The following is a 72,089-nucleotide window of genomic DNA, read 5'->3' on the forward strand; positions in this document are numbered from 1 at the left end:
ATTCCAATACAAGTATTTCTTTGGATATGTATACCATTTCTGAGCTAGGGCAGAAAAGGGAACAGGCAGAAAAACTCTTCATTAATTAAACAAAACCATAGCATTACTATGAAAACACATCTCACCACCAAGTGCCACCAAATGATTCTGGCTCTTACATTTTAGCATTCCATTTAGTGCATGCTAAATATCATAACCTTACCATAGTCTTACCCCACCTTCCACATCCAACAAACAGAAACAAATTCATTTCACTCATAAAGGCCATTCTACTGTACTCCAGGCCATTCAAGAACATTTTTAGTCTATAAGACTTCATTGTGAATGTCCTAAACCCCAGTAACACAGAAGTCCAAGACTCCCCCACAAACTAAGAGTTAACTCAGGCAGTTAAAGAAGCCACAAAGACAACTAAGAGCAATCACTCCCTCCTTGTTCAAATAAGAATCAACAGTCCCTATGCCATCTCAAACCACATTTCTTCTCATCAGTGACTACTGCCCAGTAATCTTTTCACTAAATATAACAAAAATGTAAACTTTCCACACTCATTAACTTTGACCCCAAAACAGAAAAAAATGTGCCCTACAAGCTGTTCTCTCCATATAATTTCTCTATAAGGCCCTTCTGAAGTAGCCATTATAACTACAAACTGCTTTTTCATGCTGGAGAACAACCATTTCCCTAAACTAGCTAGATTCCAAAAGAGTTGCTTAAAGCCTATGGATTACAATAAAACTAAAAACACTTTATACATGGTAAAAGATTCACTCTGTTCACAAATCCGGCAAAAAGCTTTTAAAGGCACTACAAAGTAAACTTCATACAGGAATCTCAAATTCCAAAACAACCAAAAGAAATTCTGAAACCTAATGAATCAAATGATTACACAATAACAATTTATCTGAAACTTTATTCCTCCTTAACTTTTTTAATGGATTCTCCTCAGTCCTGTCCTCATTCCCACCTGCTCCAAACTTCACTTACATCAAAAGCTACAACAAACAATAGAAATGCCATTCTTAATGCTATATTAGACGCACACCCTGTTTCAAAACAGTATGTGATAAATATATGAAAAAAGATCTGTTATCCTTGCATGACCAAATAGGGGCTGGCAAACTTCACTCACAGTTCATTATACCTTGCAAGAGATAGATTATTTCACCATTTAAACACTTTTACAAACTTTGTGTTTCTCAAAAATGGTTTACTATCAAAATTTAGATTGGCACTTTCGCAAAGATGGGAAGGTCGAAAGGCTGTTTTCAAATTTTTGTAACGCCGATCTGGAATATGTTTGACTCCACCTTAGCTAATGGTAGTGTGCATTTGCTAATGTGAAATCGATGTCCTGATAACAGTGGGATCAGGAAATGTACCCTTTTCTCTATGTAGTTCAATCTTGGAATTGGATTATATAATATGCAGTGTATGTGGGGGTGCAGGGGGGCTTGCCCCCCCACCCACAAAAACATTACCAGTAACATGGAGTTTTGACATTGGAACTTCTGGTGTTTAAATGTCGATTCCATGTTACCATTTGCGAAATTTTGGTAATTCGGTATTACCAACTTTTGCAAAGTGGTTTGATCAAAAGGTGGAAAATTAATTTGATTTTTCAAATTTTGATAGTAAACCTTAAAAACCTCATGTCTAAGGAATAGACATTAATTAAATTAGCCTTTAAAATATAAAATATCCAAAACTATCCTGCATAAAAGAGTTCAGAGTTACCTACCATAGACGACATGTTTAAACTAGTATAATTCACTTATCAAATGCATCCAATTCTACTAAATTCAATCTTGGAATCAATATGGCTTCAGGTATGGTAGATTTGCCATGATTGTTCTTACATTCAGATAGATAATATACTTCAAATATGGACAAAGGCCTGGGGTTACAAACTTAAAGGGTAACCATTCATAACATAGTAACAATAAACATTATAGACCTCATGTTGATGCCAATACCTTTGTTAGGTTATTACCATAAATAAGGCCTTCAGTCAAGTTGGCTACTCACTCTTCTTACACTCTGTTTGTATAGTAGGAATTAGCTGTAGTGCAGTACAGTTGTTGAGGGGCTTCCAGTACAATAGGCAGTTCAAGATCAAAATAGAGAACAACACTCCCCACTATGCTTCATTTATCCCACAAAGATCAGTGCTGTCCACCATTCTTTTTTCTGTTCATTATCAAACCACCCTCTGGCTTCCATCACATTCCAGTTATTTACTATGTAGGTGACATGGTCATATGCAGAACTAATAACTCACCAAATGGAATATGAACTAAAATAGAACAGCACCTAGCTGAAAAGTTCATCATGAACTCCAAAAAAGCAAAATCTGTGCAATTCAGAACCAACTACAAGTTATCCAAAACCCTGAAAACCTGGAACATTCCCTGTAATAGCAAAGAAAAATAAAATCCATACAGCGTCTGAAATACCTGGTTGTCCAGCCTGACCCAAATCGCTTTTCAACCGCATGTTAAAGCTGCTACCAAGGCAAGAATTCTCAAACAAAAAAAAATGTTTTGTTTTCTCTCTCTCTTGCATGGAGATTTGCAATAGGAAAAAAAATGATTCCTCCACTAGTAGAATAGATGCCCTTCCCTAATCATAGTAGCCTCAAGAAATAGACATCTCCTCAATATACAAATAATTATGACTTCAGATTTCTATCTCTATTCCTGCACAAGGAATGCCACTCCATTTTAGTATGTATGTAAAGAAAAGTAGTTTCCTGTGAAGTTTGGTCAATACTTAGCATGCCAACTCTAATCTTTGTGCTACACAACGTAGACTAATTGGCCTTTTTTGCTGACAGATTGACTAAAGGAACTTCAGCATACTTCAAACGGCCAAGCCTTTCCCCATCTCCTAGTCATAGCTCTTAACTATCAAGATTTTTGCAGAATATCCAGATTTTTGCCTTATATTTTAGCTTGTTCCTCATAAAATGTGTGGTTTTCAGGAAAATCATTGAGGTCTGAGTCACCAAATTATAACACATTTGAGTTTCAGACTTCATATCCTTCAAAAAAATATAAAAAATTGTTATTAAAGCATCTTTCAAATTTTATTCGAGTAATATTTAAAATTTGTCCCTGATTTTGGGCCTTTGTCCTTCCCGTTATTTCTGGCTTTGTCCAGATTTTTTGTACTTAGTGATTGCGAGGCATGCCCAGCATGCCAATCCATATTAAAATCTCTACTGCAGAAATCTTGCTTTTCCAGTGCTAACTTCAAAGATCTGGTAATATGTCCCCCCATCCTCCTTTCTGTAGCTTTCCCATTCTTAAAACTACTATCTACTAAATTCCAGTATTTTATATATTGTAAATTTTGTATGTATTTTAAATTTAGAATCTGCTTTCTTATATAACCTTTTAAATGTTAAAAAAACATACTATCATGTATAGGTGGTAAAATAACTTGCTTGCAATTGGCCACTATCACAATTTGTAATACCTGGCTAAACCAGAGAAAAGTTCATGGGATCAGAGTTCTTATTTAGTAAGATAAATGCATATATATCTATATATATCTATATATATATATATTTATATATATATATATATATATATATATATATATATATATATATATATATATATATATATACATATATATATATATATATATATATATATATATATATACACACACACACACACACACACACACACACACACACACACACACACACACACACACACTCACATAAACAGATATAGACAAATGGGATTAGAGTGTATATGTTTTTTCCTCATCTATATCAGTGCGTTACTATACAGGTATTTTGTTTGAACTAATTTTAAAAGCCATACTTTAACATCTGAATTTCATCTGGAACATGGCATTGAGAGCTCATGGATAGGTAAATATCGAATTAATATTGCAACACTAATAAACAGATCTTTTAAATCTCTTTTCCTTCTATTTTCATGCTTAATTTACCCTCCCTAATTAAATTTTCCTCTTCTGTAGTCTTTTTTATTAATCAAACATTTGTTCTTATAGGTTCATATGTTCATAGAAGGTTACTACATTAACAGCCCTAGAGCCCTTGCAAGCCTAGCCATGTTTATCCTGAGTTGCCCCATTTGTTAATGGTTAGGTAAGCGAAGTTTGCAGGGGTAAGGGTCTATGGTAGTTAATACTGACTTCTTCTCTCCAGGAGGGACACTGGAGTCATCCATCCATTTGATTTCGCGCTTGAAGAGGGTTAGAGAGGGGCTCTGTTTCACATGCACTGGAAGCTTGTTTCAGAGAAGTGGCAGTCTCTGGGAGATGTATCTATCTCTCCAGCATGACATGCTCATGTTAGAGGCTAGTTTAAGATTCCTTCAGGAACTATGACAATGTTGTCATCATAAAAGGAGTGCAATGGAGACCTGGTCACTGATAATGACCAACCACTATGTATTTAATCAAATGGAAATATGTTAAATATTAGCATTTTTATATTCAGGTTCTATTGCTTAGCTTGGGGGACTGGACTTTATGTACGAGTACATAGCGAGTTCTCTTATTTTTGAAAGGAGGATCAGTTGTCTGTGATTTTACTCTTTCTTTCTTTCTCTCACTTTCTTTCTTTCTTTCTTTCTTTCTTTCTTTCTTTCTTTCTTTCTTTCTTTTTCTTTCTTTCTTTCTTTCTCTCACTTTCTTTCTCTCTCTCTCTACCTTTATTAGTTGAAGTACATTGTTGTGGTTGTATTTCATGGTTTATATGAAAACCATCTTTTATAAAACTCAAATTATTGCTTTTAGAGGTATTATTCAATGTTATTAAATCTATAGAACATAGACCAATTATAATGGCTTGCAACTGTATTTGGTTGGATAGATATTCTCCTTCGGGGGGTATATAGCACATCTAGTGTTTTCATTGGTTCCTTCATTTTATTCCATGGATTGGAGTTGTGTTTTCTTGTGACCGCCTTTAGAAGTCTATTTAAATGTAAATAGTTCATGGGAGGATACCCCTCTCATCTTAAGGTTGAATATTGTATGTGCCGTTTTTAGACATTTCTTTGTTAGACTGTTTTTCAGGGATAGGAATAAAAGAACACTCTATTTAAGAAAATAGTCTTTTGAATGATGTAGGAACTTTGATACCTCATATACCTCATGGATAATATGTGATATCAGATGCACAGTGTTGAATCAAAATATCTCACTAAGCTTATGATTCCCTTTTCTCGTTCTTGGTGTGAAATTTTTAATTCTCATGTTAGCTGTTATTTTCTGTTTAAACTTATTATCTGGGCAGAAGGAAAACTCAACAGGGTGGTGATTTTAACAATTTAACTGACCCCAATGTCATTAGCTTCATTAAGAAACCAAGATTATCTGCTTGGTCTGGAACATTAATGAGGTTGGTTCATCCATTTTCTTTGGAAGATGAGGAAAATGCACTTCAGGACAAATAAATAATTGTTTTCCTATGCATTATTATGAAGGCTCATTTATGTATCAGTGAGGAGTGCCAGATAAGCACCATTAGGTAAGCGGGATTGTTACCAGCAATGCTTTCTGATCATTCTCCGATACTAGTGCAATCAAACCCAAGAAAAAGTCTTTACTTGTTTATGGCATTTAAATATGTCTGCCTCTGTGTAGTGAAGAACAGTTAAGCTTATACTAAATTTATAGAAAGAAAGAAATAAGAGACTTTAATATGAAAGATTTAACCCTACCTCATACCTTAAATTTGCATTTAACACGGTGACCCCTTCAACTTTTAACAGGCAATGGTCTGTGGAACTGGAATAAAGACAGCAGAGACTTAACACAATTACATTTCTAAATTTGAAATGAGCGAAAATAGGAAAGGAATTGTTGTATAGTTGTAATTATGTTTTTTATAAAATAATTACCTTTCATAAAACTCATGAAAGTTTAAAAACTCCACATTTTAATATTTATTATTTCATAGGTAATAACTATAAATGTTTCTAAATTAAAACATTTTGCCTACATATTAATATTTGACCCTATCCTTAGTCCTAACTTTTGTATAAATATGTTTTGAGTAATGGTATCCCTCATCCTTCTTTACCTCTCTTATCAAGGGACAGCATTACTAAATAGGTTCTCAGATAAATACTAGGCAATCAGTCTGTAAACTACTGTTTTCTTAGTCATTAGCTAGGCAATGGTCAGAGATGAGACTCAAAGCCTGTATCTTGAATTTCTGAAGTAAACACCTCAACAAATATGCCAGCCCCAACCCCGTTAAATTGAAATAGTGTGTTCCTCTCATAAATTAGTAGTGTTACTCCCTTTTGAAAATATTTTTCTTTAGCTGACTACTTTTTATGCATTATTATGTCTTTTTCTTTACTGAAACACAAGATTTCCCATAGGCTGCTGGTTGAAAAGCCTTCAAGGATTGTAACTTCAAAGTCTTGGCTATTCTGCAAAGTTAATGCCATAGTGCTAATAATGTTTTGCTGTTGTGCTGTAATAGTGCTAATGAACTAACATACCAGTGATGTGCAAGAGTTACATGGAGTAAAAATTCATTATCAACTCATTTGCATGTCTCTGAATAGAACACTTAACAAAGACAGAACAACTGCACAGAATCATACATAGTTAAGTCATCCTGGTGTCCTATGCATCATCATGAACTCTTGCACCCACTCAACTCAAGTTTGAGAAGCAAGAACAAATGAAAAACAATCTTCTCAAATGTTCTCTAAGTTGTAAATAAAACACTCTTCTCTGAAATGGTAGCAAGCAGCTTGCTACAATTAAATTACCATGCACACCGTGCTTCAGCTTTCAGCTCTTAAGACATGAGAGAACTACAGTTCTGTATAGCCTGCCATGTTACAGCTCTGCAAATGCCTTAATTGTGCTCCCTATCAATCCACACAGCTCTACTATACAGGCACCTACACACACACACACACACACACACACACACACACACACACACACACACACACACACACACACACACACATGCAAAAACACAAAAACACACATGCTCATGCAAGCACATGCGAATGTGCACTTAATCTTGTAGATAGCCTCACCTTGCTTGCTTCTTTGGGGGTAACAAAGATGACACTGCATGCACACAGCAAAATTATTGCATTCAGTCATCTGTCCAGCAAACTAGGAAGCAACCGTTTTTGATTCACTTCATCACATCCTAGTGTGTCTCCAGGATAGAGTATGTGGTTAAATAACATTAGCTGTGCCTCTGTACTGCCATATTTTCATATGAACTTATGAAGCTGACTGATGTATTGCTACTTGTTAGAGGTTTCATACCATCATGTACTGCTACGATTTTAGAATTGCTCCATATACAGTAGATTAACAGGCTCCATTTGTATGTAGTAAGATATTGATCCACAAGTATCTTCAGAAGTCTAGCCATGTATTCTCAAAAAGTTTATTTACCATAGTATTTTAAGTATGATTAACCCAGAGTGCTTTGTATTATATGCATGAATAATGTAGCGCATGCCAGACTTTTTAATGTTACCCCTATCCATAAGGGATAATGATGTGAAACCAAAGGGGAACTTGTGGTTTACCATCCATCCATCCATCCATCCAGATTGTAAGAGATGTTCTTTGCTTTATGTAGACAGGAAGATGATTCCAGAGAAGTGGCATTCTGTGTGAAAAATAACTATCCCTCTTTCAAGTTCTATTTAAGTTGTAGAGGAAATTAGGATCTCTTGAGCAGTTTCTGCCACTAGTGAACTTGTGGATGTGCAGTAGGTATGAAAGGATGGAGACAATAAAGAATCTGTTAGCAAAGCAGGTATCACCCCACAGTAGCCTGTAAGGTACTAAAAAGAGGGATAGGGCTTGGATGGTCAGTGTAGATTTTTTGAGTTAGGCACTTCATTTTCTTGGTGAGAAACCATTACAGTCATTCGAGTTGTGTCAGTTGTTTGGATAAGTCCATACAGAATGAGGCATTATACTCTATGACTGGTGTAATAATTGCAGAATACAGCAGTATGAAAACCTCTCTGATTCTTGTTGCCATACCATTGCTGATAAGCTGCATAATGAAGAATGACGTTCTTACGATAGCAGATACATGACTGCTCATTATCTCATGTATCTTACTAATGGGTCAATTATCAGGGCTATGCTTTCAGTGTGGTAGCTGCAGAGTACAGCATGCTTGCCAAAGGATATTACTATATATTTCTTGGCATTCAGCTGCAGTCCATGGTTTTGGCACTTTTCACTAGTTTGGGAAAGGCACTTTTGGAGGACCTCTGTGTCCTCTGGAAGTTAATGATGGCATCAATCTGTAGTCACCTGCAAATTTGGTCAGCCATAAGTTCTTACCATTACCTTTGATATCTGAGAAATAAATGCCCAGGAAGAGCGGTCCAAGGACACATCCCTAAGATACACCAGTAGTGGCAAGTCATTTGGAGGAAGTAGAGCCAAACATCCTAATTTCAAGGGTTCTATTTGTGAGCAAGTTTGCTATCCAATGGGATATATAAGGATTGACATTTATTTGTGTGAGTTTATTCACTATACCTGAGTGCAAGATGCTTTGAGGATCTGCACCTGTGACATTTGAGGTTAGGATGTGAATGCCATTATTTGACTTAGGAGTTGAAGGCGAGAGGTGGGGAATGATGTTACAGCTAAATTTATCGATTAGTAGATTGGCTATGTCTTCAGGGTCAGAGTATGTCATATCATTTACTATTAGCTCTGTGCAGTTCTGAGTGTTGTTTCTGAGGTTTCTAAAATAGTTAAAGAAGGCTTTATGACCGTCTGTTGCCTGGGTGGTTATTTTTACATCATGTCTTGTTATGGTTGATTTGGTTAGGAGCTGGAGTTCCTTGTCAAGTTTAACAAGATCATTTTTGGCATTTGGAGAATTATGTTTATTTTTATGTGCAATGAACCTTTGTTGTTTTAATGTGGAGTATGTTTATACTTGGGTTCTGCCACAGGAGTTTATTTTTTAAATTTGGCATAATATTTACTTTGGAGTGATACAGATGATTGAATGCAGATTTTGTATATGTATAAAATTTAGCAGGAAAAGGAATCCATATTTGTGAATGGGTCCTACTGGTAAAAGGGGATACTGAATTTAGCCAGGTCATCACTCAGTTTTTGTGAATGGGTCCTACTGGTGAAAGAGGATACTGAATTTAAGAATGGGTCCTACTGGTGAAAGAGGATACTGAATTTAATCAGGTCATCACCCAATTTTAGAAAATCAGTTTTAGCCTGATCTCTGAATACCAAGTTATTTGAGGATGCATCTGGCTTTAGTTTCATGGTGAAAATAACTGATTTATGGTCTGGTTTGGCTAGGGATGAGTTTGCAACTGGTATGAAACAGAGTTGTACCATATCAGTAAGAACTGAGTCCAGAATTTTCCCTGGCAGGGATGTGGAATAGCTAGTCTAGGGAGTCTGCACTTATGTAGTCCAGAAAACTCTGGCATACCTTTTAGGGATGTCTAGGACTCCCATTTGATTGAGGGGTAGTTGAAGTCCTCTAGGAAAATGGTGTTTGTCTGAATATTTAGTGATTACATTCTAGTCAACTAGGAGAGGTGAGCTGAGGGGGACTTAGAGGGAATTAGCACAATGTAATATGGCATCGTGATAACGGTAAACTGGATATGGGGGAGTTCCAGATCATTATCCTGTGTAACTATTCTAAATATTAAGTTTTGATTTGCGACTATTTTCTTTAGTGCCTTCCTCCAGTGTGGTGGGCCTGAACATATGGCAGTCTATAAAACCTCACATTAATGGGGTGCTCTCAGTAACCTTGAAACTTGACAATGTATACATTGATGCATTCCAGAGTAAGCAGGGCTTGTATGGAGTGGAGATTTTTCTGTGTCTTCTAGTACTAAGCAGCAATACCTTAAAGTTGTCTGAATTCTGTTTTATGTTGGAAACATTTGAAAACTGACGTTGCTTAAAAAAGCACTATGGGGTGGATAAGGTTTTTATCAAAAATCCTTGGGGGATAGGGACAGGCCATTCCTAACAAAGCAGTTGGGATTGTCTACCATCTCTTCAAAAGCTGATATACGTGTGTGTGTGTGTGTGTGTGTGTGTGTGTGTGTGTGTGTGTGTGTGTGTGTGTGTGTGTGTGTGTATATATATATATATATATATATATATATATATATATATATATATATATATATATATATATTGTACCCCTTTAAAAAGCAAATTGTTAAAATCAATTATCTTTTGTTCATATTCATACTCTGAGAGCTCCATCATGTCTATCTACATATAGTCCAGGAATGTATTTCTCAGATCATTTACTCCCATCTATCCTATGACTGTCATATATGTACTTGTGATGTGATGCAAGCATTTGAGACCACAGATGATGTAAAGAATCTTGGCCTGCAGCAAGCATCTATTCATGGCCCTCTCATTGCTCAGTCTGAAGAGTGGTGCATTGGCATATCTCACAGTGGAGATTCCTCAGACTAGGATGTTGGATTGTGTGGAGTTCTGACTTTTAATTTGATTAGAGACCCCAGTTCCAGATGCATGATTCATGATGGGTGCTGACTGAGTTGAATACTTGTAAGGTTGCTGAGGGTAATTGTTACCTTAGTTGCATTTAGAGATGCTTTGTGGTTTAGCACGTTATTTGAAGAACTTCTGCACATGTTGGCCTATGTATTTAGTCTGCAACATTTGTGGTAGGTATGGTGTCATGTTGTATGATACTGATAACATGCCTGATATTTGTAGTGGCTGTATGTGAGTCATCCCTCCAATAACATTTTATAATGACATCTCTAACACACTATATCTGATTGTTTAAGTATTAAGTGGTTGGCAGTATTCATGAAACAATTGCTAAATTGTTTCAGGATGTCTAGTTCAACCAGTCTGGCTCTAGAGATAGTTGCAAAGTCTAAATTCCTGGTTCCGTATGTTAATTTACATGGGCTGTGGAGAAAGCTGGGATGCTATTGGACTGAACATGTCAGTCTAACTGTAAACACTTACAGTAGATCAGTGCTTCTCAGCTTGTGACATGGGGTATTGTCATGGAGCTGTACAGTACTTATTACTCAAGAAGGTTAGAAGGTTGGATTTATAGAAAGAGTCAAGATTCTAAGTGCCTGCATCTACACAGGGCACTGCTTACTCCTGATGTGTGATGGGCAGCATTGCACAAAGAAATTACTACTTCTCAGAGGCAGAAAAATTCAAAAAGAATTCAAGCAGCCCTCTAACCAGTTACAGAAAATTGTACTGTTAGGTCCTTTAAGTAATCAGAAGCAGAGAAAACACATGGTTCCCTTCTACTCCCACTAGAGTATAATACCAAAACTTTCTAACTTTAGATCACAAAAATAACTAACGATAAGTGCACACCTAACACGTAAAGTACTTTATAATGCAGCAAACAAATGTAAAACAGCAAATGAGTACACATTTCCTTAAGGCTAGTAGTGAGCCAAATCAAAGCATTTCCAGTGGCCTGGTCACCAAGTATTATGGAGCTCTGAGGAAATTAGAATAATGAGCAAAATTCATTGAGCAGTCCTGTTAGAAACACGACTATGCAGTGTTCTGTGTGTTTCTGAAATTTGTTACAGCCATGTGCAAATACTAATTAAATAATCAAACATCTTAAAAACCCAAGAGACCATAAATATTACATAAGAGTGATACAGTTACATTGTGCAATGGCCATCTGTACACAGATTTTTGACTACCTACATAAATTAAAATACTGTTATTGCATTAACTGAAAAATAAGAATCTATATTTTCTCTTCTTTCAAAAAAATTGTCCAAAACTGTAATGTATTATTGAATAATTCTGTAGTCAAAACTGATGCACTCCCTTTGCTGCAGTCATTAAAATATATTGATTCACCTTATTGTTCTAGTTTCACATTTTACAAAATGCTTGTCCCTTGGATACATTCTGATTTTAAATAAAAGGAGACTTTCATAGTCCTAGTCAAAATACGCACATCACTATGACACATACCTCTCAACTGTGCAGAATTTTGTGAAATGTCCAGATTTTTGCCTGATATTTTTGGTCTATTCCTCCTAACAGAAATGGTTTTCTGACAAATCACTGAGGATTGAAGTTCTTAAACAGTGGCAAACATTTGAATTTCAGACTTCATAACTTTCAAAAAAATGTGTACTGATGCCAAACCTGTTATTTTATCAACTTCCTAAGTTTTAGAGCAATATTTAAAAAAATGTCCCTGACTTTGGGCCTTTGTCTTTCCATTATTTGTAGATTTGTCCAGAATTCTTGCGATAAGAGTTTGAGAGATGCTACACAAATATATAAAAGCAATAACTGCAATGGAGTGGCATTGGTTTTGAATCTTTTTAAGCCTGCTAAAAAGTACACACCTAAACTTTGCAAAGCTGAAAGAGTGTAAAGTAAGCTGCAAGGAATGCAACAATATGCAAAAGATTTAAATATGTTTATGTGCTGCATATGTTCATGAATTCCATAATACTTTTGCATATTTTCAACTATCAGCAGTGAATGCTATGTTGTGCTTTTATTTCTAGAACTTTCTGTAAGAAGCTATGCTTACTGTGACTCAGCCTTGCTAGCAAGCAGCATACAACAACTTTTCTATGTTCTTGTTTCACTGGGAAAGTGTCCTTATACGTGCACCAGAATTGGACTTTTATAAGTAAGGATAGGGGTTTGATAGGAAAGTTAAAAAAGGGGACAGAGCAGACAAGGCAAACAGCAGGACGGAATTGAAAGGGTTGTGCTACAGGACATGTGGGAGATGGTTAATTGTTTTCTGGTGGGGGCAGACCCCCCCCCTTTTTCAGTGTATATAACAGAACAAGTGGAAAGACAAAGGAGAGTAAGCACAGGAGTGAGGATCACTTCAGAAATAAGGGCATTGCTAAAAGCGTATAATTAAGACAAGACAGACAAAAATGCTATTTTGGGCTGACATATGGAAAAAGATGGAATGTGGTCAGACACATGGAAGGGAGACATGAAACTGCCACTGCCTCTTTCACTGCATTCCAGAGAGCTTCAGATTGCTCCCTGCCCTGATGTTCCTGTGTGGGGTACCCTGATGGTGGGGGGGGGTGAGCCCTCTAGTGGCTTAGTGTTCACAGCCAACCAGTTTAGTTTTGCGCTCACTGATGAAAAGTTTGATAAGGACTTAGCCTGTACCATTTCCTTGAGTTCAGGGTACTGGCTTTCCAGATTGCTCCACCATGGGGTGCCCACAGGGGGGGGGGGGTCATCACTGCCACTTAGTCAAGTAGGCCTCGGATTGTCAGGTGCAATGATGAGCTGCCTCACCTAGGTTGATGGCAGTCAAGATGCTCCAGGTTCTAATGGATCTGCAAAAGGAGAAAAAAAGAATATGAGAAAAAAGACACGAGTGTTACAATTCAAATGCTTCTACTTCACAGAATAAATGACATACTTAAGGTTTTCATCATTTTTTCTTAAATGTCGTATATGCAATGTATGATGAGCAGTAAGTATCAAAGTAATATAAGTTATATTGAAAGGTAGCATTGCTGATATTCTGGGACTACTGCATTTCATATATTTGTACTATTGCAGTTCCTTAATCCTTACTGCAAAAGTAATTTGTAGTCTTGCAGTCTTTGAATACTTATTTTTTATGTTAATTCTGTTATCTATTTTTGTAATGTTATGTTTTTTTTTCCTCTGGGGAAAGCACTACTTGGGGTCTCTGGACGAGTTGTGTCCACCTCTTCTGAAAGAAGCAGTGGTTATCCTGTTTCTATGTCCCCATTTTGACTCATCCATTTAACTTTTGTAATCTTTTTAACATCAATCTCTTACTTTCTAATCTACTCAGTACTTTATCTTTTATATGGTAACAACTATTTTTTCTTCCTGTGTGACATTTGGTATTACCTATGCAGATAATTGTTTTTATTTATTTTGTGCAGTCTTATACAACTATATCTTGTAATTCTATCTCTTTGCTTTCTCAGTTGTGTCAAACAAGAAACAATATAATACATAACATAAAATAACACTGTGTGCAGATAATGGAGGGTGATAAAAACATTTATCTTGTCTACTGTGCAGATACGTTATGTTTATTACCATTCTTCCCACATCATCAAAAAAAGTTATTACTGTTCTTGTTGCTTCATCACAAATGTATTATCAAGATAGATACATAATCAGTTCTGCTAAAAATCATTTAAAATTTAAATAAACTCCGTGCACCATATACTCAAAACAGATAGACAGAACCCCCCAAACACCAAATCTTCAAAATATCCCTGTTCATCTGAAATAAATACCCCAAACCAAGCTACATTTTCAAATGAAAGTCAAACATTATTTATTTATTTATTTTATTTATTTACTTATTTATTTTGTGAGATTGGGTTATCATGAAAGTTTAAATGAGTAAGCACTCATTTTTAGTGGAGGCCCAGGGAGAAAAACTCCAAAGTATTCCAAAAATATTTTAAGAACAGTAGTTTTACAGTTTTAAAAAATAATACAAACCATTTACAGTTTAAACAATTATACTAAATTAAACATTGGTTAAGAATAGATGCAGATTATATGACAATTATTTAATATTTAGCAAGATTTTAGCCCATTTAGAGGGTAAAGAGATGTAAGGTATGAACATGTATATGTTCATACTTAGGGATATAGTTTATCCTGGAGTTGAACAAGAACTGAGACAGCTTTTGGATAGGAAGTCTTTCAGAATGGTTGGAATGGAGAGGAGAGAGGGAACTGACCTGATGGATAAGGTTAAGGAGTTCCAGACCTTAGCAACATGGTATGAGTACAGACCATGACCATCAGATATGATAGGTTTGTGGACAGAGAGGAGTTTTTGGTCATTGAATCATAATGAAGGAGTGGTAACATAGCTGTGTAGAATGGTATTTAGTGCTGGACAAGTAGATGGATGGATAATTTTATAGGTGGTGAGAAGCTGTGTATATGTTAGGTGATGTGAAACTTCCAACCAATTTAGGTTTATTAGTGCTATAGAGTGATGAATTCTGAAAGTGGTATTTGTTACAAATGTAACCACTTTATTATACCATTGTTCAAATTTTGTTTTTTTTGTGATGCCTGGAGTTTAGCAAGGATGGGAATGCAATACAGTAGTGAGGTGAAGAGGCAAGTAGTGGCAAATGTAGTTTTAGCTGCATTGGTGAGAAAGCTATTTAGTCTGTAGAGCACCTCTAGTTTTTGTGGATTTTTTTTAATACAAGCTTGTATACGCAGGTCAAATTTAAGATTATCATCCACTATCATCCCAAATAATTTGCTATGAGAAGGTAGTTCAAGAGTCGTATTAAATGATTTTAAATGTTATTTTTTCATGAGAAAGTGACTTTGAGAAAATATATATTTTGGGGGGTAGGGGGTGGAATTGAGGATTTCACTGGCTGTTAAAGCTTCCTGAGTAATAGGAAATGTGCCAGGATGTCTGATGGGCATATGAGTGTGAAGTCATTTGGATATTGTGTTAGGAAGGCCTGTTGTATGGATGTTTGGAGTGTTTTGATGAGACTGTTAAAGAGAAGGGAACTAACTATGGAGCCTTGTGGTACACTGGTGGTGATTGACTGCCTGACTGGTACCTACTGGCAAAGCCGCATGGTCAAACAAGCCACACTGCCCCCTGCAGTTGTTCCAGAGCCCCATTACTTGGCTATTTCTCCCCAGTTACCATAAACACCATTTAAAGCTCTCAGTGTGCATACTGTTTTCTACTTTACTTCTACAATGATTATTTGGAGTTAATTTAAAATTTTTGTTTCAAATTTTATAGCCCAAACACTGAAAAATTTTTGCTAGCCAAAGCAATACAGTCTTACAATGAAAACAGACTTAGCATTACAACGTCTCTACCCTTGAAACTCAAATTCATTGAAACAGCATTGAAACCCACATTTAAAGAAAATGCATCTGGCCAGTGGCAGATAAAGTTTACATTTGAGCTGTTTTCAAATCATCGGCCCCTAACACATATTTTTAGGACCATGCATACATGCATGTGTTCTTTGAGTCACCTTCCTGTATTAAAATATATTCCTTGTACAATACATCACCACTTGTGTGTTTTAAACAGCTACAGTCATAACCCCCGACCATTTCCACTGCACTCTCTCATCAACTCCCCTCAAACACCCACTGCATAATTTCATTATCCCAATCACAAACTACCTCTTCCCAGTACAACTACCCAATTACTAAACCCATACCACATTTGAACACAAAATATCCATAAAATATAACAAATGTTTTACTGCATATATAAAACATATTCTCAACACTCTCTCTAAACTTGTTCTCAGTGGTGATGTGCACCCCAACCCTGGCCCCACAATCACCAACATCTCAACAAAACCCCTTCCAACTAACTCCCCCATCACCCAAATCACAAGCAACAAAAACTGAAATGACCTCCTCATTATGTCTCTTAACATTAGAAGCATCTGTAATAAAATCCAAGACCTCCATGCCTACATAAGCCTCTACTCCCCTGACATCCTTATCCTAACCATATCGTGGCTCAAACCTCACATCAAAAGTGAGGACATACTTCCTCCTGGGTACAACATCCTCTGTAAGGACAAACTGTCCAGAAAAGGAGGAGGTGTGGCACTGTTGTACAAACACCACTGCAATATCCAAATTCTCACCAATTCAACTCCCCAGTTTGACATGTAAGAAATACTTTACACCTCCCTCAAATTAATCCCTAACAAACCTATCAGTATTATAGGGTGCTATTTCCCCACCAAGCCAAAATATACCTCCCCTTGAAAACCTACTAGACTGGGATAATCTCTCCCTACCCCAAGAAACTATCATCCTTGGGGACTTTAGCATCAATTGGCTATCCTGCAATAGCAAACACCCAGCCCTCCACCTAAGTCTCCATGATTTCTCTCAGCTAATACAACCCCCCACTAGGATCAATAAAAAAAACAATAACCACACCATTCTTGACTGGGTCTTGGTTAACAAAGCCCCCCACACCTACCTAGCAGGTTGTTTACCTGACTCCATCAGTGATCATTCCCCAACCTTCCAGCTAAAAAATCACATCAATGATTGCAAACCCATTACCCACAGATGTATTCGCAACAAAGCTAAGTTTAACCCCCAACTCTTTCACCTCCTCCCTCCAGAAAGTAAACTGGTCACCTCTAAAGTACCTCACCCTAGATGAAGCAGTCCATTTCTTTAACAATACGTTCCTCAACATCCTTAACTCCCATGCCTACCTGAGAAACACCAGAATCAGAACTAAGAGCTCCCCCAGGCTACAAGAAAACACCAGGGGCCTTATAAAAAACAGGAATAAAACATGTGAACGCTGGCACATAACTAAAGACCCCTCAGACAGGCAACTTTTCCTTGAACTACATAACAAGGTTAAAAAGCAAGTAAAAGCAGACAAAGCCCTTTTCTATCAGCCTTCCCTAAACTCCTCCAAAAACAACCCCAAGCAATGTTGGTCCACTATTAACTCTGTACTCTGGCCATGAAAAGTAAGCATCCCCCCCACCAACCACCCCTCTCTCCACCAGTAGCATTGCTGATTCCTTCAATAAACACTTCACAGAATCCGTTCTACCCTAACAAAAAAACCTTCCTACACTAATTCCCCCCACCCAACCCAAAACCACCCCTCCCTACCTTCTTTCTCTCCACAACAACCACCTCCTACATAAAAAGACTCATGACAAAACTAAAACCCACAAAACTAGCAGCCAACTGCCTGCCTGCTGATTACCTAAAGATAGCAGCTGATGTCCTAGCTTATCCTATTTCCATATTAATCAACCAATCAGTCAATCAATCAATCTGAATCCTATGTACCCACGGTATGGAAAATATCACACATCATTCCCGTCCACAAAGGTGGCCCTTCATCTGACCTCTCCAACTACCATCCTCTTGCCATCCTCTAACCCCTCTCCAAGATACTCAAAAAATGCATCATCTCACAGGTCTCCAATTTCCTCCTTAACAGTAACCTCCTTTCCAATATCCAGCATGGTTTCAGACCCCACCACAGCATGACAACTGCTCTCCTCTCCTTCACCAACACTATCCTTCATCAAAAAAAAACAATGGCCTCCTCTCCTCTGTTGTATTTCTGGATCTATCAAAAGCCTTTGACATTGTGTCACACAATCTACTACTCTCTGCTCTATCCGACCTCTCATTTTCTACACCAGTCACAAACTGGTTCCACAGCTATCTACAAGGCCACCAGCAATCAGTCATCTGGGACAAGCTATCCCCTCACCTCCCTGTTACTCTCGGGGTTCCCCAAGGCTCCATCCTTTTCCCCCTACTTTTCTCTCTTTTCACCAACAACCTGCACACTGCCACCAAACATACCTCCCAAATACAGTATGCAGATGATTTCAACCTCATCTGTTCAGCCCCAACTCTAACAGAACTCCAACAGATCACCCAAGAATATTTCTCTTCAGTTGAAAGCTGACTGTCTAATGCTCAGCTTCTCCCCAATCCAAATAACACCAAACTCCTCATCTTCTAGTCTTCCAATTCTACCCCAAACACCCCACATTTCACTATTCAAGCCAAGGATAATACCTCAATTTCACCAAATGCCCACACAAAACTACTTGGCGTACTGATAGACAATAATCTCAAATTTGACACCCACATATCACTAACAATAAAAAAAGTTCACAAAAAATGGGTGCCTTATATAGAAGCCACCAATACCTCATCAAACCAGCAAGAATCTTCACCCTACCCTATGCATCACCCATACTTACAAATCTTAGATAGTCAGACCTATACAAACTCGAAGCCTACTACAGTAAAATCACAAATTTGCCACTGGTGCCTCCTACCACAGTTACTACTGTGTCTCCCTTAGAAACCTTGACTGGCTTGAACTCCTACAACTCCTACACCAAACTCAACTCACCTTTACTCATAAACTAGTAAACCACCCTCTCCGTATCCCATTGCACCATACAATTCTCAAACCCTACCACTCTTCTAGACCACTACGCTCCTGCAACAAAAATCTACTCCAGGTCACCAAAGCCGAAAACTCAGCAGGTGAAGCACTTTTTTCCTGTGCTATATCCAAGCTCTGGAACAACCTTCCCACTACCGTAACTACCCTTCCTTCCTGCAGTCTTTTCAAGATTGCACTTAAATCTCACTTAATTTCTCACTGGCTTTGCCCTTGTCCAAACCCCGACTAATAACCCCCCTTTCAACCCTTCTCTCCTTTCCCAGATTTAGGTAGAGTTTCCCCTCTATCTCTATAAAACTGAACTGAAGATTACTCACTGCTTGTTAATCCTTCCAGGATTTAGTTATAATTTAGTCTATTATTATTGTTATCTAGTTACTGTTTAGAAAATTTGTAGCTCCGTGTTTTACTTCTTATTTCTCAGTGTTTGTAATTAAAGCTTACTACTCAATTGTACCGATTTTGCTCCTGTATTACTCCATGTCATGATCACTTCTACTGTATACATACCTTGATTGTTATTGTTTTCCCATCTACCATGTCATTCTGTGGAGCTTTTGTCCCCGGGCCTCCACTGAAAAAGGACCTGTGTCCAGTCGGAATTTTCTGGTAAACAAATGTAAATAAAATAAATAAATAATAATAATAAATAAATAATAGTTTGAACATTTTTCCAGTAAGCAATGAAACAAAATGTATGAACCAATAATGATAAAACTGCCCAATTAAGAATAGTTCATCAATAAAAGTCTACTCAAATGTCTTTCATTACAATCTACCAATATCAGTTAATATGCACAATCAACACAGAAGTAAAAGTCATCTGAATAATTCTACATTAGAGAGATCTCTGATTGATGAAGAGGTTGCTGTTAGCTAACAGCTTTATATTTCAGTGTTTCATCTACAAATTCAGTGCCTACTGCCCTTGAAGAATAAATTGCCTATATTATATTGAAAAAATGGTAAGCTGGTAATATTGCAAAAGGGAGTAGATGGCAAACTGACAACAGGTTCATAGTTACTAGGCATCTCCTCCAAAGGAGGACATACTCAGGACTGCAGAATCTCACCCACTGTAAAGTACAACACAGTACCTGCAATCCATCTACATGCTTTGGGAGTAGAACCCATACCCTTCTGCATCAAAAGCCAGCATGTTACCTGTTGTGCTACTAATAATACCTTTGAACTCCTTAGCACAATAGTGATACCATTTGATAAACAGGTGTACATTGTAAACAGATGTAACATGAGCAGGAGTAAACTTCTCTTCCCCTGAAGCTCTCAGTTCATTATAAAATGCACTTGACACTCAATTCCTTGTAAAATGCACTTGAAAATGAATTCCTTGTAAAATGCATTTTGACACTCAACCATACCTCTTAACCTTGCAGCAAAAGAAATTTGGAAAATGTCAAATTAATGGGTGACAAAGGCCCAAAACTAGGGACAAATTTTAAATATTGTTTGTATAATCTTAGAAAGCTGCTAGAATAAAAGGTTTTGTGTTTCTAAGCATTTTCTGAAGGATATGAAGACTGAAACTTAAATGGCTATCATTATTTAGTGAATTCAGTCCTCACTGATTTACCAGAAAACCACAAGTTTTATAAGGAACAGACTTGAAATATGAAGCAAAAATCTGGACAGTTGAGAGCTATGCGACTCAACTCCTTGAAACTCAGCTTTTTTTAATTACCTTGGCGGTTGGGGTAGAGGATTCAGGCTATTGTTTCCTGTAACTAAAGTACAGGGTTTAAACCTCAGTTAATGAAATAACCACCATAAGTTCATAGTTTAGTACTAAGCTAACTGCCCTTGTGAGCCATTTTAACCCTAGCCAATTATCCCTTGTGAAACTCAAACCTTGCACCTTGTGCTTGTAAGGCAAACACCTTAGCCATTACGCCACCCTCCCAACCCCGGTTATCCCTAAATGGGGCATTTCACACACATACGTGCACACACCTACCTTAATTGTGGTAGAAGAAGAATCATTTATCATTTCACGGAAGCAGCACCACAAATCTGTCTAAGACTGAGTCTATATAAATTCTGAAGCAGCTTTTCATTATTTTCCATGTGGAAAGAAAGAACAGGGGATATGTGCGAACACACACTAATGCAACAGGTGTGTCCGACCAGATGCAGAAAGTGTTCTTAAAGAACTCCCTTAAAAAAACAAAAGATGTATTTCTGTTTTTTGTAATTAAAAAAGTGCATCAGTCCCTGAGCAAGCAGGCCTTGTCCCAGCCAATAGGGGCCATCATCCAGGCAGTGGACCCTGGGCCACTGCCTTGGTCACTTAGTACTAGATCCATCTCTGACTAATGAACAAGTAACTTTTGAGCAACAAAGGGGGAGCCACCACTGATCCCGGGAACTATTGACCTATTAGCCTGATGAGCCTGGTCTGCAAGGCCATGGAACATATCATCTTGGAACTCATAAACAAAGACATAGGTAAACTCCAAACTCTGGATCCCACCCAGTTCGGGTTTGTGAAAGGCAGATCATGCCTCCTGAACCTGAACGACTTCTTTGAGGCAGTCACCAAAGCCGTGGATGAGGGTAAGGTGGTTCACACAGTCTATCTTGACCTCGCCAAGGCTTTCGACACCATCCCCCACTCTGGAATTATAGCTAAAATCACTAAACTAGGTATAAATCCCTATGTCACAAGATGGTTTGCCAACTGGCTCACTGACAGAACCCACACTGTAAAAGTTGCAGACTCCAAATCTAACCTCAAAGCAGTGACAAGTGGAGTACCACAGGGTTCCATCCTGGGACCTCTCCTGTTTGGTATCTACTTCTCTGAAGTGCAGGCTAACACAGAAGGCCACTGGCTAACGAAGTTCGCAGATGACTGCAAACTAGGAGCCATGGTCAAGTCCCCAAATGATGTGGACATCCTACAGAAGGGCCTCACTGAGACAGATGCCTGGTGTCAGAGCCATGGCCTCAGGCTCAATGCCAAAAAGTGCAGTGTCATCCCCTTTGGTAAAAACTCTGTACCCATGAACTACCACATAGGCAGCAATTTACTTAACACCGAATGCATGATAAGAGACCTTGGGACCCAGGTGGACAGTAGTCTCTCCTTTGATAGTCACACCGCCACAGTAGTCAGGAAGTCCTTCTACGTGGCACACCTCATTATAAAAGGGTTCTCATCCAGGAAAAAAGAGGTCATTGTTCCCCTCTACTCATCACTCATTAGACCCATTTTAGAGTACAACGCCCCTTTTGGAATGTACCTCACAAGACATCTGCAGCAGCTGGAAAGGCCACAGAAGTACCTCACAAAGAGGATTACTGGCCTCAATCAAAGGCCCTACTCTGACCGCCTCAAAAAACTCCAGCTTTACTCCATAGCATATCGCCTACTCTGAGGTGATCTCTGCCTAACATATAAAGCTATGTCAATCCCAGAGCTGTTGGACATGCTACACCTAAATAAATCCCAATCCCTCCGAGCTACATGCTCGAGGGACCTAAACCTTGTCACCACAATAAACAGGACATGCTGGAGGGATAGGTTCCTGTCCCAGAGACTTCCTATACTCTGGAACAAGCTACCCATCTATGTCAGGCAAAGTTCTTCATTAAAAAATCATTAGAAAAATCTTGATGAGTGGATGGGAAATAAGAAATACACCCCGGGGATCATTTCTTTGTCTCTGCTGGACAGTGGCACAGGAAAATAACTTTCTTGGGTGGCGTATGCTATGGAACCTTGCTGGCTAGGCTTACTTATGCCCTTGGGCCGATAGCCTAGTACCTACCTATGAACCTATGAACAGAAAGGTGGGCTGACTTAGACCTAGTGAGGATATTTGAAGTAGAAGTTTTCTTTGACAAATTTCTAAACAGGGGACTAGTTTGCCATTATTTCTAGCTTTATTGACAATATCTATAAAGGTTAGAAGTGCATTGTTAGAACTATGGGACTGATGGAAATCATGTTGCTTGAGGGATGGGAGTTCTTCCTACAGGAGGTAGTTTAGCAATTGTTTTTGAATGCATTTTTTCAAGTATTTTGGGAAGGGGGCTAAGATTGCTATAGGTATAAAGTTAGTGATGTTTACTGAATGTATTCCTTTGTTGTAGATAATGAGTGATTTCTTTCTAGAGGGAGAGGGAGAGAGAGAGAGAGAGAGAGGGAGGGAATGTTGGATTCCTGGATTGACCTATTTCTAAGAAGTGAGACAGGATAGGCAATGCTATTGACTGCTATTTTAAGGTACTCACTTGGAAGGTCATCAACTGAAGTAGAATGAAATCAAACAAATAAGCAAACAAACAAATAGAATACAGACAGCACCTTCCTTTCACATACAAATAAATAAATACATTTCACATAATGCACACAGAAATACAAAGATAGTCACCACAAACAATACTGCTCTCTTAAATCCATACCAAGAAGTGGCCTTTTTTAAATTGAAAACAAAAAAGATAGAATTAAACAATAAAATATAAAATAAAAGACAGGTAACAACAAGCCAAGTGGAGAATGCAGAGGCAGGTCATGCTCAAATGGGGTCCTAGCTAGGGTAATGGACTCCCTTCCTGGAGCCATTACAGTGTCACTTTACTTGAATGTTTCTCCCCAGTTACCATAAACACTGTTCAAACCTGTCAGTGTAGATAATATTTTCTTTACTTTTACAGTTATCACAGAGATTTGGTTTCTGTTTAAAAGCTTCTATTTCAGATTTTACAGAAAAAAGAACAGTGATGGTCATTTTCTAAACAAAACGCTTTCAGACTGAAAATAAACTTAGCATGAGAAAAAGTAAACTTTTCTTCACTTGAAAGTCATATTTACTAAAAATGCATCTAACAGCCCATTAAACTACAAGAGACATGCTGAGATTCATACTCAAATAGCATATAATGAAGTATTAATTATCCTCTATGTGAAGGGTTTCAGAATTCATAGGATCATAGGAAGTTACTAGGCTATTGGCCCTAGAGCCCTTACAAGCCTAGCCAAGTTCTACCCTTATTTCCACAATCAGCACTTATTGCCGCTGTCCAAGAGGGTCACAGGTGGAACCCCCAGGGTGAGTTTACAGTTAACCATCCTATCATCCAGATTGCGTTTGAAGAGGGACAATGAGATGCTCTGTTTGACATGAAGTGGGAGTCTTTTCCAAAGGTGTGGTAACCTCTGTGAGACAAATCTGTCCCTCCAGCAGGTTCTATTAATGCCACATACCACGTTAAGGCCATTAGAGTGAGTAACCTTTGTACCATTTAACTTACGAGTATGCAGCATTTCCAATAAAGCAGGGTCAGAGTTTGCCTTATATGCAAGGCAGAGATCACCTCTGAGTAGTCTGTATGAAACAGAATAAAGTGACAGTGATTTCAGATGATCCTCTATAGGACAGATGCTGAAGGCCTTGACTTTTCCTTGTGAGGAACCTTTGTTATCTCTCCAATTGCTGCAGGTGCTTGGAAAGGTACATACCAAAAGGGGCGTTGTCCTTAATTATTGGCCTGATGAGGGAAGAGTACAGGGAGTTTATAACTTCTTTTTTTTCTGCAGGCAACACCCTTACTTATGAGATGAGCAATACAGGATGCCCTTCTTACCACTGTGAATACATGATGATCAAAGGTAAGGCTGCTGTCAACCTGTGTGCCCAGGTGTCTTACCACTCAGTGTGTATTTAAGGTGTTGCTATTGATGTGGTAGTTAGCAGGAACATCGTTCTTGCCAAAAGGGATGATAATACATAATACTGTATTGAGTTTAAGACAATGACTTTGGCACCAATCATTTGTTTAAGACCCGCTTGTAGGATGTTGACATCATTTGGAGATTCTATGACTGCTCCCAGTTTGCAGTCATCAGCAAACTTTGTAAGCCACAGACCTTTAGTTTTTGCTTTTACTTGCTAGCAGAGAAATAGACTCCAAACAGTAGATTCCAAGGACTGATCCCGGTGGAGCACCGCAGGTTACAGGTCTGCTGCTGGAGGTGGATTCTCCTGTTTTAACTATATGTGTTCTATCAATGAGTCAGTTAGCAATCCATCTAATGATATAAGGGTTGATACCTAGCTGAGGGGATAGTGTTAAAAGCCTTGGCTAAGTCTAGGTAGGCTATATGCACAGATTTCTCCTCATCTATGATATATGGAACGTATTTATATAATGACACTAATCATACTCACCACTGTGTCTGAAGTGATGCTCCATCTTTCTCCATAACAGGAGCTTGTTCTCTACGACCCACTCCAATTATGAACTGAGTGTCTTGTAAGGGATTTTATATATATATATATATATATATATATATATATATATATATATATATAAAAAACAATAATGATTTTTTTCCGCCTGCTTGCAGTACATCTCAGACATCTCTCTGGCATATTTTTCCTACTGGCATAGAAGTTTGAGACACTGCCTCTTCAGGTCATTATAGTGGCATCTGCACTACTCACCAGAGTACTAAATCCCAATGGCATTTGTCACTGCACTGGCAAAGATGTGTCAGGCTTCCACTTTATACTGAGGATCCTTATAAGAGTCACGGTGGTCTCTGTACATTAGGTGCAGACATATTTTACTCTCTTTTGAGCACCATCCAGGATCCCTGACAGCCTCAGTGCCTTCAGAAACCATAGACATGTATCAGGTCATAGTCTAGAGGAATATGGTAGCCTTCTCTTGTCCACGTGTCTTGCAGTTGCAAACACATGATGTACAGCTTTAGGCACCTCATTAGCTTGCATTAATATTTATGGCATGGCAGGATGGTGTTAGGGTGAGTACCATTGTATGTAAGAAATGGAACAGCAGCATAGTATATATTTATTCTTCCACTTCTGCACTTTTTTTGTCTCTGCAGGCCAAAACATTACAGTTGCTTTCCCCATGTACCCACCAGGGTCATTGATCTACCCACAGATATGCACTGCACTTTAGAAGCAGTCACACATGTGCCCATAGTTGAGCTCGCCAAATAGCACAGCCTTGGTCAGGTGTGTAATGAGATAAAAGTGTGATTCAGAAACATCTGCTCTAAATAGGCTTATTAGTATAATGACCACTTTTTGAGCCTGAAAAGTGCACAATAAATACAGCCACAGCCATTAGCTCATAGGTTCATAGGTTCATAGGTTCATACTAGGCTATCTGCCCTAGGGCATTTATACACAGAATAAGCCGGGGTAAACCTACGATCTCCCATCCAGTCTCGGCTCGCGATGGGATGATTTTTGGGATTTTTCGCAGCATGTTAATTCCGGGTTGGACATGGCTGGGCTTACACGGCAGGCACAGATCGCTCTGAGCAGGCGGTATGCCAGATTATGGCCAGTTCCAGTTTGCAGTCATCTGTGAACTTGGTCAGTCCTTCCGTGTCCGTGTTGGCCCCACGAGAAATATATACCTAACAAGAGAGAGCTTATCTATGCAAATGCCAGGGGGTTGTATCGAAGGCTTTTTTGAGGTCCAGGGGTAGGCTGTGTGTACACCTTCCCCCTCGTCAATGGCCTTGGTGACTGTTTCAAAGAAATCAACCAGGTTTATTTATGAGGTCCATGATGATCCTTAGGCTTATGGGGCGATAGTTCCAGGAGAGTTCATAGGGGCCTTGAGCGGGACACCATCTGGTCCCATTGATGCTGTGTTTTTTGCTGGTTTATGCCACCTGAAGGAGTAAGTTGCTGGTTTCTCACACTTCAGAAGTTTTTTGCAGAGCAACCAGTAGAGTGACTAGATGTCCTACATGTTGAAACTCTCTCAGTTACACAAAAATTCACATGAGGTAAGTGCGTGGGGAGCAGTGCATGCATGTCATTTTTAGTGCTTTGCACATATATTGTACGTTTGTATTGCTTACAGAACTACCTGAATCTGTGTTGGAGTACGGGGTTGAGTTAATGCATGTAACTAGAAACAGGTGAATTCTGTCTGCTGTAATATGAACAGAAGCAGGAGTTTCTGACACAGTATGACACATGCAGGTGATGCTATGCACTGCTTTTTATTAATACATTGGAAGTTTAGATGTAATATGTAGTGTGTGATAGACATAGGCCCTGGTTTATGTTAAGAACTGTGCATATGTATTCTGCTCACTGTTGAGATTCATGTCATTGTGAAATGTTTTGTTTGATACCTTGTAGCTAACAGATGCTGCCTTATATGCTGGAGTGTCTTGAAATGGAGGTTAACAGCTGTCCAGATGACATTATTCTCTGTGAGGTTTTTGAGTAGTACAGGTTTGTCTACTAAGGGGATAGTGACCCATTAACTGTAGTTTTGCCATTGTAGGGAGGAAAGGCTTGCAACTTACTCCTTCAGGTGGCATGATTTTAGTGGGCCTTGTAGTCCACAGCCCTCCGTGGCATGACCATATGAATAGTGCTTCCACATACCATTATTATCTCCTGCTGTAATGGACTGCAGTTGTGGGAAAGAGTGTGCATGTTGCTTTGGAGGTGGATGGGGAATGCATGCCTAAAATACCACTGACTAAGTCTGCTGGCCTTACAAGTCTCCATGGGGTCTGCAGCACAAATGTCTTACCTGCTTCAGATAGTACTGTAGAAGAGGAAGATCACAAGGCATCTGTAGAATCTGTGGGCTTCTGCTTATGATATCTGTACTATTGTGCTGTATGCCAGGATTAGGATGTTTGGGGGGCTCCAAACATACCTATGTGGGAAGACTTTGTGGTAAATACTGGGGGATTGCACTGACTTCCAGATGGACATCCTGACATAGGTGTCAGCCTACTGTTAGGCTGCACAAACACTAATCTTAGAGATCATATAACAGTTGAGTACACTGTGGAAGCATACATGGTGTAGCTGACATTCACAATGTATGTCAATGTCAGGATAGTTGTCATACAGTAGCAGGCAGTACAACTGTTGAGTCTGTAGCACATCTACAGTTCAGGGGACAGATACAGTGCATTTAACAACACCTGTACCCATCCACAGTTTAGGCAGAGACAGTATGTGTATACTGATGTGACTCACAGATACACGGAGCACATGACCTGCTCCAGATATCCCTGTGTTTTTGAATAGTTTCTCCTGAAGGTAACTCTCGCTTGTCTGGTCAGAATAAAATGGACAAACAGTTGTGGGTTCAGTTCAAGCAGCTTTATTACACACAAACACATCAGGGCTGAGGCTTAGTAACTTAAACTTAAATAAACTTATAAAGAGACTGACTACTACACTCATGCATGTTAACACTATGGCTGTTCTATCAAAATGGCACTGCTGCTTGCATGTGCTCACTATTTATATGCATGTGCCCACATCTGGAAATGCTTCTTCAAGTTACGCATACATGCTCTGCTCTACATCCTCCCCCTTTGAGAAGTAGATCATATACCAAATAACACTATTCAGTGATATGCAATTACACAGAAATTATCTTTTGACATGCAATTATACAGAACTAATTCTTTGACATGCAATCATACAAACTTAGACACATATTAAACAATCTTGTCCAGGTTGCTGTGTACTTTACACTAGGTCTAGAAATATGACTTGCTCGTGTGACATAAAAATCAGAATTGGATCTAGCAACAGGGACTGTCTTTAAGGAATGTTCAACTCTGGGGACATCTGGGACATCATCAGGAAGGGGAATTGATACTGACACATGTTCTTCAGTATGAACATTGTCAGGGTTGCTCTGACATCTGTAGTCTGTATCACAGTACGATGCTGCAATATCATGTCAGACACAGGAAGAAGATGCCTGCAGTTTCTCCTGTATTCTATACCCCTCAGATTCCACTAAGTAGGTTCCCGGCTTGGCACATATGCCTCTCACTTGACCAGTTTGATAAAAGCCTCTCGCCATTTGTATCCTCACTGTCTCTCCTTCTTTTAAAAGACAAAGAAATCTGCTCATTTTATCATAGCTGGACTTCTGAAAGGAACGCTTCTTAAAGACTTGTGCTTTGATTGCTCTGGTATTTTTAACATTAGGCACCAACAAACTACAACTGATAGGCAAGGTTGTTCTGGTTTGCTTAGATAGAAGTCTCTGATCAGGTAATCTTAGTATGTTGTCAAGGGATATATTTTTGAGATTAAGCAAATACAAGAAGATATCAGTATTGTCACACTTCGACCTCTCCAGTAATTGCTTTGCACTCTGTACTGCATGTTCAGCAAGGCCGTTTGACTGTGAGTATTCCGGACTACTAGTAACATGGATAAAGTCTCACTCTTTTGCAAATTTCTGAAACAATTGACTAGTAAACTGGGTACTGTTGTCAGAAATAACTTTATGTGGACTACCATAGACTGAGAAATGACATTTCATCTTAGTAATAACAGCACTGGACGTTAGATTAGGTAGCAAATCAATTTCAAACAAATTCAAACAGGAGTCTACCAACATTAACTAATGCTGATTGTTCCACTAAAATATGCCAGTGGCTACTGTTGACCAAGGTAGTTCAGGAGTCTAGCTTAGCTGAAGTGGCTCTTTTTGTAAATGCGGTTTAGTACTATTGCATACTGAACAAGATGAAAGCACTTTATCAATGTCCTTTGACAGAGAAGGCCAAAATACTAGTCCTCTCATCTTTCTTTTGGTAGCTTCAGAACCAAGGTGACCACGATGCAAAATCTGAATGTATTCATGTTGTAAGGAAGTATGAACAATAACTTTGTGACCTTTGAAAATGATGCCATCTTCCATCAGTGATTCATCTCTGTATGGAAAATAAGGTTCTACTTCTGGCAGTATACAACGGCTATCCAAAATTGATGAAGTGGTTGAGCTTCTGCAAAATTGTATCAGTCTTTTTATGGTCTCTTAGCTCATCAAGTTTCATGGTAGAAAAAGTATGCACTTCCTTGACATCAGTGTCAAAATTCTCTGCATCAAGCTGTTCTGTAGCATTTCTGGGTGATCTGGATAAGGTATCAGCCAGATAAAGAAGTTTGCCTTTAGTGTAGACCATTTTGAAATTATACTTTAGTAATTTGATCATCATTCTTTGTAGTCTTGCTGGAGTGGTATGCATAAGCTTCTTTAAAATAGTGACGAGGTTGATGATCAGTTTTGACTTGGATAGCTCGGCCCTTTCGACTTGGATAGCTCGGCCATAAATATAATCATGGAACTTCGAACATGTGAACACAATTGCCAAAAGTTCCTTCACAATTTGTGCATACTGCGTCTCAGTTTGGGTAAGAGTTCTAGATGCATAGGCAACAGCAGGTCTGCCATCTTGTAAAATAACTGCACCAAGACAGAACTTTGAAGCATCACAGAGGCAGAGGTAGACATAGGTAATATGACATCCATATCCCCTCACCATTCCACAGGTGTAACTGCTATGCCAGTTCAACCCACCACAAAAGTCCTGGGATGGCACAATAGAACAGTATGTGGTGGACATAGCTTAGGGTACACTCTCTTTTCCAGTGGAACAGTAATCATTGGTTGATGCCAGGCCAGTGACAATGATGAGTGCAGCAGGGGTCACCATACTGGTGTCCAGCAATGCCATGTGTACTACCCTCTCCTTATCTAAATGTATGTGTGGAAACTGCTCAGTGTTTATCCATGGTTAATATATAAAGACAAACATAGACCACTGCATGTGTAGCAGAGTTGGTGGGGGTTGTACATTGTCTGCATAATGACTTGTAAGATGGTCTGACCCATTTATGCAGCATAATGGAAAGACATATAGGGAATCTGCATGCTGCATATGTTCCTGTGTATCCACCCATCAAGTCTGCTACTCTTCTCATGGATAGTCCACTGCTACTTCTGGTGGGAAGCCCACCATGGTTGGTTGAGGACTTGGTCTAGGTCCCATAGTGCCATAACCTCCAGGCCTCCATCCAGTATCAAAATCAGGATACCATGGCTACATATGTGAAAGGGATGTCTGTGCTGATGTCACTCATAGTTCATCATACTGTTTGCACTCAAGGAGCAATACAACCTCCATGTGTGCTGCGGATTATACCTGTAACCTTCCAAAGAAAAGGCGGCCAAGTGTACAGGGATGTACATGGTCAGTGCAGAGATCTACATGTGGCCTACACATGTCCATCAGACAACAGCACAGTTATACATCTTGTGTCCTTGCACACTCATACATGCCTTTCAGTACTGCCTACTTCTGCCCAGTTAAATCATAATGGAGGTAAAAAACCCTCCCTAATCAATCTTCCTGGCTCACCTCACTTACTCATTCATAGGACATACACTCCTATAAAGCATTATCTGTCACACACACAAACATGCATGTACACATCAACACACATACACACACACACACACACACACACACACACACACACACACACACACACACACACACACACACACACACACACACACACACACACACACACACACACACACACACACACACACACACACACACACACACACACACACACACACTGCCTGTTACTGACACCTGCCACTTTGGCATTCCCCACCTGTACATATGATGACAGCTGTGCCCTACCCTCAGTACTCCATTACTTGGTAACATTTGTCAGATGCACAATATGTCTAATGCACACATGGCATAGCACAACTTGTTTGCATTTTACATGCGTCACTGTTACTGTTGTATGTTAAGTTTATTTCTGGCACATAGTTGGGAATCAGATGCTGTCTCTTAGTGAATGTCATTCATAGACACCTCATGGACTCCTCATCAAGCATCTCTTCCACTCTTTCTGTGTCATACAGGATGTGGTATGCTAAGCAGAGTCAGATGACTTGGCAGCACCACAAGTGATGACCCACACATCAGAGGCTACCATCTATAAGAACGGGCTCTTGTATGTGTATATCTGATAATGAGGCAACTGCTCTATACATGTTTTTGTGCCTCCCCAATTCCAGGATTTTGCTGTGGTCAGCAATTGTTGTGGTCACTTCTGATGCAAATGTAAACATTTTTAAATTGTGCATCCATATTGTTTATCTTTTTTTTAATAATGTTCATATTTCTATGTTATTTTACTGTAATTTGTGTTGTATGCTTGCTGCAGTATTTCTTGGCTTTGCATGATCACACCAAATATTTCACATAATCGATTGTGGCTCTGATGAGCCCTCTTTACCCCAAGCCAGTAACTAAGCAGTCTCAATCCTCACCACTGTCTTCGGTAAGAGAGTGTCACTAAAAGCAGGAATAAAAATGCACAATTTTCCCTAAGAGTACACAAGGAACAGGTTCCAAGCCTGGGACTGGACTATATGCTTCATTCCAGGTCCCCAAATGAATCTCCACACTAACCACTGCAGAGCACTGTGTCCCATTTCTAGGTATTTGACACACTCATTCTTGAATGTCTGATATTCACACATACACACATTCTTGGGAAAGACTGACACAGATTTACCTGCTGTATTTCTTTGCCCTAATTACAAGGTGATGGCTGCCACCAGTCAAATACCTCAATACTCTTCAAAAGGGGTATTCAATTATATTAGGTAAAATGGATATGGAAACAAACAGTAGCATGTATTTCAAGCAATAAGGCTTTTTGGAGTGGCCCTGGTTTTATCGCAATAAGCATAAACACTCTCAATTTATTACAAATATTTACTAAATAACCAGCCACAATGAAAAGTAGTAAAACATTTTATAATAGATAAAAGGATTTAAAATATGTAAATACTGAATAACTAATTCCAATAAACATCACAGTTTCACACACAGGAAATATGAAAATACTGTAGGATAGATCTCACATTGATTTAAGAAAACCTTTAGATATCTAGCTGTAGTTCCTGATTATCTGAAGATTAACTGTCCCTATCTAATCTAAATACTTTAGCAAGGCAGGATTATACTCTTACTTCTGCAAGGTAAGATGAGAAATTATGTCCACACTCCAGTCCAGGCTGTTGTCAGTCCTCAGCGAGTAGAACAACTACATTCCTGAAAACAACTAGAATCCTACTGCTGAACATCTCTGGAAAACAGCTACTGATGAATAACTGAACAATTGATTCAGAACCTGATTTTTATTGCAGATCTTTTTATCAAACTAACAGGAAGCTGCAATGAGAATTCCACTCTCATATCAGACTTTGAAATGTGAACAAACAACAAACAGCTGCAGTGAAGATTCTATTCTGCCAGCCCTGGTACACAATGACATCACATCTAGGTCAGCTGAATCTGGCACAACATACATTCACAACTCTCTCTACAAAGAACATGTACATTTGGTCAGTAGAAGAACACTGTTTGACATTCAAACAGCTTACATAAATCAGAGTGACAATCAAAAGATATAAACTTATTTACAAAATTATAGCCAGTCATCCTGGCATATGTAACACATGGTAATTTACAATTATTTACAAAACTTCAACCAGTCATGCTAGCACAGTAAACAATATCTGATATCCTCACATTTCTCCCCCTTTTGAAGACTCAAGCTAGATTTTTCAAGTGACCCTGGAAAAGTGTCGCTTGAGAAAAATGGGGTGACTGAAAATTTATCAACCCCATAACCCTGCTTGACATTCCATTTACATTAGCATTATTGACCCCACTATGGTGTTGCACCATCATGTCATATGCTTGCAACCCTATGCTCCACCTCAGTAACTTGGCATTTTGTTTACTGACTCTATTTAGCCATGTTAAAGGGTTATGGTCTCTAACCACAATGAATTTTCTTCCATATAGGTAAGGTTGAAACTTTTGCAATGCCCATACTACAGCTAAGCATTCTTTCTCCACAGCTGCATAACATTCCTACCTGGGTTGCAGTCTATGGCTGAGGTATACCACAGGGTGCTCTTCCTCCTCTGAGGAAACTTGGCTGAGTACAGACCCCACCTCATAATTTGAAGCATCCACCGGCACAATAAATTCCTTGCTGTAATCTGGACTGGCAAATGCAGGGAGTCCTCCCAAAGCTACTTTAAGGTTTCAGAATGCCTGCTCACAATCTGTGGTCCACACTACCTTATCAGTCTTGTATTTTCAGTAGGTCAGTACAGGGTGTAGCTATTGTACCATGCAATTTTTATAGTACTCTGCTGTCCCTAGGAATGATGTCACATGTGTTTTGATAACAGGGACAGGCCACACCTAAATAACCTCCAGTTTGACAGGTTCTGGTCTAATCTTACCACTCCCTACTCTATGTCCTAAGTAGGAGACCTCTGCCATACCCACCTGACACTTGCCAGGCTTAATGGTCAGTCCTGTCCTTTTTAATTTACCTAAGACCTCCCTGACATGTTGAAGGTGCTCTTGCCAGAAATGACCGCAAATGGCAATATCATCCAAATAAGTGAGACCATAGTCACCTGATTCTAATAAGATATGATTTACTAACCTCTGGAAGGTTACTGGGGCATTATTGATCCCAAAGGGCATCCTTGTAAACTCATATAATCCAAAAGATGTTACAAAAGCTGACCTTTCTCTATCAATGGGAGTCAAGGGCACCTACCAGTATCCCTTGGTTAGATCAACAGTGGTCAGATACTTAGCCCCATCCAGCTGTTCTAAAGCTTCATCTGTTCTAGGTATGGGGTATGCATCTGACTCTGTGTAACTGTTTAACTTTCTGTAGTCTATGCAGACTCTTACACTATCATCTTTCTTTTATTTTTTGTACAACTTGTCTGAAGAAGTTGGGGTATTTGCCCCTTCGAAAGCACTTACAATAAAAAGTTTGTTTTATAAATGGCTCGTGTAAGTGTCGGAATTTCCGCCATCGCTCTGTTTTTGTTTGGACATTTGTATCCTACATGGCCCCTCTGATTACATTTGAAACATCTAATCCCTGATCCTGACCATGTGCCTGAACTAGTGGCTTCCCCTGTTACTGGTAAACTCTGTTGGAGTGGTTTAGGTTCCCCCCATGGGTTCCGTTATATCCATGTGCAGCACTGGATATCCCTTTCTTTATGCAGTGATACCCTACTTGCCAAGTAGCTATCCCCTTTTCTCCCCAACTCATTTGCAGAGTTACACTCTCGGTCTGCAGACCAAATCCTCATGTCCTCAGGCAAAGTGTTGAGAACTTGTTCCATCAACAAAAGGTCTGCCAGTCCTTCAAAAGTGGTGACCTGACACCCACTCACCCACCTATGAAAGTAAGTATTTAAATCAGCATGAAATCACATACACTTTCATCTGCCTTGCGTCTATGTTCATAAAACTTTTTTCTGTACATTTCAGGGGTTAATTTAAAACAATCAAGTAAACATTTTTTTACACTATTGTAATTCAAACAATCAATATCATAGTTTAGCAATTGCATTAACAGCTTTACCATGGAGTAAGGGGGTCAGGAAATATACCCAGGGCCCTCGGTCAACATTATACTGTTTACATATCCTCTCAAATATATAAATAAAATTATCATTCATCTCCCTACCTGTATTGAGGAAAAGGTTTATTGACCTTTATGACTTCTGGGGTTCAGTCATTCCCTTCCCCATTACCTCCATGACCCTGTTGAAGGGTCAGAAGTTCCTTTTCATGCTGTCTCTGCCTCTCATTTTCTTCAGCTTCCATGTACAAATGCCACAGTTCATACTGATGATACTTCTCTCTCTCCTCAGCGTCCAGTTCATGCTGACACTGCTCCTCCTTCTCCCTCTCTCTCTAGTCAGTCTCCAAACATTGCAGTTCATACAAATGCTGTTTCTCTTTTTCCCCTCTTCATCTCCTTAGTCTCCAAATGTCACAGTTCATACTGAGGCTGCTTCTCCTTCACCTCAGCCTCCAATTGTCACAGACCCTCTTCAGTCTCCAATTCAAGTCTCCTTAACTACAAATGAATTTTTAAGGTGAACTATCTTGTCTCAGAAGGCTACTTATCCCAATGACAAACTGGATATACTCTGAGCTGCTGGTCTGCTCTGCTGCTGAGACTAAGGTTGAGATCATGGCTTCCTTAGTCAGGTTGGCATGCACAACTCCTTTGGCTTCACACACCTTGGCCAACTGCTTCCTGGTCAGCTTGCTATAATTCTCTGCTGACATCTTTGCCTGCTGTCCTTGACTAAACTAACTAAAAATTAATAAAACTGTTGTGACAATGAAAGTCTGCATGCTTGTCTTGTGGCTGTTGAGAGTGCACACCTCAGTGATAACTACTCACAGCCTACTAAAGCTCAATTAAAATTCCACACTTCTGCCACTAGTATGGTGACAAGGCCTTTTTACCCCAGGGCAGTAACTAAGGAGTCTCAGTCCTCAACACTGTCTCCAGTAAGGGAGTTGTTGCATGTCTCATGTATTCAAATGAGACACTAAAGTACTGTGATGTGTTCAAGTTATTTATTGTACATTAACACATCGGGAGCTGTAACTGGAACATATATTTAAGCTAAATGACTGACTCATTACTTCAAACATACTCTTATCTGCATCTCCATTCATGTCTGCATTTATTTTGGCTGACTATACAAAATGGCACTGATCTTGCACGTGCTCGTAACTTATATGCACCTGCTATCTAGCTACAGTGGCTAACTAGGTACAATACACACAGTGATCTACAAACTGTCTCTTTGATTTGTTCAATATGCAGTAGGAGAGCAAAATATTTTACAGGCTAGATATCGCATCAACATTTAACAAGAATTCAGAACTTAAGTCCAAGTCGCTATGTATTTCAAAATGGATCTGGAAATTCTACCCGATCCGGTCACATAAAAACTTTGACTGGGCTTAGCAGCAGGGATAGTCTCTGGGGAGTTTTTACAACTGGAACTTTGGGGACTACATCAGGTTTACTTGAAGAAGATACACTGTCCTCTGGAATTTAAACAAGTCTAGTCGCTCTGAGAAATAGTCTCTATGGCACAGGCAATCTGCTATGCCACTGGTTCAGAGACTGGGAATATGTGTGTTCGATTCCTTCTGAAATCCATTCTATCTGATTGTATGATGTAAGATCTTGGTTCTTTACAAATATTTTTGGCAATTCCCACTCTGTCATATCCTTTAGATGTTTGCATTCTCACAATCTCTGCTTGTCTTAATGGTTTGAGGGGTTCGCTGGATTTATCACAGTACAACTTTTGTGACTGGCATTTTTTTCAAAAGTTGAGTCTTGACCATTCTGTTGTTCTTTGCATTTAGTATCGATAAATGTTTACTGATCAGAAGAGTCATTCTAGTCTGTCTGGACATCAATCTCTGATCAGGTAAACCAAGCAAATTATCTTGAAGAATGTTTCTCAGATTAAGTAGGCTAAGAAAAATATCTGTATCATCTCTCCTGGAATTCTCCAGTAAACATTTTACACTTTGAACTGCACATTGGACTGTGGATGCTCAGGTTAACATGGACAATGTCTCAAGACTCAGCAAAATTCTTGAACTGCTGCCTTGTAAACTGTGGACCATTATCAGATATGATTTTGTGCAGACTACCATGAACAGAAACATGCCTCTTCAATTTTGCAATAACAGTGCTGGACATGAGGTAAGGAAGAAGGTCAATTTCAAACCAATTCAAATAAAAGTCTACTAACACTAAGTAATGTTGACCATTCCATTTGAAAATATCAGTAGCAACCATCGATCATGGTAATTTAGGAATCTGGTTTAGCTGAAGAGGTTATTTTTGTTGGTGCAATTTAGTACTATTTCAAATAGAACATGCTTGAGTTTTCTTCTCTATATCTTTTGACATAGAAGGCCAAAATACTATGTCTCTTGCCCTCCTTTTGGTTGAATCAGTACTCGGGTGGCCACAATGCAAGATTTTGATATATTCCTGTTGTAATGCTGTCGGAACTAGCACTGTAGGACCTTTCATAATCATTCCATCTTTCATCATGAGCCCATTTCTGTGAGGAAAATACTTCTGTATGTCAAATGGTAAACTACTTTGTCATGCTGGTTATCCCTGCCTGATAATATGCATCAGCTTCTGGAGAATTGTGTCTGAAGCTGTGTGATTTCTGAGTTCATCAAGATGTGGTGAAGAAAAAATTTTGACTTCCTTGACTTCAAGTCTGCTTTCTCATTGTCATGCTGTCTTGTTTGCCTGGGTGCTCTTGACAAAGCATCAGCAAGGCATAGAAATTTGCCTTTTGTATAGACAATATTGAAATTGTAATTTTGCAATTTTAACATCATGTGTTGCCAGGGTGCTGGGACTTATTGTATTGGCTTTTCAGAATTGTAACCAGAGGTTGGTGATCAGTCTCTATTTTTATAGGTTTGCCATAAATATAATTGTTGAACTTTCAACATGTGAACACTATGGCCAAAAACTCTTTGTCAATTTGTGCATACTGCATTTCAGTTTGGGTTAAAGTTCTGGATGCATATGTGACTGGCATGCCTTCTTGAAGGCATACTGCACCAAGACCATACTTTGAAGAATTACACAAAAAAATTACATGTTTGGGAACATCATAATATCTCAATGTGGGTGGACTAGCAATTTTCTTTTTCAGAATGTCAAATGATTTTTGGTGTTGTTCCAACCAGGACCAGTTTAAGTTTTTGTATGTTAACTCACATAAGGGTGATGAAAGTTCATTTAGGTCTGGGATGAACTTTCCTAAATAGTTTACCATGCCAAGAAAATGTTGTAAAGATGTGACATTTTCTGGAACTGGAATCTTATGAATTGCTGCTTGTTTAGATGGATCTGGTTGTAAGCCAAAACTGTCAAACAAATTACTCACATAAGTAACTTCTTTCAGTTTGAATTTACACTTTTAAGGATTCAGTTTAAGATTTATTTCAAGAACATGGTCTTCAACTTTCTTAAGGTTTCTATCATGTTTGACTGAAATTTCCCCCTACAATAATGTCATCTAATATGATACACATAGATAACCTGAGAAAATATGTTCCATCACACATTGAAATACTTCACTGGCAGAATTTATAAAAATGGCATTCTCAAGAATTTCTATACACTAAATGGTGTACTGAAAGTGGTTAACAATAAAGATATGTGATCCAGTGAAATTTGCCAAAATGAACTTTTTGCATCTAAGATTAACATCTTCTACTGTGCACATTGGATGATGAGGACATTTAAGCACTTTGTTTAAATCTCTTGGATCAATACATAGTCAAATATTAACTTTTCTTATGAGCTATGACCATAGAGGATACCTATTCATTTGGTTCTTTTACTGGAGTAAGGATGCCTAAATTCACCATTTTGTCAATTTCTGATTTTACCTTGCTCTGCATTGCTATCAGAACCTTCCTTGCTGGTCTGACAACTGGGCTTACTTCACAGTTTAACTTCATAAAATATGTGACTGGAAGTTTGCCAAGCTCATCTGTGATAATATCAGCATATTCACAAAAAAATATTCTGTGTAAAGCCATCATTGTTCAGACTTGCATGGTGGACCTCCTTATTAAATGAAATCAGTCACATTCTGAAACTGTCTCTTAGGCCTAACAATGACTGAATGTCTCTTTTGAGTACATAAAACTGTAAATCATAGTTATTCCCAGTAGAATGGCATGTGAGAACTACTGCACCATCAGTTTGAATCTCTTCACCACCATGAGCAACTAGTTTTACACATTTTGCTGAATCAAGTTTCTCACCAGCTTTTACTTTGGCAAACATTTGTGCTGATATAAAATTGCACTTAGATCCAATATCTACTTTAAACTCTACAAGTTTCCCATTAATCCAAACAGTACACAATATTTCACTCTTTGCTGACAACTGATAATCTACTGTGTTAGCACTTTCATTAAACACAGAGACACCATCAACATAGACAGTTTGCTCACAGCTGTCTGTCTGATCTACTTGTTCCTTTGGCTGCTCTCTTTTAATAAAAATATATGCCACTTTAGACTTGCAAAGCCTTTTGAAATTATTCCACTTTTTACATTTGTGACACTGCTGACCAAAAGCTAAGCACTTATCTCATTTAGGCTTATGACTGCCTCCACAATTATGACAGCTAACACCAATAAGATAATTTGTAATTTCCCCATTCAGGTTATAGTTCATTTTTATCTTAGCTTTATGTTGTACATTATCAGCATTCACACTGGCAGACACTGCATGCACATTTTTCTCATTCGCAAGCATGTGCATTCAAATATGCTTTTATGTAAGCTCATATATTTGACAAATTTCAATGGCTTTGCTTAACATTAAATCACTGTCTCAAAGAAAACTTGTTCACACTGCATCATCATTAACACCACATACAAGCCTGTCTTTTATCAACTAATCTCTCAGGTCACCAAATCTGCATGTTTTTCTTTTATTTCTTAAGTTGGTAATAGATGCTGCTGTAGTTTCACCAGACTTTTGAGTTCTTGTGTAAAACATGTGCCTTTTTATCATAATATGCATTTGAGGGTTACACATTTCCCTAAATTTATGCTTTAAGCATTCAATGTCTTCCCATGTTTCAGCCTGTATCACAATATGGTTGTTCTCCCCCTCCCCTGCATACTTGGCAGCTGTATACACAAATTAACACTCCCTTTCAATGGCTTCTTAACCAGCTAAATTAAGAAGTATGAATGCCTTTGTACATGCAACTTTATCAGAAAATGCAGCCTGTAGAAAAATATCATATTCTTGCTTAAACACTTAACAATTCTCATCAATATTATTATCAAATACCAGTGGTCCAGGTCTATGAAATCCCTCTGCCATAACAACAAAATACGTTCAAATATAAGCATAGACCACATGCTGGTAATTATGCTCAAATGCACATCGATCACTCTAAAAAAGGCTTTACTTTAACACTAGAAGTACTGAGAACACTCTGGGCACTTTGAAAAGTATTAGTTAATGCAACAAAGTAGTGCATTGTGAAAAAATGTGGTCATTTAGCCTTTTTGTACATTTTAACACTTCAGAAATTATTTCAAACACTTTTGTATTTATTTTGAATACTTTTATCAGTATGTTGCAATTTCAGACATTTTGTTTATCACGGTAATTATTTCAAACATTTTGAATGCTTTGTCACACATTTGGTGACTGAAAAATCATTTAAATAAGTTTAAGCACACCTCCATAACTGCTGACCTTTTTGCAAGTTTGCTCCTATATATTCCTCCACTTCTAATCTCATGCCTCATGGATTGCGAGTCCCTTCAACTCTGGATCCCACTTCTGACACCATGTTGTATGTCTCATGTATTCAGATGAGATACTGTGTCACTATAATGGGTTCAAGTTATTTATTGTATATAAACACATCAAGAGCTGTATCTGGAACATACATTCAAGCTAGCTGACTGACTTATTACTTCAGACACACTCACATGTGCATCTCCATTCATGCCTGCATTCATTCTGGTTGACTATACAAAATGGCACTGATCTTATATGTGCTGAGTAATTTATATGCACATGCTGTCAAGCTACAGTGGCTGACTAGGTACAATACACACAAAGATCTACAGCAGTGTCACTAAAAGCAGGCATACAAATACACAATTTCCTCTAACAGTACACTGGGAACAGGTACCAAACCTGGGACTGGACTATATGTTTCATTCCAGGTCCCCAAATGAGTCTCCACACTAACCACTGAAGAATACTGTGTCCCAGTTCTAGGTATCTGACACACTCATTCTTAAATGTCTGATATTCACTCATACACATACTCTTGGGAAAGACTAACACAGATTTATCTGCTGCATTTCTTTGCCCAAATTACAAGGTACTAGCTGCCACCAGACAAATACCGCAATACCCTTCAAAAGGGGTGTTCAATTATATTGGGTAAAATAGATATGGAAACAAATGGTAGCATGTATTCCAAGCAATAAGCCATTTCAGAGTGGCCCTCATGTTATCACAATAAGTATAAACACTCTCAAGTTATTAAAAATATTAACTAAATAACCAACCACAATGAGAGGTTGTAAAACAGTTAAATAAAAGGATTTAAAATGTAAATACATTTATTCCAATAAATATCAGAGTTTCACACATAATACTATAGGATAGATCTCACGTTGATTTTAGAAAATCTCTACCTATGTAGCTGTTGCTCCCTGACTAACGGAAGATTAACTGCCCCTATCTAATCTAAATACACTAGCAAGGCAAGATTATACTCTTATTTCTGCAAGGTAAGTTCAGAAATTATGTCCACACTCCAGACTGTTGTCTATCCTCAGTGGGTGGACAACTAGTCTCCTGGAAACAGCTGGACTACTACTGCTGAACAGCTCTGGAAAACAACTACTGAACAATAACTGAACAACTGACTCTGAACCTGATTTTTTTAGCAAATATTTTTAAAAAGAAATAAAAAGCTGCCATGAGAATTATACTCTCATATCGGACTTTGAAAGGTAAACAAACACCTGCAGTGAAAATTCTATTCTCCCAGCCCTGGCACACAATGACATCACATCTAGGTCAGCTGACTGTGGCACAACATACATTCAAAATTCTCCCCACAAAGAACATGTACATTTGGTCAGCTAGAAGAACATTGTTTGACATTAAACATCTTGCATAAATCAGAGTGACAATCAAAAGACACTACAGCTACTCACGCTGGCATATGTAACACAGGGTTATTTACAATTATTTACAAAACTTCAGCCAGTCATGCTAGGACAGATAACAATATCTAATATCCTCACAGTGGTCTGCACATGGCCATTCATCAAGCAAATTCACCTACCATGATGTCATAAATGTTTTTGAATTCCAGTGTTATTTTTTTTTACAGATGTTATGCTTTGCTTTTGGTTTGCTATGGTCAGAGAAAAGGGAGAAAGTGAGTTCTATGTTTATGTTTGTTTTATATTTTCCTTTCTCTCAGTTTATCCATCTTTATAGAATATGTAGTGATTGGACCTGTGGGTTCTAGTTCTAAATTGGGTAGTAAAGGGTAAAGCTTCCTTACAAAAATTACTTTTTAGTCTGTATAGTGATGTTTCTGTAGTAATCATTTAAGAGTGCAACTAAAGATAGTGGTAGATATTTTAGTAAACCCCAACTGATGAATTTATGAAGTACTTAATACCATTCAATTCCTTGAATTTACTTCACATGTCAATAGGACTAGTGTTAATTATCTCAAGACTTTGATTACTGTGATAGACAATGGTTTTAAGTCTGCCATTTTTAGGAAACCTACCTTCAGTAACACTTACGCCTTTTCACCTACCACCCCTTTGCCCAGAAGAAGAAGATAGTAAAAGGGTAGCATATTAGTATGGCTTGGAGGACCTCTAATAAAGAAGCTTTGTTGAAAGAAATGGAAAATGTTTCCAGTATGTTTATTTCTGGTGGGTACCTGGAAGATTTAGTTAATCATCTAAGGGGGAAGTGTTATTTGAATGGGGAGGGAAATTTAAACCTCTAATAGGAGAGGCTCTACCTAAGAATGACAACAGGCAGGACTTGGAAACAATAGTCCCACTGAAGAAATATGAATGAGCTATGGTTTTAGAATATAACAAATGTAGTAAAGAAATAAAATGAAGGAAAACCCTGAGATTTTCAACCTTTTTGGCAGGGAAACTGTATTCATCTAAAAAACAGCACAAAACGTGAAAAAATATTTTAGAAGTTGATCAGAATTATATACATTGTTCAGTTAGGCAAATACGATGTATAGACAATCACGGATGGAACGCTGAGGCTTGCAGGCACAAATATATCAGATGTATGGCAAAGTGTGTTTTTTGTAAACACTATGCTTAGCATCTTAGAAGATGATACATTGATTTTAGAAAATGGAACAAGATCCAGGATACATTTTTACAGGGGGTATGTTAAACAGGATGCATGTTAAACTAAGGGGGTAGTGTATTTAGCAATGTGCTCGACTTGCCTGATATTTTATGTGGGTAAAACTGAAAAAAGTCTATGTAAAATAATATACAAGCATGAGTACGACATAAAAAATAGGAATGACAATAATGTATTGTATAAACATTATATAGGCTGCACACAGTTTGACAAGTTTCAGTTTGCTATATTAGAAAAAATTGTTACCAACCATAGGAGTGGTGAATGGGAAATCAGATTGGAACACAAAAAACTTTTGTGGCATCTTAGATTAAATGCCAATAATACCCCAGGTCAAAATTACTTTTTATCTATCCAGTCATTGTTAAATTAAATGGTATGAAATTGTAACATTTGGAATGTTGCTTTTGAACATGCTTGCATGAAATGTTAGATTAGGATGAGTTCTCTTCCATTTTATACACATATAAAGTTATAATTATTTAATATAATATTATTACATGTGTTTAGTATTTACTCTGCAATATTGGTAGGGCTCTTTAACTCTTTATTTGATGATTAAGTAACTATTATTTTTAATTGTTTCTTCCTAATACCATTCCTATACAAAGTGGATAGGCAGGATGTTACTACTGTGTTCTCATGAAGTGCTATTTTATGATGAAAGTGCTCAATAAATATTTTTTCATGGAACTTTGGCTAATGACTGTCTAATTCTAGGAATATATTCAGAAAGAACAACATAAAGTCTAGTGATCACAAATGCTAGGCGGGTAATAAGTATTAAACTTGTTTATTAGAATACACAAAGCTTTCAGGCCAATGTCCTTCCTCAGTGTGTTACATAACAAATTGCTATTCACATACATTTAAACTAAAACCTTCATGACACAGCCCAATAAGAAGAAAACAATTAACTGCATATTCATATTTAAAGACATAAAACACATTTTAAAACATGAAATATTTCCTGTCTAAGCTAAGTCTTGTATTGTAAAATTATAACTATATATATATATATATATATATATATATATATATATATATATATATAGTATAGACATATTTTTATATTAAAGTGCGTATATCAGTCATTTACAATAGTTCAACAGCATTTGTCTTTTCTCTAGTATAGGTTTCAAACTCACTGTTGTATTAATACCATGTGGAGAGTCTGCTTGCAGTTTCACTATTCATTCATACCCAGAAGTCACTATTCTGTTATTCAGATCACCTCTTCTTATGCTTTTATGCACTATACTTATAAATCTAAACTTAAATTCATGGTCTCTTCCTTTTCCATCCATGTGTTTTGCACGTGCATTGGTTTTAACATTTGTGCATATTTCAGATTTATGTTCCGTTATACGATCCTTAAGTCTTCATGTGCACTTATCTACATAGAAGGATGGATACTTTATACAGGTAGCAAGGTACGCCACGTTCGAAGTATAGCAGGTATCATGACATTTAAATGTATATTTTACATTTATTAATGGATGTATAAACGCAACACTATTTATGATATCTTTATAACAGGAGCAGTTATAACAAGGAAGAGTATATCAGAACAAAAGAAGAGGAGGTGATTTGAATAACAGACTAGAGACTTTAGAGTATGAATGGATAATTAGACTGCAAGCAAACTCTCCACCTGTTATTAATGCAACAGTGAGTTTGAAACCTATATTAAAGGAAAGACAAATGCTGCTGAACTATTGTAAATGATTGATAAATGCAGTTTAATATAAAAATTTGTATATTTATATATTTATATACTTTTTATAATTTTAAAGTGCAAGACAACTTTGACAGGAAATATTTTATGCTTTAAAATGTGTTTTATGTCTTTAAGTGTGAATCTGCGGTTAATAGTTGTTCTCTTCTGACTGGGCTGTGTCATGAAGATTTTAGTTTAAGTGTAATTGAATAGTAGTTTGGTATGTAACACACTGGTAAGGAGGACAGATAAAACACTGTAATGTACCGCTCATGAGGAAATGTAAAAGGAAGACAGTTGGAGCAGGAACACTAATCATATCTCTACATAGCACACTATGTATTGCACAGTGATGGACATATATGATGTGACTGTCACACAAGGTGATATAATGGTGGAGGATATCTGTGTGATATAAACATGCAAACATGGACAATGGAGAGGACATGTATCATGGATGTTAAATACAATTGGGGTTGGGTGCATATTGTGAAGCAAGTGGGGTTGGGTGCATATTGTGAAGCTGTGTAAACTAATTTGCCTGAGTATGCCCATATTGTCAGCAGAGACTTTCAACAAGTAGGACAAACATACAAGCTCATGGCAAACAGCAGTGGTGGCTGGTGACTTCAAATCAAAGATGGGCTGCAGGCAACAGCTGAATGGGTGGAGCCAATGTGAAGGGGTGTGGCCAACTAGACAGGGGTACAGCTATGCTCAAAACCACAAAAACTGGAACGTTAATTAAATACACTGACCTGGGTGCCAAACTATCATTATGAGAGTCCAATCAAGACAAAATGAAGTGGAGAAGAAAAAAATATGTCAATGCATTGGCTACATGACAGCTTACTTAATATCTAGATGGAAACAAAAAGGTTGCAAGGCATGAACAAATAAATTACTTTTTAAATACATTACTGGAATTCCAGTCAGAATCAAGTATAAAAAAACAAGCAGCACTCAACTGAAACCACTTCTCCTTGCATTGCAGTTCTAATTATAATTTATATCCAGCGTTATAAAAGTACCAAGTAGCATGCTGAAAGTAGCAATCTCTGTGATACCCCACTTGTAAAATGTTTCTTATTCAAAGAAGACCTGCTGCCTGACAATTACTTGTTTCCCGGGGAAAACATGATCAAAATAAAAAATGAGCAGCAAACAAGAAACAAGCTCAAGATAAATTGCTTAAAGGATTACTGCACAGGTTATGTACCACACGATAGATTGGCATTCTGTTTAGTTTATGGGTAAAGCCTGCAAAGATGATTGCAAGTCTCCAACAAATGTAATGAGCTTCGGAAAATACTGTAATCCTGTCCTTTATTACAAATACTGTCATATGCATTTCAATACCTAAGGCTTATACGTTATATAGTTATGTAAATATTCTCTGCATGGCAACAATAAAAAGGCTTTCAATGTTGATAATTCTTTAACAGTATGCTTATTAAAGCTTAATTGCATCTTACAATCTCAGACAACCTTACCTGATGGTCAGTAAAGCATTGCAACTTAAACACAGAGCAACAGACAACATGCATTTTCTGAATAATAAGCATAAATCAACAGTATAAAAATATGACAAAAAAACAGAACATTCTGCAAAATCAAGGATAGATGAAAAGCCACTGTAGTGCTTGTGTCTACCTTGTATGGGGGGATACTATGCACACTTATACTGCAGAACTGCTCCTTGCCTTGCTTGGACACATCCAGTGTCACTACAATGGGAGTGGGGTACAACAAGTATGTCACAATTTTTGTTATACCTTTCAACCTCAAAGCAAGAAATCTGGACAAAGCCATAAATAGAAGTGGGACAAAGACCCAGAAATTAGGACAATTTTTAAATATTGCTCTTATAAACTTAGAAAAATAATAGAATAGTAAGTCTTGCATTAGTATGAATTTTCTGAAGGGTATGAAATCTGAAACTCAAATGTCGGTCATTATTTTCTAACTTCAGTCTTTAATGATTTGCCACTAATTTGCCAGAAAAACACAATTTTATGAAAAACAGATCAAAAATGTGATGCAAAGATATAAAATAGCCATACAATACAACTGGGAACCTGTCAAAGAAGGGACACTTTTTTAATATCAGTACTGTTAAGTTGAGCAGCTGACAAAATAAGAGAATCTACGTGCATTTCTGAAATAAAAGTAATCTATAACTCTGATTAGTACAATTATTTATTAATTGTAACCCCTCCATGTTTTCTTCCAAATATTGCCATTTTGTGGTGGGATTATTAGGGGGAGAGCAACATTTTCAGCCAAAATAGGGGACAGTTGAGAGGTTTTGATATACCTAATTCTATAAAGCGATTTATTTGCACATACCTCTCAACCTCTTAATGCAGGAAATCTGGACAAGGCCAAATATATTGGGGGAACAAATAAACAGTACTAAACATTGCCCGTGTATAAACTTAGATAGTTGTTAGAATAACAGGTCTTGCTTTAGCATGCATTTTTCTGAAGGGTATGAAGTCTGAAACTCAATGCCTGTCATTATTTAGTGACTTCATTCCTAAATTATTTGCCAAAAAAACACAACTTTTATGAGGAATGAACCAAAAATAAGAAGTAAAAATCTATTCATTCTGTGAAAATCTGGATGGTTAAGAGGTATAGTTCAGCTGGGACTGACTTTGAGTTTGCCACCCTTCCCCCTCACAAAATCCTGGTTGAATGGGGCCTCCCTCCTGCAGCCATTCCAATGTCCCATTACTTGGCTATTTCACCCCATTTACCATAAACACTGTAATGTGCATATTGCTTCACTTGTATGGTAATTTGGATTTCATTTATAAGTTTTATTTTACATTTTACAGCACAAACACTAATAGACATCTGCTAAACAAAGCAATACAGTCTCACAATGAAAATAGACTTGGCATTAAAGCTTCTCTGCCCTTGAAACTCATATTCATTGAAACAGCATTGAAACCCACATTCAAAGAAAATACATCTGGCCAGTGGTAGATACAGATTAACTGTGGGCTGTTTTCAAATCATAGGCCCCTTGCACACAAAACAAGCATGTGCTCTTTGATACACCTTCCTGATTGTATTAAATTATATTCCTTGTATAATACAGTGCAGTTGTTATAGGGTGTTTTAAATTTATTGTTTTGAACATTATTCCAGTAAACAATGAAACAAAATGCATGCACCAGTAATGACAAAACTGCCCAATTCAGAATATTTCCGTCATAAAAGTATACTCAAACTTCTACAATGCACCAGTATCAGTAAATATGCACAATCTATGCAGAAGTAAAAATCATCTAAATAATTCCACATTAAATAGATTTGTAACTAATGAAGAGGTTGGTGCAAGCAAACAACCTTATATTTCATTGTTTCATCTACAAATAAAGTGCCCGTTGCCATCAAGGAATAAACTGCATATGTTACATTAAAAAATGATAAGCTAGTAATATTGCACTAGGGAATGGATGGCAAACTGATAACAGGTTCATAGTTACTAGGTATCTCTGTCAAGGAGGACATTCTCAGGAGTGCAGCATCCACCCCCTTTAAAAGTACAACACAGTACAGTATCAGCAACACATCTACATACTGTGGGAGTAGAACCCTCAGACTTCTGAATCAAAAGCAAGTATTCATCCTGTTATGCTATTAATAATCCTAGCAGCCTCAGCATAAGCAGCACTAAACTGCTCTGTCACTGAAGCTGTCAGCTCATTGTAAAATCCACTCGACAGTCAACTGTATCTCTCAACTTTGCAGCTCAAGAAATCTGGAAAAAGCCAAAATTTATTTGGGGGGAACAAAAGCCCAAAAACCAGGGGCATATTTTAAACATTGCTTGTATCATCTAGGAAAGTTGCTAGAGCAAAATGTTGTGTTAACACCATGCATCACACTGCCAAGACTTGTACCCAGGACCCCGTGCACTACAGTCAGAATAATGTACCTATTCCAAATTAACTGTTTATTGAAAGACAGGAATACTGAAACTTCAATGGCTATCATTTAATTAATTCAGTTCTCACCATAGCTCTCAACCTCTTAGCATGAAATAGCTGGACAAAGCCAATAATAGGGGGATACAGTCCCCAAACATATTCAGTGAATTCGGTTCTCACTATAGCTCTCAACCTCTTAACACAAAAACCCTGGGAAAAGCCAATAATGGGGGAATATAGCCCCAAAATTGGGACAAATTTCAAATACTGATTTTATAAACTTAAAAAAAATGCTAGAATAAATGGTTTTGTGTTACCATGAATTTTCTGAAGAATATGAAATCTGAAATTCAAATGCCTGTCATTATTTAGCAAATTCAGTCCTTCACTGATTACAGAAATCCATAAAACCACAAATTTTGTGAGGAACAGAACAAAAATATAAGGCAAAAATCTGGACAGTTTTCACAAGTGGTGGTGGGTAGAAAATTCAGGCTCTTGCTACCTGTACTCAAGGTACAGGGTTTGAGCCTGAGTAACTCTAGCCACCAGGTATATTTAACTGTGACATTACTCACACACACACACACACACACACACACACACACACACACACACACACACACACACACACACACACACACACACACCTATTCCCTTGCAATGTTACAATAATGAGCACACACACCTGAATTCCCTTGCAGTTTCATTGGAGACAAACCAAATTCCCTTTGGAACCAATCAGTAGCCATCCACGTCACATACATGACTGTGGACATGGCAGTCTGATCCCCTTCCATTTTACTGCGGTTACAAAGTGCATAGACTTCTGGGCATCTGTACACTGATGCCTCCTCTTCTTAATCCAGACTAGTTTAACAGCAGTCTGGATTGTTTTTTTTTTTAAACCTGAAACTTGCATGCATGAGCAGTTTGAGTTACTTTAAGAGTGAGTCACTTGGACTTGCAACTATGAAGCCAGTATACAATAGCATACTAATTATTTTATTTTTTTAAATTATTTTCCTTTCTTTTTACAGCTGGGTGGGGTGGGGGGCTGCAGTCCTGCAGTCAAATAGCATGAGCCACCCCTGGCCAACAGTAAAACCACAATGCTCATTCATGGACAATATCAGAATAACACCACCAGTAATACCCATGTCTCTTTCACAACTTATGTGTTTCTGAATTAGCATAGATGGTTCTGCACCAACACACTTGTACAACTATAAGGACATGTCATCAATCTATGAGTGTAATCAGGCACTCTTTCCTGATGCTAACATATGCAGGAGGTGTTCGGAGATGCACTTGACATTATGATCACTACAGGCTAGTTGACTGGTGTACATGGCAGAGATATATATATCACAGTCTGCAATAAATGTCATTAAAGAGCTATGTATGCCATGAGTGCATCACCAAAACAGATATCACACATGCATGTGGTATTAGACCTTGATGAGGGTTCTGTGCCTCCAGATAGTAATGTTTATGCAACAAAGCTAATACCTAGGTATGCACAAACAGATGTGTGACAGCTCACTGTGACAAAGGTGGTGCACTTCAGTTACACATTATTATTATTATTGGAAGATGTGTATGGAGGGACATGAGGAAGGGTACATTGTACTCAGTTATTGGTATGGTGAAGCCTGTGAACTATGAAGGTATTATGGCCTGTCATATGGATGTCCTTCACATACTCAGTAGTTCTGTTGCATACAAAGATGTACTCGCCACCGTGGGCACATGCTGGTAGACATTCTTCATACCATATATCCCAGGATACAGACCGCATAACAACTGGTCTGCTGATAGCACATGACGTCTACATGATCCTTGGTTTGTGCATTTGTTTGCATAATGAAACACATTCCCACATTTTTTTCATCTCATGTTTTGTCATGGCTGTGGCAGCAATCTTTGATGTTTGTTGATACTGTCTATATTATACCAATATCACAGTTGGAGTCAATGATTGTCCATAATCTGTAGTCCTCCAGACAGCTGTAGGAACATGGGATTCATATGTCACTTTTGACATCTGTGATTTCATTTATGAACAGGAAAGGGCCTACCATACAGCTCTGATGTACACACTTGATCAGAGGACATGAGGTATAGGTCACTTCACACATTTCTACATATTTAGATGGCATATACGTAAACCACTGTTCTACCCACTTGATGATATAATTGTTGATGGCCACATCTGTTATTTTGAAGTGAATACCTCAGTGTGAACTCCTTTTGACTGCCTTGGCCTTTTCATGTTCCACATGATGATGTTTGAGGACATCTGACAGATGTAACAGACACAGATGTAGCTTCAAATACTCACACATGTCTGTTGCACATAGCTGGGATATTACTACTGTCCATTTAGGGAAGGTCCATGATGATATGTTGGCCTATCTCACAGATCAGGAGAGTCAGGATGTGTCTATACATGCATACATCAGGTGCTGTCCCTAGCCCACTCAGATAGATGCATGTTAATATACACCCTTCTACAGAAGCATAGTCCATTTGAATGGTGTGTTGAAGTGCGTATCACACAGTGTCAGGTAGGCATATATTCTGAGTCACACTATAGATGATCTGTGATCTGTTACCACACCCATTGTGTCTGTGTGATAGGGCTGCATGAAGGTGTGTGGTTTCCTGGCAAATTATAAGAGGTTGAGAGGTATGCATGAAGGTAATGCAGTGCATACTGCCTATCTTGATCTATCTTAGTGTTTAAACACAATCCCCATATTTAGGTATCATTGAGAAACTCTACCAGCTGGGGATTAACACTTATGTCACTAAATATTTAACCAATGTCCTCACTGACAGACAACATACTGTGAAAGTTGGTGAATCATACCATTGCAGCTGTCATCACTGGTGTAACCCAAGGATCTGTGCTGGGCCCTATACTGTTTGGAATCTATTTCTCAACAGTCCAGGCTAGAAAATACAACCTGCAGCTAACCATGTTTGCTGATTCATGCATATTAGTTGCAATAATTGAGTCCACAATGATGTGACTATAGTACAAAAGAGGCTAACACACAGATGATTGGTACTAAAGCTATACGGTCTACTAATAAATATAGAATGTGTCAGGATTTGTGCCGTATGCAAAGTAGAATTTTCTGGTAAATACACCATTGACAACACTCCCCATATGCTGAAACCAGTGGTGCAAGATTTGGGAATTCCCATAGCAATCTGAACTTTGACAAAGTGTCCACAGTGGTATGGAAAGGCTACGCAGTGCAACTCAGAAGTTAAGCCATTGTATCCAGATGTGAGTAGGATATAACAACACTGTACTCAAACCTCATCTGAATACTAACACAGTTGAATGCTTCCTTTTGCATGTACCTCACCAGACACCTGCAGCAGCTGGCCAGTGCACTGGGGTTTCACACTAAGAAAACACAGATCCTACAAAACATCCCATTATGTATGTGGATATACTGAAAGCCCTGTTCCTGAAATATGTATTGGAAAGGGTGAGATGATTTATGCCTGGATTACAGGACATCTCTGACCCTGCTCTTATGTGTATACTGCACATCTGCAAATCAGCAGTCTGTTGAGAGGAAGATGATAAAAGCAATGTCTCACATGCTGTTGTAAAATGCTCTCTCTACTGTCAGGCAACTGCACAAACTCACCCAGTTGATTGTAGTGAGAATAGAACCCCTACCTATCTAAGGAACACAGACTACAGAACTTTATGCAAGTGCTACAGCTCAAGTCCAACTTGGAGTGTCCCAGCCAATATTTTATAGCTGATGACATCAGCAATGCCTGTTGAAAATAATATAACAGCATCCCAATGGTGAAAAATGCTCTTTGTACCATCAAGCAAAAACTCATACACGCAAATAACCACAGTTGACTGCAGTGAGAATAGAACACCTACCTATCTAAATACACAGACTACAGAACACAGTATTTTACGCAAGTGCTACAGTACAAGTCTGACTTTTCATGGCTGCAGGACAACTTATAGTGGATGACATCAGCATGCATGCTGGAGAGAAGAAGTTATGAAGCCTGCATGAAATGGATCTGTAGGCATGTGCAAGTATCAAAATGCTGTCAGATCAGGGGATTGGAGCAGTAACTGCAGGATACACATGTCTGTTATTCTGGATAGACACACATGCACACACACACACACACACACACACACACACACACACACACACACACACACACACACACACACACACAGTTGACTGCAGTGAGAAAAGAACCCCTGCCTACCTAAATACACAGACTACAGAATGCAGTACTTTATACAAGCACCACAACACAATTCTAACTTGTATATTGCTGCAGGTCAACTTATAGTGGATGACATCAGCAGTGCATGTTGGAGAAAAGAAGTTGGACAGCCAGTATGAAATGGATCTGTAGGTATGTGCAAGTATCAAAATACTGTCAATTCATGTGAGTGGAGCAGCAACTGCAGGATACTCACTTCTGCTCTTCTGGCTAGGCACACACACACACACACACACACACACACACACACACACACACACACACACACACACACACACACACACACACACACACACACACACACACACATGCACACACAGTTGACTACAGTGAGAACTGAACCCCTACTTATCTAAGTATACAGACTTCTGAACACAGTATGTTACAGAAGCTCCATGCAATAAGTCTGACCTTTAGAAGACTGCAGGTGAAGTTATTGTAGATGACATCAGCAGGCCATGTGGGAGACAACATGTTGGGAGACCTACATAGGCTGATAGCTTCATATGAACATAGGGGGCTACTAGCTTAATGGCCATACACTATTTAGAAGCCTAGCTGTGTAAAAACACAAGTACCCTTATTGAGCATAGTTGGATGGTCATTGTTAGCAGAATAATTTTGAGAGCAGCACCATCTGTCACTGTCCATGGGGGATATAGGTGTCACCCCAGAGGTGACTTTACATTCACCCAACCAGTAGTCAAGGTTGCACTTGAACAGGGTCATTGAGAAGAACTAATTCACATGCAGTGGGAGCCTATTATAGAGAAGTGTGAGTCATTGTGGGATATAGCTGTCTACCCTGCATGTTCTGTTCATGTCACAGGCTAGGATGAGAACCCTGGGCCAAGTTATTCTTGCCCCATTTGATTTGCATATGTGCAGCATTTCCCGTAGGACAGGGTCTGAGATTGCTTTGTAGGACATTCATAGGTCATCTCTCAGCAGCCTGCATGACACTGAGTACACCGACAGGTCTTTCAGTCTTTCCATGTATGTCATGTTTGGAGGCCATGGAGTCTCTCAAGCACAACCCTGTGTTTTCTCCAATTGCTGCAGATGTCTGGTGAGGTAGAGACAGAAGGGAGCATTGTACTCAGTTAGTGGTCTAATATGGGTAGACTACAGCAGAGATATGACCACCCTGGTCTTGGATGTGATCTGAATATGTATGATGTGTGTAATGCAGAATGTCTGCATTACCAGTATGGACACATAGTGATGAAAATGTAGATTAGTATCATATGTTCCCAAGTCTCACAACACTGTGTTTGAGCTTAGAGGGCTGCTATGTATATCGTAATTAGCAGGGGTACTTCATTCCCAAAGGGGACAATGAGCCATTATATGCTTTAAGGTTCAGTCTGTGAGTTTGGCACCTATCATTTGTGTGTGGCAGCTCTTTCTGTAATATGTTACCATCACTGGGGAACTCTATATTAGTGCATGCAGGAACCAGTCATCTGCAAACTTGGTATACCACAAGCCATCTACCATTGCCTGAGCTTCAGGGAAGTAGGTTGCAAACAAATGAGGGTTCCAACACACATCTCTGTGAAATTCTAATGGTAAACAGCTACTGGTGGAGGTGCAGATCCCAACTTTGAGAGTGTGTTATGTCAGTAAGCCAGTTGCCTGTCCCTGTACTACTTTATGGCTTAATTCCCTCATGGTAGATCTGCACTATGATACATACATGGGGAACAGTGTCAAAGGCCTTGAATAAGAAAACATGGGGGTATGTCCTGTTATCCCTCTTCCAGGTATGTGAGGTCAGTATCCAAGAAGTCCACAGGGTTTAATAAGCGAGATCTACACTTGAAAAAAAAACAAAATGGGTATGGTCAAGTGTGTTGAAGGTCACATATGTCCCTGTGGATATGGTCTATGCTGATTCCTTCCCTAGTCTTGCAGATAGGTGTTTTAAGGCATATGGGTCAATAGTTGTACTTCTGCATGCTACCCAATTGATGTGTCTTGCATAGCACATAATATTTTATATTACATTTTGTACTGTGGTTGATATATATGTGGACAAAGTACTGAGACACCAGAGTTGTGGTGCTAGGGGGGATGGCAACAGATGGATGTATTGGAGATATGTGCCATATTGTTAGCTGCGACCCTCAGTTTTAATGTTTACACATGTAATTTCATGTCATACATACTAGATGGACAGTAAATAGTAATTCATCATAATATAAACATTTTTATAGCACAGAGAGCAGTGGGTTTGTGCAATGGTTACCAAAGTGCATACGCATGCGAGATACACATTTGCTCATAGGTAAGCAGTGCACAAACACGAGCCACATTGCTAAAGTCTGAGTGTATGAAATGCACCTGCTGCTTACCTGACACTGTGGCAGCACATGTTAAGGCTTTGCTACATTCCTTTTTTGGCAAGATGGTACTGGGTTTGAATAGAGGAATATCTAATATTTTAAAATACTTTTCTTTGCAGAGTGATAATGCAATGACATTAATTGTTTATACAAGATGTGTTGCTGCATTTTGCACCACTCACCATCTCTGAGCATTGGAAGCATATCGCAACGGTAGCAAACAAAATAAACTCAAGATTATTGGATATAAAGGCAGTTATATATGTGAAGGCCATGGAAGTCCAGATCGCAGAAATAAACTTACAGGAATATATTACACAATATACCCACATTCAGTTATACATTTGAGAATAAACTTGATAATATATACTGTAAATAAATGAATACATAACTGATACAATACAAGTGCCTCAGCCCTCATACATATAATAAATTCAACTGCACCATGTCAAGTGTTATAAGTAAGAGTGACTGTAATGGGAAGTGGAACAGCAGTAAAAATGTATGTAGTATGCTGTATTCAAACCCATGACCATGTGTATGGCAGTTCTACACTCCTGCTTGTTGCCACAAGAAGGTTGAGAAAACACTTGTCTATGCTGCAGTTCATTGCAAAATCAAACCCTGCCAAAACCTGACCCTCTCTCTGAATACTTACTCTGCCTCACCCTATAACTAGTCTATCTTCTCCTTCCATCAATCATATCAACTCCTTCTGTTGTCTATTTAGCCTGTGCTATCCCTACCTTAGCCTTCAGTCCCCTTCTGTCACCCTTTAAGCTAACTTCTTCTCTCTGATAATAATCTTACTTATATATTTAAACTCTTCCATTCTTACATTCAAACCAGGATAGTAAATAATTCCTCACTGTTGTTATCAAATGATTCAATGTTATTATCAAATTATTACATGTGGTTATTTTTTCTTTTAATGTGGTTATTCTTTATTTTACTCTGCTACTACTGTCTTATATATTCTGTATTTTTGTGTAAATTTTCTTTGTATGTAATTATATGTGGAGCTTTTCTCCCCAGGCTTCCACTGAAAATGGGCTCTTCTCAGGTCCAGTGGACTTTCTCAGTAAACAAATGAAATAAATAAATAAAATATTGCTATAAACTGCAATGTCACAACAGTAAAACAAAGGTTGCACACCCTGTACTAGGGCCCATGACCATCTGTACTCCAGCCATACACTTACACCTGCTGCCACAGGAATAATTATATGACATTTCTGGTTTTACTAATCATTCTTAAGGTCTCACTGTTAACCACCACGCAATGTCAGTTACCATGTTTGAGAGATGCCTAATAATATTAATTGAATACATCTGGTTTCTGTCTGGGTCCAGTCTGGCCAGCTGTCCAATTTGTGCTAAGTGCTACATTGCACAAAACGTACCCCCCCCGAACAAAAAAAGGAAAAAGGGAGAGGTACTTGAAATGAGGAAAAGCAATGTGTGATATACATACTAGAAAATGTTAGTACACATGAGATATTTCTACATAGGTCTGGATTAGAACTCTCACACCAATGCACCTTCAAAACACAGGATGGGTGCCTTAACTCTCTTTGCCACACAAACACCTTTGCAGCAATGAACTTAAATCAATATGCACACAACCAACTGCAACAGCATCTACACTATCAAACCATACAAGTGTTATTTTTACAAATATTAGTTTTGGATGTAGTACACCTAGTGATTACACAACCTGTCATGATTATTGCTTGCAAATATACAGCTCTGCCTTACAATTCTATGTTGGTTGGCCATTCTTCATTTACCTGAGCAGTAATCTGAGACATGCAGTGTGTAAGCCATTCTATATCATTGGCCTTAAAATGTGTGAGGATATTAATTGGAAATAATATCATATGCAGTTGCCAACAGATGAAGGGCAGATTGGATATTAAGGAGTACAACCTGTGACTTGTATGCTGTATACTTACATTTCCAACCTTACAACTAACACTTTGTAGACCTAACCTGGCACACCTAGTGGAAAAGCAATACCCTGCATTGCTGTTGTGTTTTCCTTCTCCCAACCACTAATCATTCACATGTGCAATCCATTAAAAACAAATACTAAGGGAATGCCTCCACTATGTTTAGATATCCTACATGTTTTTGGGATTCAGCAATTCCAATAAATTCACACCTCATTTACATATTCATCATGCTAACAGCCCTGAATCTACACCATATAAAAAGGCAACCATGTAGCTAGGCAACCTGATGGTGAGGAGAGTTGTATATGTTTGGAAGACTGCAAAAAACATTTTTCTTCAGAATATATCTGTACAGAGGAGTACTGAACTTCAGAAGGTATGCTTCCATTTTGTCACCTACATACTGCATATGCTGGAATGTATTTAAGAACAATATGAAGCTAATGCTTTTACAGTTTTATCTGTATGCATTAGTTAGAAGTGTACCAATGGCATGGGCATGTTTCTCAAGCCATTTCAGAGGAATATATGATTGTCAATACATGAAAATGGAATGCTGTGCAATAAATATGTACAAATGTTTCAAGGACAGGTCCTTTGATAGCACTTTTAGCATTTCAAAGATGGTTTGTTAGCAAATTAGGTCATTTGTCTGTTGTTTTGGATGGGGGAGCAAAGCTGATTTATTGTTATGGCACAAGCAAGGATGGACTGTTCTTTTGTGGAGAGCAAAAGTGAGTTACTATTATAGCACAAAGAAGAATGGACTGTGAGGGAGCAAAGGTAAGTTAGTGTTATAGCACAAACAAAGATGGACTGTTGTTTTGGGAAGAGCAAAGCTGAGTTACTAATATGACACAAAGATGGACTGTTCTTTTGTTGAGGGGGTAGCAAAGGTGAGTTACTGTTATTGCATAAACAACTATATGTTGCTGTTGTTACTCTCCTTGGTTTGAATCCTACCTGTTGCTATTATTTCACATGTCTAGACTGTTTTATGTTTCTCCAGTGGGTATCACTGACTGACTACCTTTTCTGTTTTATCTGGCAACAGTTATTTTGTAGTTATGTGATACTTATGTGTATTATCCTTCTGTTGTGGTTTTGCGCCCCTACAAGTATGCCACCAAGGTGTGTCAATCCACGTAGACCCCTCTTTACTGATGGCAAGAACCAAGTGATTGTTGATTGCTTCAAGCCGCATGGTACTTTTCTGCTGGAAAGGGGACAGGGAAATATGGCACATAGCATGCAAATATGGTGACAGATAGCAGATGATGTTAATGCCGTGGGTGGACATGGCAGGACATACAAGCAGATGAGCCTCAGGGCCACTGACATGATCACATCTGCATGGAGGAGAGCAGCTGCAGTGGGCCATAACCAGATGATTACCAGGGGATATCCTGCTAGAGAACCACCAATTACCCTAATGAAGAGTTCCTGGCCAATATTAGAGATCCAGACATCTCCCACGAGTGTGCAGTACAGCATGTCCTGGATGTCAGGGCAACAGGTTCTGAGACAACAAGCACATCCCAGGAGACGATGCCAGGCATGCTTTGTTATCTGAACAGTTGCATACTGTTGTATAGTAAAACAATTGAAACCAATGAGTTCAGTCTGCATCACATGTCTTTTGGGGGGGGGGGGGTTGAAGTTTGCTACAGTTATAAGCTTAGGTTAGAGTTCTCAGACACGTTCCTGTTGAAAGTATACTTAATGGACCTATAAAGGGTTAAATGTATTATCCGCTGTGTTACTGTTAATTGTGATGATGTTGCTTTTACCTCATACTTAACTTCTTCCAGGACTATCTGGACTGCAGAGGAGTATCTCATCTGCAGATGGTAAGACAAACATTTTTATGTCAGTACTGCTGAGCAATTTAATGAAATATTGTAGTGTGCAATGTTGATCTCAGGCCTGTTGTGTGTATTGCTGTACTGTCTGTAATAGTGGCAGCACTGTTAGTTTGTTAGCATATATTGCACTATAGTAGTGCAGGTATTAATTTATTCCTCTATTTCCTGCTTTTTTCCACAGGTGATCATGACAGTGGGAGTGTGGCCCCTGTGTCACCTGATGTCAGTGTATCAGCAGACTCTGATGATGATGGTGGCCAAAGTAAGGCACAGTCAGGGGTGCAGAGGTTGAATCTGACACTGAGGTTGACATACACCTATCCCTTGCATTTCCATCGCACACACGCAGTAAGCCTATATTTACCCAGTCCAGTGAGCCCACAGATAGTGAACAGGAGTGCTCCCTATTACGCTGTCACAGACACAGGTTGTCAAATGTGTCTTTGTTGAACTAAAAAGCATGAAAAGGCAAAATAGCGAAGCGGCTTTTCAGCGAATTCTTTCCCTGGGAAAGAATTTGCTTGGCCGCTTTCGCTACTTTGTCATTTTCGGCACTGTAGTGCGATCTCAGAGTTGGTATATTTAAGTAGGGGGTGTGTGGGTGGCAAAGCCTACTGCATTATGTAATGTTTTACAATTTGTTTGTTTTGTTTTTTTTTGTTTCGGAACAGCAATTTTTTTCCCTTGGAAATCACTGTTCTGAGGTTTCAATGCTGTAAGCTTTTGCTTACATGGGGTCGATTATGTGTTGTTCGCTCTTCTGAGCATGCAATATAATAATATAGACCCAACAGGTGGATAGCAAGGACACTGATCAGAGAAGTGTGGCTCCTGCAGCTTCAGTGCTTGTTGAGTCTGGCTGTAACCAAAGTGTGGGCAAGATGCCATACAGGAGGATTGATAGGGGTACTGGGAGAGTGCCTGCTGTCCCTCCTCCACCTGTTGCAGGTGTCTCTTCCCATGCTTTTCAATGTATGTTTAAGGCCATCATAGAGCCTCAGATATGTTCCTATAGGTGGTCCAGACAAATGCTCAGGGTTGTGGATGTGGTTCAGTCTGACATGCATGACCGCCTCCACTGTGTTGCCAATTCACTGGATCAGATGAATGACACGTTGGAATTAGGGGTGTCTGTGATGGACCGAGGGGTATCTGTCATGGAATGAGCAGTGTCTGGGATGGAAAGTTTGCTTGAAAGGGAATGGCATCCTCATGGGAGTAGGTCAGCCACATCATCTGTTGTCAACCAATGTAGCAGTGCCAGATTACACTGCCATCATGGCAGTACTTCCCATGCTCTGTCAGTGAGTGTGCTGCCCACACCAAGGCATGGCAGGCCATGGGGTTATGGTCCTGACCATCCCTGTGAAGGGAGCTCATCCACAGACATCAGTCACATTCAGGTAGCAGCACTGCATCTGACCTTGGATGTGGAGGTGCCAGTGCAACTTTTGGCAGCACCAGTTCTTGTGGTCAGGGATGACAGCAATGAACTCCCACCTCTACCATGCACAGTTCACACCTGTCTGACATACTAAGATGTAGAACAAGCACAGAGCTTGGCTGTGTTCATGCAGACAGTCACACATCAATTTCACTTGGAGGATCCTTACAGACAATAAACAACAGTTGCTCATTTTGTCTGACTGGGCATTTGCTGGTTTATCCACGTCTATCTTCCTCTCTTTTTTACTCACATACACTCATTGACCTTTTGTGTCAGCCTAGGCTTCCTGCCCACCCTCTCCCCCCACACAAAGCACCCTGTGCAAGTGATTATAGGTGTGCCATATCCCTGTTTTCTAACTTTTGGAGTCAGGATTATACCACCTTTGTGTCTGATGCTCAGGGAGCATAGCTAACTTAGTGCTTAGTATATTTGCATCTGTGATGTTGAACTAAAAATTGTACCTTTGACTTATATTGGTCTTGGAAAGTTTGACAACTGATAGCATCAACATTTCTCTCCTTTGTAGTAAATGATCTTGTGAGGGTTGTGAAGTAATAAACTGCAATATGTATCATTACTTTCTAATTTCTCTCTTTAATCATTTTCCATTACAAACATATGGTGCTAAACTGAGGGTATGCAGTAATCAGTACTTTTGAGAGGTATGACTGCATGAATATTTGATGCCTGAGGCCTACTACTTAGTAGTGGACACATAAGTCAAATAATTCTCTGCTGTCATATATTAAGGTATGTTCTGTACAGATCTCCCACCTTTTAGTAGTTTACCAGACCAAGTAATGAAATACAAGGATGTGCCACACAGTCATATTAGTAAATAATACACTCCAGGTTCAGGACTTACCTTGTAAATGCAGCAGTTGACACAGTTTTAGTTCAGGGCTGACTCTGTCTGATGCAAGCAGTACTCAGCCAGTACATGGAGAGGTAAAGGTAGTGCGAGTTGCTTGGCATCAACGTTAGTATATGTATGTGAGTAGGAGGAAAGTTTTAGGCCTCTAGGTGGTGAGGGAGTGTGCTATGCATTGTCTCTTAGCCAATGCAAGGGCATACTGAGCACGCCTATATCTGCTTACACCCACAGGAGCTGGTGGTTCCCCCTGGGACTCCTCATCTGCCTGTGGCTGTGGTGACCTTGGCATTGGTGGTGGGATGTGTGCCCCTTCCCCTTGCTGATCCTGCTGAAGCTGTTTTTCAGGATTATGTTGTGTAGCATGGCACACACTGTGAATATTTCTGTACATGTCCGTGGACTGTACTGCAGGGCTCCCCTAGCTGTATCAAGGCACTGGAATCATGACTTCAGCAATCCAAACACACACTCTGTGATATTTCTTGTTTGTGTGTGTGCCTCATTATGGAGTTCTTTTGTGAGTGTGTGTGCATTTCTGATGGGTGTCATCAGCCATGGTTCCAGTGCATAGCCTGCATCCCCAACAAATGCCCCTGTGGAAGATCCCCCTTAGCAGACATCTGATACTGTTGTGATGTGTGCCAGATATGTGAGTCATGGTAACTTCCAGGGATGCCAACACACACATTCAAGATTATTCCCTTGGCATTGCACACAACTTGGCAGTTGATAGAGTGGTAGTCCTTTCAGTTAATGTAGAGCCTACCATGTTCTTTGGGTGGTGCCTTAATTTCTACATGTGTGCAACATATGGCACCCAGTACATCAGGATAGTATGCTACACAGTAGAACACCTGCATATTTCTGACTCTTTCCTCAGAACTATGGAGAAATTATATATGGTCACTGGCATGTTGAAGCATGGCATTAAGGAACTGGTGGAGGTTCCTGGATGCTGATGTCTGTGAAACCCCCAGCATGTCCCCTCTTGGTCTCTGAAAGGTACCTGTAGCTAAGATTCTAAGGGCTATATGTACCATAGTCTCCTCTGGAATGGGTTTCCCTTGGTTGGCTCTGGCTCCGAGTTGAGGATAGCAGAGGTCACAGAGTTTTTGAAGTGTGTCCCTGTCCACCCCGTATGGCTTCACAATTTCCACATCATGTAGGTTGTGAAACGTTATACAGGGCCTGACAACTCTTCTTCTCAGCCTAGGCTTATTAGCAGCAGCAGTGGCTTCAGCCTGTAGCACAAACAAATGAATTAAAGCAGCAGCAGCCCCTAACATTCTGTCCATGTAGACTCCTTTCCATGTCTGTATTTCAAAAGTTTTGGAATCTGCAGAATAAAACAGCATGGAGTCTACACAGATGCTTTATAGCTTGTTGAATAGCTAAACCATGTTGGATTGGTTGCTTAGTATGCAGTTCAGCTGTTTATGCTGTAATTAGCATGCCACAGTGTTTACTTTGTTAGAGCAGTTGTGCGGGCTGCTACACAGAGCTTACTGAATCCAAAAGTTTCTGGGCCATGTGCACATTGCAACTCAATGCGCACACAGTGTAAAATGACTGTGTAAGCTTTATTGAATCCACTTTAGTGTCTTAATAAGAAAAGATACTTCAGCAGACTGCAAGCTGCATGACTGTATCACAGCTTACTATGCTTGTAGCTCTTTGTTTGAACCACAAGATGTCAATATTTCCCACATTATAATAATACTTCACACATTGTCAAGTGCAACAGAGATAAAATGTACTTGGATTGTGACTCGAGGACTGATGGAATAAATATGACAGCTGATAATAATAACATACCCATCTAGCCATATTATTTATAATTATCAACTGGATGTCACAATATGTTAGCTTAATTAGTGTCCCATCAAAAAACCTAATTGTTCATTTGCACAAAACATTTAGGATATGTGACAATAAATGAAACAGTAATGAATGATAGCTATCACACATAACATGAATTTTGCATAATACATCTATTTAATCTTTATATTTTATCTTTGATATATTTTTTACTATGGAGATAAATACTAATTGCACACAGATTTTTATTAACATTTACAAGTTAGATATTTGTCTAAATCATGTAGCTTAGCCTGTAATTCAAAAAATATTAAATCTTGTAATGGCTATCACACTTTGAGATAGTTTCATACTTTTGAATATTAAGAATAGAATAGGGATTTGCTTAATCAACTTAAAAAGCAGGTAAAGATCTATATATCTATATCTATATTTATATCTATTTTAAATGTACATATTTAAATCTACATTTATATATATGAAAGGGCTACCACTGGATGCACACACTATTGCTCTGCATGCAGTTTCCTATTCCCAGCTCCATGAACTGACAAATTCTGGAAAGTTTTTATATTCATCTGTTATACTACAAGGTATATATAGACAGATATATACATATATATATATATATATATATATATATATATATATATATATATATATGTATGTATGTATATATAGTAAGGAGTGTATGGACTGAAGGGATTTTAATTCTCCAGAAAAATGCATTTTCTTATTTATTTATTTTTTTTACTATTATTACCAGCAGGATTGGTGGGTGTATTAAGTTTGTCTTAAGCACTCTGAGGTCTGCAAGTATTTCATTCACTATGTATATATATATAGATGCTTGTATATGTTTCTGTGTGCCTGTGTGTCCATGTGCATGCATGCGTGCATATGCATGAATGTACATATACAAATATTTAAGGTACATACACATATGCATGTATGTATGAATCTGTCTGTTTGTTTATATGATCCACATCAATTCTTCAGAGTACACCAAGATTTGATACCAAGAAACAACAGCAAAAGAAAAAGGTTTCATCAAGCCAAATAAAACTTTTATAAAGAATATGAAGTGTCTCTGAAAGAACATAAGCCCCCTGCACCCTTATACCCATAATACAACTTTCCATACGAAAAAAATGCTTCACAGCCTAGTCAAATAAGCAATAAAAAAAAAAAAAAAAACACTGTGATTGTGCCTTCTAAGAATTAATGCAAATGTGCATCAAGAGGAAATTTATTACAAATAAAATAAATAAATCAAAAGAGTTAAGCACTTTAATTCTTCTCTGTTATGAACTTCATTAGAATTGTATAAACTAACTCCATTTTGGATTAATTAACCAGTGTAATCAAATGACAATTATACAATTCCTCCCTATTAATATTCTAAAACGTGCATGCTGATTGGCCAACCCAACCAGTGTGCCCATTGTAAATCTCACAATATAGCAATGGAAAAAGGTCCGGTCACCCGGACTTTTTTCCGTTGGTATAAACTGCCCCCAAATCTTTTTTTTTGTACAATAAAAAAAAGAGAGAGAAAACAGAGCATTGGAGACTTTCTTTTCTCTGTTGTTTCCATTTCAAAGTCTTTATGTACTGGGTATGCGTGGGAATGCAAGTTCCATACGAATGTGCATTACATCAAAAAGTAGAATCAGTATACCACAACCAGCGGAAGAACAGCAATCTGCCATTATACAGACATTATTTAAGAAAAGTAAGTATTTTTTTTCTTAAATAATGCCATTGTATAATAGCAATAACCGACTCCGTGGTTGTGGTATATTGAAGATTCGCCCTCGTGATTTAACTACACCAACTGTGGGTAAATCTTCAATATATCACACCACGTCATCCGTTATTGCTTAAATAAAAACCTCCCCAAGTCATTCTTAAACAGTCACCTCCAAAAAAAATGCTAAGATATCAGACCTTACTAATTAAAATTTAAAACATATATTTGTGTGACATTGAAATGCAATCATGGTAAAAAAAATTGTAAGTAGTCAGCTGCAGACAATAAGTTAAATGTTTAGTGCCTTTGATTGTAAGGGTGGTGGAAGCTGGGTGAAAAGGCTGGAATATATTAATTAAATTGGAAGTTATTAAATGCCTCGCAAACCAGAGTTAAATGAATATATTTCTGTTAATACGCTCTTACAATTCAAATGTTTTGAATTTATTTGCAATTTACACATACACTTTACTCCTCTCCCATTTCATCCTCACTCTTTTTTTGTACTGAACTCAGTCTCCCCAAAATGAAATTATCTCCTGAGCCTACTTCGCCATTTAGTACCAAACATAAATTTCTCTATTTTTTCACTGTATCACACCTCTCCTGCACCCCCTTATCTCCCTTCAACTCTCAACTGACATTCACCCTAACCCAGGCCCCACTGCTGCTTCATCAACTTCACACTATCCTGTCCCTTTGCATACACATATCTCTAACCCCAAACTTTTACCCTTCTACTCCATCGGCATCCATAGTATCCTTAATAAGATAACTGAACTCCACTCTTGGATAGACCAATATTCTCCTAACATAGTTGCACTCTCTGACATTTGGCTAAAACCTCACAAGACAGAAAATGAATTTCTTCCCCAGGTTACAACATTCTGCATCATGACCGGACACATAAAAAAGGAAGAGGTGTTGCCATTGTTTACTCTAACCACCATACCTTAGCCCTTCCTTCCAGTCATCTTCCTTCTTTTCACCCAGCAGAACTCATTATGGATCATTTTAAACCCAACATTCACAAAACCCTAACAATAGTTGCCATCTATATACCCCCAGGAGATAACATACCACTGTGAGAACAGATTCTCCATTGGATGTCTGACAATATACCCAATGACACTATAATACTAGGCGATGTTAAGATCTATTGGCTAACTATTTGTTTCAACTCCCCCACTTCCAGCATTAACTTGTATGGGTTTACTCAACTTATCTCTTCCCCCACTTTCACCATAAACCCACTAATTCAAGTTATATTATTTACTGGATTCTTGTTTCTAATCCTCACCTATATCACTACCCTCAATCCCTATCAGATTTCATAAGTGATCATAGTCCAATCTGCATCCAAAGACTCTCCCGCATTACTCTAGACCTCACAAATTTAAAGAATGCCGTAAGCTAACTTTAACTCTGATATTTTTAACAACTCTGTTCTTGCTATAGATTGATCCTTCTTATTTACTCTACCTCTGGATGAAGCAGTACATACATTTAACTCCATCTTCCTTAACACACTTAATTCTCTAGCCCCACCCAGAATGGTCAGAGTAAAATCTCAGCATTCCCCTTGGCTCTCTAACTTTATTAGTGTTCTAATACATAAAAGAGATAATGCGTGGAAACACTGGACCAAAAGTAAATCTCCAGACAGCCTCCTACAACATAGGGATCTCCACAACCAGACTAAAAAACACATTATCAATGACAAAAAGAACTTCCACCACAAAAATCTAAGTACTACACCCAAAATGTTTTGGAATATTATTAATCAGATTCTTTACCCAGGCAATCCCAATGCACCTCACCCTTTCCCCAATAATACCCCCATGAAACTGCCACTATCTTTAATTCATTCTTCACTGAGTCCATCAGTTCTATTATGCAGACTTTATACACACCCAGTCTCTCACTCCCTAACCCCCCCCACTGCACAACTCACCTTTTTCACTGAAACCTGTTCCTACCAGCTACATTAAAACACTTCTTAAACTAAAAACATGTTCCCCATCAGCTGATAAATTGCCACCTCTCTTCCTAAAGACTGCAGCCAAATCTGAAGCATACCCAGTCTCCATCCTCATAAATCACTCCATTAGGGAATCTGCTGTCCCTACTATTTGGAAAAAAAAATCCACATAATTCCAATCCATAAGGGAGGGAATTCAAGAGAACTTTCTAATTTTTACCCTATGGCCAGTCTCTCTTTCCTTTCCAAAATGCTTGAACATTGTGTTCACAGACAATTATTAGCCCAACTCATTCAACACAATCTGATCACCTCTACCCAACATGGCTTCCGCCCTCACCATAGTACCACTACTGCTCTCATCTCCTTTACAAACTCCATCTCCCTTGCCATAGATAACAATAAGCTAGTGCTTTGTCTCTTTCTAGATCTTTCTAAAGCCTTTGACAATGTTTTCTACTCCATCCATCTCAAAATTATCCCAACTTAACCTGTCTACAGAAAATATCCCTTGGTTTAACAGTTATCTTACTGACAGGCAGCAATCTGCCAAATGGCTGTCTACCCTTTCTCCCTTTTTCCCATTAAATGGGTGTTCCTTAGCGGTCAATTTTAGGTTCTCTTCTTTTTAACATATTTACCAATCAGCTACACCAATCCTGCCCCCAGTTCACACTTATTCAGTATGCAAATGACTCCACTATCATTTCCATTGCTGATAACCCTACTGACTTACTTAATCTCATGCAAATGTCATTCAACCTCAATGAAACATGGCTAGCTAACAACCATCCCATACTCAACCCCCAAAAAACAAAACTCCTCCTGTGTCTCCCTAAATCCCTCTACAATCTTAAATCATCTTTTACCATCTCTTCACTGAATAGCACTACCATTGCTGCTCATACTCCTACAAAGCTTCTTGGTGTAGTCATAGATGACCAACTTAAATTTGACCTGCATGTTCACCACTGTATTAAGACAACTCATCGAAAGCTTGGCTTACTATATAGAAACAAAAAATTCCTCACCCCTGACTCTAGGACTTGACCTGCTCATGCTTACTTGCTACCCAACCTTTTCTGTTGTTCTCAAATTCTTACTAACTTACAGTCCTTACTTCTCTCTAAACTGGAAATTACTTACAACAAAGTATCTAGATTTGCTGCTAATCTGCCTTCAAAATCTCACCACTGCCTTGCTCTAAGGACTCTTGGATGGCTTGAGTTTCCTAATCAACTCTTTATTTTCTCAACTTATTTTCATTCACTCTATCTTGAACAAACCCTCCTCTTGCCCTAGCACCTCTACTCTTATCTCTCTCTATAACCATTAATCCCTTAGAAGCTCAGATCAATGATTATTAGATTCACAAACCTAAAAAATTAATTGGTCAAAATCTACACAGCTGTTCTCCTGCCACTCAATTGAACAAGCTTCCCATGTCTTTCCAAAATATTAGCAATGTCCATGAATTTAAGGAAATACTCAAACAACATCTAAATACCATTCGTTTATGTCTTTGTGACCATCCCACCTAAGCTCTGCCCCTTGTTAATATTCTTTTTAATTATTCTTTCTTTTCTCTTCTATCTATACATATGATAAACATTTTATTCATTATTTATATCAAACTAGTAAATCAATTTTTGCTTATGTTTCAGTATGTTGTTTCTCTATTGTATTGTATTTGACTTCATTTTCTATGTAAATTATCTTGTTATGCTGTATTCTGGAGCTTTTCTCCCCAGGTCTCCACTGAAAAAGGGCTTTTGCCCAGTCGGACTATCTCCGTTAACAAATGTCAAACAAATTAATAAATAAATTGGTTCTTGGAAGGCATATTCACAGCGTTTTTTGGATTATTGACTGCACTGTGAACCATTGTTTTTTTTCATTACTGGTTGTTTAGTTTGCTTTGAGATGTCTTCCCCGAAACTATGTGAAGCCTCATCTGGAGCTGCCTCGATGAATGTGACCAGTAAGTCCATTTTGAGCTGTCAATTCTTGTTAAGCTACTTACCCAGCTAGTTTCAAAATTGGAATGGAAGACGATGAGTCAGGAAAAGGATGAGTCAGGAAAAGGATGAGTCAGGAACCAAATGCTTATGATACAGCAAGCCAAGCACTGAATAAAACACACGGAGCAATCTACAGACAATCAAAGTGAAAATATGTTCTTGAAACATAAACCCTTCAACCACTCATTTGGGAATGGACAATCCACTCTTAGTAAAACAGCCTTGCATGAGTGGTTGGTAATGGAACTTAAATTGAATACAATAAGTAGGTCTGTAACAGTAATGATACACTGAGAGAGTTGAGTGGTTTAAAAACCTTTTATACAAATGTAGGAGTTTGCATCTTGACAATGCTTTCTTAGGAGACAGTGCAGCAGGATGTATAGTCCCCAATGGTTTGAGGATGTGGAAGTTCCCCAGTGGTACTGAATACTGTTCAGTAATGCACAGTGTATTACTAGAATGTTTTGACAAGACTGGAATGGAGCTTATATGTATTTTAATCAAGTACAATGACAGACAGCTGGTCAAATGAACTACTGACATTGAGAAGATGCAAAATAAAATTACCAATGACATTTTGTTCCCTACCATTCAAAATTAATTTTCAGATTTTCAACTCAGTTGACCACAAATTTGCCACAATAAGGAACAGAAAAGAGAAAAATGTCATACTTGACAGGGATAAAGAACTATAAAAGGAAAAAACATACCACGATCCAACAAGCCAGTGTCCACTGGTGAGGTGTTCTGTGGGGGAGAAAATGCAACACTGGGGCATATATTGAAGAGGATGATACCTATGAAAATGAAGTTGTTTTGGAACTCAGTCTGTGGTGGTCCAAAAGAATGGCCCAAAAGCAACAAAACAATGTAGTGTTTGACATGGGGAAGAAGCCAGAGACAACAATGGTTATTACCCCAGGAAATCGTATTTCAAATGAAAAAGGGGGAGAGGCAGAGGCAGGACTAGGAATCAGAAATATTGAACATTTAAACACTGACAAATAAAATGGTGGTAAATACTATAACTGCATCAGGTAACATCACTGAAATCAACTGCTTGAGAATTTTTAATTAGTCATTTGAACATTGAAAACATTTTGTTAATTTATTTTCAAGAAGTTTTATCTTTGTTCCCTCATGTGGGCTGAATCTAGTTGATACAATAGTGCAGTTAAAACTTTACACCAGAAAGATGAATGTAGAGGGAATTGCAGTTTTCATGATATAACAATTTTAAAGAGATCAAGCACATTTACTCCACCGCTTTTACCTCCCATATCTATACAGGAGAGATTACATGAAACCAACATCAGATGGTTGCATGCAAACAATAAGAGACATTTTTTTAATTGAACAGATTAGGAAAGGAAATTGTTACATTCTTTATCCAGAGATAGAGCCATTCAGATCATGAAACCAGACAAGGGGGATTGGTGGTGGTGATGAATAATCACAAACACTCTGCTAAAACTGTCTGTATGATGGTACTTATTTTAGATCAACCTCCAGAAATGTAATTAATTAATTATGCTTTTGGTATATGAATTGACTGAAGTGGTATATGAACTGAAATTGTTTCCTGATTTGGACAAATTTCTCAAAGTTAACCAAATAGTCATACCAGACATTTTTGGAATCCTGAAAATACACAAGGACCAGAAGGATCCACAATTGCGTCCAAAAGTGGTTTCTTCAGGATGCAAAACTGAGCCTGTGGCTCTGTTAGTTGACAGCAAATTAAAAAAAAAAAATAAGGGCAAACCACACGTTAATGGATTCCTGGGAATTTTTATTGAAATTGTCCAACACCTTAAATGTGAAGGATCTGTTTTTAGTAATACCCCGCAGGCTGGAATGGATTGATTTTACCAGGCTATAGGTAATGATGCATTTTTTTTTTCAAGTGAGGATGTTTTGTTTTTCATGAGTACATAGATGCAGTGTTAAAATAACAATTATACATACTTTGAAGGTGAACATTTCCAACAAATAAAAGGGGTGGCCTGGTGAGCCTCCTGTGCCCCTGTGTTTGCCAACATTATAATGTGGTAATGGGAAAAGTACTTTGCATTCGATGGTGAATTTTAGCCTAGTATTCTTCTACATCTAAGATTTTTGGATGATATTTTTATTCTGTGGACAGATTCTTTTGCCAAGTATGATTTTTTTTTCAGATACATTAATAACATAGTTTTATATGTGACAGGAGTAACAACAACATTAGTTATTTGGATGTCACAATTTTAAAAATACAACATGCAGTAGATGGGATTTATCCATTTTAAGAAGCCATTTTTTCCCAA

Source organism: Protopterus annectens, chromosome 14.part0 (assembly GCF_019279795.1).
Source record: "Protopterus annectens isolate FY-2018-M chromosome 14.part0, PAN1.0, whole genome shotgun sequence".
Lineage (NCBI taxonomy): Eukaryota > Metazoa > Chordata > Ceratodontiformes > Protopteridae > Protopterus > Protopterus annectens.